Below are 71,290 nucleotides of genomic sequence, written 5' to 3'. Positions count from 1 at the left end.
CGCGTTACCCGGTCGGTGCCGGTACCGACATCGGAGGCAGCTAGAGATGCCGTCTCCGGCTGCTGCGTTACCCGGTTGGTGCCGGTACCGACACCGGAGGCAGAGATGCCGTCTCCGGCTGCTGCTTCTGCTTCTGCAGAGGGATCGAAATGAGATTCATGCCCATAGTGTGATATAAAAAATGTAGGCAGGAATGGTTTTCTCTCCTCGGTGCTCGATTGGCTCCGAGGCGTCCTAACACCCAGCAAAACGGGGCGGGGACGAGGAGGGGGGGGGAGAGGGGGTCACAAAGTTGCTCAGTTGTGCACGGCGCTCAGATGTGCCTATCGGAGGAATCTCTGAATGACAGTCTTTCTAAGGCGTATATCATTTGCAAAAGAAAGTACTCGTGCGCAATGGGAGAGGCTGGGGCAATCTAGGGGGTCAGATATTACTGCGTCTCTCGGACTTACACGGGTCAGGAGCAGGAGAGCTGTCCGCGTTGCGATGCACTGATGCTGTTACCCCCCCCCCCCCCCCCCATAGGGAAAAAATCTCATACGGGCGAGCGCCTTGATGCGCGCTCCCGACGCAGCAGTGAGCGTGTTCGGCTGCCCATACCTCCCCCAATCGCCACCACCAACGCCAACAGCCCTTCTGCTTCACCCCCCTCCTCCCGCAGCACTTTCGCTCTCTTTTCTTCAAGCTCATTTCCATGACGTCTAAAAAGACCTGATCGGGGGTGGTGGTGGTGGTGGTGGTGGAGGGGGACGAGAAAACGATTCTCCGTTATGATCCTGCATCCTAGTGATGTGCTGGTGCGCCGAAAAGGGGGACCGCTCCGGAGCGCCGAGCTGCGGCTTCTCGCCGCTGCACTGTTGAGCTTTCATCGGGGAAGCGGACCTGCATCACAAGCAAACCTATAGAAAGGAGGCATTGCATTCCGATCACGTCTTCGCTTTCCCCCCTCTCTGTAGCCTCAACCACAGTTGGAGTAAGGAGAGGAAAGGCACAGCAGAAGAAGACGGAAAGATCCGGCCGTCTTTAAACTAGTCGTTTTTTGGGGGGGATACTCTTGAATTCCGCCGCAAAAAAAGGTGAGCGCCGCGCGTTTCCGTGAACCCGTGATACGCTGCTATGTGGGAGGCAGATAGGATGCTGTAAACAGGATTAATATACACTAAAAATGCGAAAACCGAAAAAGCTCCGTAATGCGCATTATTTGCGCTTTATTTGCTTTTTACTGGACAACTAGTGATGTCATTTGAAATGAACTATGCTCTTATAGGTAGGGTAACCCTGCATATTTCATCATAGGGATCTGTTCGTGCTTTTTCATAATTTCAGTTTATCTCTGTGTTAGTATTGTTTTTTTTCGCACAGCATCCAATTCTCGCTTAGTGCGCGTACGGCGTTTCCTTCTTGCTCCTACCTTATTTTAATTCCTTTACATGTCTCTTTCCAGGCATCAGTCGGAAGCCGCCTGTATTTTCTCCAACCCGGAGAAGGAGATGTAAAGTTGGACCCTATTGAAACCGAGTAGGTATACGCTAATTACATTAATAATTATTCGTTCCGGAGGTGATGTTTTTACCCTTTGGATTATCAGAAGGATTCGACATGGAGACAGTACCAAAAAAAAGCACAAAGTGCTCTATTCATTTGCAGTGTGCGGTCACTTCCCCCTCCCCCAAGGAATGGAGAACATGTCTGGGAGACTTGCATTCAAAAATAACTTTTAGTTGTAGGTTTAGGATCTAGGACCGATGGAGCTTACAAATCGCCACCAAGAGCAACCGGGATGCAGGCAGATCGCCATTGGTGCGAAGATGCTTCTTCAAACCGCCTAAGCCTTATCAGACTCAGCATCGTTGAGCTGTTTGCTCCCCCCCCCTCCCTCCAGACCCGCCGATAACAGGGCATCGCCATCCACGCTAATTAAGCGCGGTCGCTCCTCGCAAAGCGGACGCATTTCTGCAAAGAGAAACGCTCCCTCATAAACATCCACATACTGCGAACGGCTCCGACAAATTGCGGGAGGTAACGCGATGACAGGTACCGGGAAATGAGAATGCCCTGCCTCTAGTTTGCCGGAGCAAAATGCACTTCGGTTCGCGATCCCGCGAGCGCGGAATGCCCCGGCTACCTTTTCCACAAGCTCCGGGTAAGAAATCATGAATTTCCAAAAAAAAAAGCGCACTGTCAATTTACGGAACATCGCAGCGAAGTGGTAGCTTGACGCAGGATTTATAGGACGGGATCTGTATGTTATGTAATAAATGCAGGTGGCTTTTCCGTTCCTGCCTGTATCGGCATTCGCGTCTAGTTATTTATATTTTTAAATAGCTGTGTAGCCTGCCTTGCGGTGATTGATTTTCTGCTCAAATTTATCGCCTCATATTCGCTTAATTGTTGCGGACGTTCTAGTTAGTGGCCGTGCCGTTAGCATGCCTAATTTCAGCAATGACAAGTAGCTCCCGTGTGCCCGGACACTGCCTGCCTAACTCCTGCTATGTTTTTCAGTGCTGTGAAGTGGCTCTCGGCCGTGGCAGCGGCAGGTCTTCCAGGCAGGATGCTGTGGGTTACTCTGCTAAGCACAATAGCTTTGGGATGGACTACGCCGATTCCTTTGCTGGAAGACTCAGAGGAGATAGACGAGCCTTGCTTCGACCCCTGCTACTGTGAAGCGAAGGAGAGTATATTTCACATCCACTGCGACAGCAAGGGATTTACAAACATCAGCCAGATCTCCCAGTCGTGGTCGCGGCCCTTTAAACTCTATCTGCAGAGAAACTCGATGCGCCGGCTTTATTTCAACAGCTTCCTGCACTTGAACAATGCCGTGTCTATTAATTTGGGGAACAACGCACTACAGGACATCCAGGCGGGGGCTTTTAATGGCCTCAGCGTCCTCAAAAGGCTCTATCTGCACGAGAACAAGCTGGAGGTGTTCCGAAACGACACTTTTCTGGGATTGGAGAGCTTAGAATACCTACAGGCTGATTACAACGTCATCAAACGGATCGAGAGTGGGGCTTTCCGCAACTTGAACAAGCTGAGGGTCCTCATCCTGAACGACAACTTGATACCTGCACTTCCCAATTTTTTATTCAGGTCGGTGTCCTTGACGCACCTTGATTTGCGGGGGAACCGGTTAAAAATCCTCCCTTACAAGGGGATGCTGGAGTATATCGGCCGCAGTCTGATGGAGATCCAGTTAGAGGAGAACCCGTGGAACTGCGTCTGTGACATAGTGCAGCTGAAAACGTGGCTGGAGAGGATACCCTACACAGCACTGGTGGGCGAGATCACCTGCGAACACCCCTTCCACTTCCACGGCAAGGACTTGAGGGAGATTAAGCGGAGCGAGCTGTGTCCTCTACTCTCGGATGCCGAGGTAGAGGCCAGCTTGGGCATCCCCAGGTTGCCCTTCAGCAATGATAATGTGTGGCCCACCAAGCCCTCGTCTATGCTCTCCTCGTTCCACAACACCGCCTCCTCTGTCGAATACAAGGAGAAACATAAAACCCCAACAAAACGGCCTCGGGTGCATAAGGCTCCGCCGACCCCGCGCAGCATCTACCCGGGGCCCAACCAGCCACCCATCGCTGCTTACCAAACCAGGCCGCCGATTCCAATCATCTGCCCGACCGGGTGCACGTGCAACCTGCACATCAACGACCTCGGGCTTACTGTCAACTGCAAGGAGAAAGGGTTCTACAACATATCTGAACTGCTTCCCAGACCCCTGAATGCCAAAAAGCTGTATCTCAGTGGGAATTTGATACAGAAAATTTATCGGTCGGACTTCTGGAACTTTTCCAGTTTGGATTTACTACACTTGGGCAACAACCGCATATCCTATGTGCAGGAAGGGGCCTTTATAAACCTCCCTAATTTGAAAAGTCTTTACTTGAATGGCAATGACATTGAGAGACTAACGCCCGGGATGTTCAGAGGTCTGCAGACCCTGAGTTACCTGTACTTCGAGTACAATGTCATACGTGAGATCCAGCCAGCCGCCTTCAGCCTGATGCCCAACTTGCAGCTTGTGTTCCTGAACGACAACCTTCTGCGCACGCTGCCCATGGATGCCTTCGCCGGCACGTCGCTGGCCAGGCTCAACCTGCGCAACAACTACTTCCTGTACCTGCCTGTCAGTGGGGTTCTGGAGCACCTGCATTCCATCGTTCAGATTGACCTCCATCAGAACCCTTGGGAATGCTCATGTGACATCATCCCACTCAAGCAGTGGATTGAGAAACTTAGTTCAGTCATCGTGGTGGGGGAGGTGATCTGCAAAACACCCGACTTCTTGTTCGGGAAGGACTTGCGCTCCCTCGATGCTGAACTCATTTGCCCTGAGCTGAAGTTCTCAGCGCCTTCTCCCGGCGCCCCTGACGACATGACTTCAACCAGCGACTCTGGCCTGGGGGACTCTCCAGTGAGGGCGAACATACCGCTATCCGTGCTCATCCTCAGCCTCCTCATCCTGTTCATCTCGGCTGTCTTCGTGGCCGCCGGACTCTTTGCCTATGTGCTGAGGCGGCGTAAGAAACTGCCCTTCAGGAAGCGGCAGGAGGTCGACCTGACCGGAATCCAGATGCAGTGCCGGATGTTTGAGGACCAGCCAGCTGCCTCACCAGAGAAACCGCCGGGCCATGTCTACGACTACATCCCCCACCCTGTCACGCAGATGTGCAACAACCCCATTTACAAACCGCGCGAGGGAGAGATCGAGGAGCAGTTCACCGAGACGAAAGAGAATAGCAGTAATTATCGAACTCTGATAGAGAAGGAGAAGGAATGGACGATGGCAGTATCCAACTCCCAGCTGAACACCATCGTCACCATCAATCAGTCGGGGGACATAGCAGGCTTCCACGAGAACGGAGTGCTTTGTCCCACGGTAATAGACAGTCAGAGGCCGACCCCCACAGTGGGGTTTGTGGACTGCCTGTATGGCACGGTTCCCAAATTAAAGGACATGCACGTGACACATGCACATCCCCCGGGAATGCAGTACCCTGATTTACAGCAAGACGCCAGACTTAAAGAAACGTTGCTCTTCCCGGGGAAAGGCTTTCCCGACCAAACCCAAAGCGAATACCTCGAGTTAAGGGCCAAACTCCAGACCAAGCCGGATTACCTCGAAGTGCTGGAAAAATCCTACAGATTCTAACCACGGAGAATACATCAACTTTTCCATAGCCCAAAAAAAAGAACAATGGAACAAATGATCAAATAAAGCATGATGAAATAAAAATATATAAAAAAATTTCCCCCAGTCGCTTTGGAGGAAAGGCCATACTCAGATATTCAAGAAGTGCCTTTTTCAGAGTAGCCAGCAATGTTATCAGTCCTTATTTTTATACGGAACAGGTTGGTTTGTGCCGAAGGAGGCGTCGGGAGTTCTAAACTTAAACACTTATCCGGGCAGCGGCGAGGGGACGTCGCTCGCGCCTGGGTTACGCGCGCGGAATGGGACGTCTCGAGCACGGAGGACACCTCGAGGCCGGGCACAGTTTGTAGATTATTGCAGTTTGCTGCATGCATACAACTGCAGGGGTGGGTATCACTCAAACTATCATCCACATATAATAGAGATACTGCAACGCATTATTGTTCAGTGGTCTATTTGATTTTATATATTATCAAGGACAAGCGAGTTCTCTCTCAAGGACGCACCTAAGGATCAACATTTGTGAATATATTATGACGCTCAAGATTTTATGGAGATCAACGCACTTTCTTAAAAAAGCTTCTGGATATTATCACTAACGGCTTTGTAGGAAGCACTTTTAATGTTTTCTCTCACAAAGATTTGAAAAAAAATGTGCATATATTTATTCTGTAATTTCAGTGAAAATTGAATTGTAAAGGTAACGTTAAATCAATGTATAGTGACTCTGCGTCTGGTTAATCCTTCTTAATAAAATCTATTAAAATCAAATAAAGGTGCTAAAACATAATATTTCTGACTAACGTCAAAATACTGCTATGCCAATATATCGCGGTAGGTAAGCTGGAAAATATATGTTACGTTTTCATTTGCCAAATACATATAAATATATTTAATGATGTGATATATGTCGCCTTTTTGCTGTTTAATTGAATTAGATTTTGGATGTGATTTGGTTTTGGAAGACAACCTGTCTATGAGAGAAAACTAGAAAACAGCAAATAAATATATTTTAACAGAAATTGCAATATATAATATTTTAAGTTTATTAGTTAATGTTTACCCAGTGTATTTTTAGGATTTTGATTTATACGCGTTTTCAATCGTGCGCGGACTCCGTCGCAGCAAATGACAGTTCTCATAGTCTCCAGATGAGGGCGCCGACGAGACGTCCATGTTGCACAATGTGCCGTTCGGCTCAGTTTAATGTCCGTTCAATGTCAATGCAGGAATATTCCAAATACTTTGGAAAAAAAACCGAAGCGTTCGTTCCTCTTTTGTGGACAACCCCGCGAATGATCCTGGCATAGATTTCCAGATCAGTTTCTTAAACCATTTTTGATAGTATGGAGAGCTTCGTCTAAATGATCCCCGTCATTACAGTGACGTTTTATTTATGCTAAGTCAAGCCAGCTGCGGGGTTTCTAACCTGCTTCCATACAAATCAGTTAAATACTATTGCCTGAAATGGCGTAACTTTCTGCGCATAGCTTTCTCGGAGGCATTTGCACCATGCGAGGTGATGGGCAGCCTCGGCATAATGAGTGGGGACAGGTAGTGTGAAGTGTATTTTTCATTATAGACACCTTTCAAGGTCTCCCGAGATTGCATCGGAGCGCCGCTTGGCACCGCATGGCAGCCTGATTGTTCCTAAGATTGCCGTGTTGACGGAGTGCATTTCAGGGGGGGAAAAATATTGAAATGTGCGTGGAGCTGAGAGGGAAGTGACTCTTAATGAATTGGCTTTCAGAAATGATGCAGTACTCATCTTTTCGGGATTTAAAATGTGCTTTTTGTTCCATATTTTATGATCGCGTTTCGAGAAAGGTCGCATTCACAAATTGTTTCATACCGCAGTAACCACTGAAGGCAAATAAATAAATTTAATAAAAATCACCACTAGTTCGATAACAAATAACACGCAGGGTATATATTTATACAGAGCAATAAAGATATTAAATATAATAATAGCCTTATTTATTAAAAAGTAATATTTAAAAGTAAGACGTGATAAACAGTAATGTTGAAATAATCAGTCTTTATAAAGTCAAATGGGCCGCTGTGCCTTGATTATCTAATTGAATACTGTGATTTTTTTATACTCGGGGAAGTGCGCTGTTTATGATTGTCGTGGTATCACTAATTTCCTGATTGGTCTCTGTTAGTAATGCTTAGTTATGTACTCGCATGACTGGTATGGCATAATTTGTTTTTGGATGTTATGTAACCCAAGTGACCTACACTTATCGGAAAATAGCCAGCATAATGTGGCGTGGGGGGGGGGGGGGGGGGGGGGCACACACTATTTGAGCTGTGAAGCCACCAAGCGGGTGTGGGGTGTCTGTGCTATGATAGTCGCTCGTACCCCCCTCCCCCCTTGGGAATCTTGGCACTTTCTGCTGAAGGAGGCTGGACACTAACCCTCATTGAACAGTGTCACAGATCAGATAAGACCAGAAGGACAGAAATAATCCCTCCCTCTGTCACAAAGTGCTGAATGACAAAATGGACACTAACTAATCGCTGTCCCTCCTGCTCGCCCGCGGAAAGAGAGCGAGTGAGCGGATCCCGCGGCGGTAATGATGCCCCTCGCTCAGCTTTGTGTTCCTTCACGGCTCCCATCGCTGAAAGCCGTCTTACTGCTAATGTTTCCAAAGTTTTTATTTGCATTTTGCCAACTCAGTCATATCTGTCTCTCCTTGGGCTGTAGTTGTTTGTTCCTGGGCTGTCAGAGGCTTTAATTAGCTAGAAGATGATCAGACAGGGAAAAAGGACAAGGATTTGGAATCTAAGAGGAGAATGTAGCCATGGTGATTAGTGGAATGATTCTGCAAACCAGAGAAAGGAGATGTTTGGTGTAATCCGAAAGGAAGTAGTCTGGTTAATGGTAGTATGTGTTTGTGTAGATCGCAGTAAGATGGCTGCGCAGCTGCGTGTGTCCAGGAGTCCTGGCTGATGCGTGTGCATTTAGCCACATCCGCCATTGCGTGTCACGGGGGGGATGCGTAGGACCCTCAGCCGCAGACGGTCTAGGTGACGCAGGAGCTGCGTCCGTGTGATTCTGTCTGTGAGTGTCACGCTCGGGGGTGTTTACACGCAGTCCCGAAAAGGGGGGGTGCTGTCTGCAGGCCTCAGAGAGCATGCTGTGATCCACCAAGGATGTCATTAAATGACAAAAGTCACACACACAATCCTCTCTCAAATTCTCCCCTGGAATTCTATGAGGTTTGTTTTTTCTCACAAACTTATAATTTACAGATCAACCTGAAAAGCATTCTTCAGAAAAAACCCTTCGGTGCAGAGGAGAGTGTGTCCAGTTTTGGGCAGATAAAGTATAGATTTGAGTGTCAGGTAGCTCTGGTCCTTCCTCATTTCCCATGGAGGTCCACACTGGGCCCCAAATATGAATGCATCCACATGAGTGATGATGGGTCATCTCTGCCATCATAACGTACTCCTCACCAGTGATTAGTCAATTGCTTAAAAAATGGCTAAACAGTGAGAGGTTGTTTTTATTTTTTTTTCTCAATAATAAGCAGTCTGTTTGTGATCCGATGTGGATTTTAGGCTATACCCCGTGCCAGCCTCGAGACTGTCCATCGTCTTTCTTCCCAGCGAACCATAGGGGCAGATGGACGGCTGCCCTCCTATTGGGTCTGTCTGATCTGTGAAACCCCTCCCTTGATATTTGTGGGTGTGCCTGTTTCTGATTGGTGCTTTGGCTAATACTCTTATCCAAAGCAAATGGCATTTTTTAATCCATTAATACAGCTGAGTGTTTTACTGGAGCAGTTCAAGTTCATCAAGTGATTGCAGAGGACATGGTTGGGGCTCCTTGCTGGGTTCCCAAGGACAGACTGTCCGCGTCCTTAAGGCCATGGTACCACCAAGGTTACACTTGGTGGGCGGGGCGATTCCCAGCTCCCAGAACATGCTGCACACCTGAGGGTTATGTCCTTATTTGGAGGGGATTTTGTGGGTGTGGCCCACTGTGAACAGCATGCTAACTGCGTGTGTTTGTGTGTGTCTGTCTATGTCTGCTTTTGGGAGCTGTGTGCTGATGTACTTTCCTACACAGCCGCATCATTAGCGGTTATGTTGCTGACATTTAGCTTCTACGCCATGTCGTTGCCTTCCAGGGGAGTCTGGCAATGCAGTGTTAGCAGAGTCGGGGCTGGGGGCGTGACCCGGACGGGGAGTTGGGGGGGGTTAAGCATTTTGTGGTCAGCTTCATTCCAGAGCTTTCCATCTGGGTCAGCAGCATGTGGTGGATCCACAGTGCAAACCGTTTTTCTGTTCGGGGCCGGACTGCAGAAAAGCCCGGCTCGCACGATTAGGATGTTTTTTCCTTTTGGTATTTATCTTAATTTTTCACTTTTGTCATTTATTGCATTAATTCAGACAGTCACAGTCTGATCCTGTGTAATCTTAGCACTCTGATAATTAAACTGTGTAATGATGCATCGATTCTTATTGTTTTTAAGAAACACATGCATCATTACTAATGTCTAAGCACATACAAAGGAATGGTCATGAAAGACTGGAATCATTTACCTTACGGGCGGTTATCGCGCCGTCACGAAGTGCAGAACAAGGAAGCCGATGGGTCAATTAGCGCAGGAGCGGCTCGCCCGATTCGCCGGTGGTTTTGTATGGGTTTGCTGAAGCGCGTCGCTGTGCGGTGATCTTAGCATCCAGCCTTAAAGCTACCAAGCTCCTCGAGAAGCTGACGTTTGGAGCCGTGCTTGCTGAGGTCCATCTCCTCCGTTTTAGCATCTCTCCCCCTGTGTGCCAGGCCCATCCAGTATGTACATAACAATTACTCCAGAAATAGCATTGCTGAAAATGTCTTTCAGTCGCAGTGAAGGAGATGTCATTGTACAATGAATTCCACTCTCTTTGAGGCAGTCACACCTAAAAATGGAGAACTTTAAAACACAGCAGTGACTGAAAGGATCGCTAAGCTCCTCTGGACCGTGATTGCAGGCTTTGATGTTTGCTCTATTACAGAGCAGCCCGTTACCCATTCAAGGTCAACGCAAGCCAGCAACCCAAAGTACAAATAAGAACCAAATGCCTTTTTACTATGGACATGCAGTGACATGTCGCTGTTACATGATGTCAGCAATGAAAGCATTCATTTGCCGCAATATGGCCAACAGCTATTCGCTGCGCTAATGATGTGCATGCATATAATCTGATGAGGATTAGGGTGTCTAGCAGAGCTCACACAGCACAGCGGTGTTGACACACTGCAGGGGGGTGTCATGTTTCTGAAATGGAGCACTTTCACTCACTAGGGTACGGGGGGGAGGGGCGGGCACACTCTTGGGTCCATGGCTTTGAAACAACACAGTGGTGATCTCCATGGATTGGAAAGACTGCATTGTCACTGTCCCTGGTCCTGAAGTCACACAGTGGCACTCTCCATGGTGCTGAAGTCACACAGTGGCACTCTCCACGGCGCTGAAGTCACACAGTGGCACTCTCCATGGTGCTGCCCGTAGCTCTGGTTGGCAGTGCTGTCACTGTCCCTGGTCCTGAAATCACACAGTGGCACTCTCCACGGTGCTGCCCGCAGCTCTGGTTGGCAGTGCTGTCACTGTCCCTGGTCCTGAATTCACACAGTGGCACTCTCCACGGTGCTGCCCGCTGCTCTGGTTGGCAGTACTGTCACTGTCCCTGGTCCTGAATTCACACGGTGGCACTCTCCACGGTGCTGAAGTCACACAGTGGCACTCTCCACGGTGCTGCCCGTAGCTTTGGTTGGCAGTGCTGTCACTGTCCCTGGTCCTGAAATCACACAGTGGCACTCTCCACGGTGCTGCCCGTAGCTCTGGTTGGCAGTGCTGTCACTGTCCCTGGTACTGAAGTCACACAGTGGCACTCTCCACGGTGCTGCCCGCAGCTCTGGTTGGCAGTGCTGTCACTGTCCCTGGTACTGAAGTCACACAGTGGCACTCTCCACGGTGCTGCCCGCAGCTCTGGTTGGCAGTGCTGTCCCTGGGCCTGAAGTCACACAGTGGCACTCTCCATGGTGCCACCTGTGGTTCTGAAAGCTATGCTGGCATTGTCCATGGCATAGAAATACTATAATAATACTTTGTATGATAATAAAATGCTGTCCTTGTTCATGATGCTGAAATACCAGTGGAGTCCTCGTGGTCCCTATCTAGTAATAATAGTGTGGTGCTGGGATGAGTATTCTGTCTGTCACTATCTAGTATTAATAGTGTGGTTCTGAGATGAGTATTCTGTCTGTCACTATCTAGTATTAACAGTGTGGAGCTGGGAAGAGTATTCTGTCTGTCACTATCTAGTATTAATAGTGTGGAGCTGGAATGAGTATTCTGTCTGTCACTATCTAGTATTAATAGTGTGGAGCTGGGATGAGTATTCTGTCTGTCACTCTCTAGTATTAATAGTGTGGTGCTGGGATAAGTATTCTGTCTGTCACTATATAGTATTAATAGTGTGGTGCTGGGATGACTATTCTGTCTGTCACTATCTAGTATTAATAGTGTGGTGCTCAGTTGAATATGCTATCTCTCATTATCTAATATAAATAGTGTGGTGCTGGGTTGAGTATGCTTTCTGTTACTGCCTCATTGGAATAGTGTGGAGCTGCATTGATTATGCTGTGTTTTACTGCCTCGTATGAATAGTGTGGTGCTGGGTAGAGTATGTTTTCTGTTACTACCTCATATGAATAGTGTGGTGCTGGGTAGAGTATGTTTTCTATTACTACCTCATATGAATAGTGTGGTGCTGGGTAGACAATGCTTTCTGTTACTTCCTGATATGAATAGTGTGGTGCTGAGTATAGTATGCTGTGTGTTACTGCCTCATAGGAATAGTTTAGTGCTGGGTAGAGTATGTTTTCTGTTACTACCTCATATGAATAGTGTGGTGCTGGGTAGATTATGCTTTCTGTTACTACCTGATATGAATAGTGTGGAGCTGTGTTGATTACGCTGTGTGTTACTGCCTCATATGGATAGTGTGGTGCTGGGTCGAGTATGTTTTCTGTTACTACCTCATATGAATAGTGTGGGGCTGGGTAGAGTATGTTTTCTGTTACTACTTTATTTGAATAGTGTGGTGCGTTGACTTTTCAGTTTGTTACTATATCGTGTGTTTTATATGGTACTTTGTTGAGTATACTGCTCATTACTTTGTGTACTTTGCACACACACACACCACAGTACTCTGGGATGACTGTATTTTCTAGCTCTGAAATTCTCATGTTTTTCTGACTAACTGCTCTTACGTCAGGTGATTTAACATCTGACACTTAAGCAGATGACCGACATCTGTGTCATATGTGTTTGTGTAACTTTAGAAAGTGAATGCTGCTCTGGATGTGCCCTGCTCTGACTGTGCCCTGCTCTGACTGTGTATGTACGCACGTGTGTGCTTGCTGGTATGTGCACGGGTGTTTGCTGATGAATGTCGGTGCCCTGTGAAGTTCCCATCTCAGCGGGATCGCTTTGAGTGATTTGCTGAAAGGCCTTGGGGTAAAACGCGTGAGGAAAAAGCACGTGAGGAAGTCTGAGAGAGGGAGCGGACTGCCACGGCAGGAAGGAGAAGCTGCTCTCACGCATCTGCAAGGAGAGTTTCTGTTTGAGGATGAAGCTGAGGCAGAGACCCTGAATGCGAACACCTTCCCATGCAGCTGTCACACCTCTTACATTCCTATTACATCGGTATTTATCAGAAAGGTGCGTTTGTCCAAAGTAACTTCCACGTAGCTCTTACATGAGATTAGATCATCAACATGGTCCTGCTTTTATACTATAATATGTGGTATAACATGATAAAATACTTTACAGTACATAATACATTTCTGCCACATAATCTTGTATAACATGGCTATATAGGATAATACTGTAAAATATGGCAATATTGCATAACGCCCTGTATAATAGGATATAGCACACGAGTTCAGTGCACTGAATAAGGTGGTGTCAAGCAGACAGGTATAGTGGGTTGAGAACAGAGCAGGTCTCTCTAAGAGAGTTGCAGCTTCAATAGGGGTTGAGAGAATTGAAGCTGGAAGGATTCTTTCTAGGAAAAGAAGACTGGTAATTGGTCAGGCATACATGGGAGCAGTGAGGGGAAGGTGAGGGTGGAGGGGCTTTGGAGATGTACAGGAGTAGCTTGGAGAAGGTAAGGGTGCAGGGGCTTTTTAGATGCCCAGGAGCAGCGTGGAGAAGGTGGGGATGGAGGGACTTTGGAGATGTGCAGGAGCAGCATGTAGAGATATTTGTGTCTAAAAAGGAAGTGAATTCAGTGAAGGAGACCTGGTGCTGTACATGATGTGAGGTGACTGTTGATGTGCAGTATGTGGGGATGTGTTTTTATACTGTACATGATGTGAGGTGACAGTTGATGTGCAGTATGTGGGGATGTGTTTTTATACTGTGCATGATGTGAGGTGACAGTTGATGTGCAGTATGTGGGGATGTGTTTTTATACTGTGCATGATGTGAGGTGACAGTTGATGTGCAGTATGTGCGGATGTGTTTTTATACTGTTCATGATGTGAGGTGACTGTTGATGTGCAGTATGTGCAGATGTGTTTTTATACTGTGCATGATGTGAGGTGACTGTTGATGTGCAGTATGTGGGGATGTGTTTTTATACTGTGTTTGCTGGTAGACGTGTTTGTATGGACTGAATCCACCTGTTCCATCTGTACCAGTTTTTAAGTTGCTTTATACTGAGGATTTTCATTCCCCAAATGAATCTGAGTAGCCAGGTGTCAGTGTGTACCGTGGACATTTTGAAAATACGCATGTGTTCTGTATGTACACACTGCATACTTTCATTTTTTAATGCCCTTTAACTTTCTCTGATTTCCAAGGTCTGGGCATTTCTGTTTGAGATCTTGCTTGCTTCGTTCCTCTCCTGTTGCCTGACCGAAGAACACACGAGAAGCAGCATGCTGTGGAATGTTCCGGACTTGTTCACACGTGGCATTTCGCAGCCCGGTGACAGATCTGTTCTGCTGTGTGACTTGTGAGGAATTCCAGGCAGAAAAATAAGCTCTCTCCAGATTTTTATAAGAGATCTGAAGTAGAAAATAGGAATTAATCAAGGCTAAGATGGAGGGCTGATAAAGGAGGCCAACAAGCCAAGCTCATGCCCAGCTGAGCTAGAGTCCATGTTCTCCAGGAGAGCCCAAAGTGGGGAGGCCAGCGTGATTCATGCCCCTATCTGTCACACCTGACAGCTGCTCTGAGCTGGTTGGGGCAGTCATTTGCCTTCGTCTTCCCATCCATCTCTTCTTCTTGCTCCTTTTCCTGTTTTTGCAGTGATGCCCATCTCTAACGGTTCACAGAAATGCTATCCACTTCCAGCCAAGCTCTTGCCCACCAGCGTCTGCTCGTGTGATGGATGGCTCAGAAACGAGAGCAGGCTGGGCCGCCTCCCCCTCCGTTTTTTTGGACCGTGCTGCCATATCCGGGCTCTGGCGTGTGCGGGATGGGTCGGTTCTGGTCCGTTATCTTCGGGCTGGAATTGCGTCGGGCAGTTGAGACGAGGTTGCTGGTTCCTCATTAAGACATCATAAACGGGGAAGGCGAGGTGGAGGCCGGGAGCTCAAAGTGGCCAATACAATGCTGTAGTGACTCCTGGGGCCCCGTCGATGCTCCCTGAACCTCTTCTGCTGGTTTTCATTAGCTTGACCATAAGCAGGCTTCCCTTCCAAACCTTTGCTGAATCCTTCAATAATAATTTACATCTCATTAGTCTGAGGTACAAAACAACCTCCAAGTGATGCTGTACACACATCCAGGATACATGTGGATCTGGGTATGCTTGCTGACCAATTATCTGCAGTAGATGGACAAAAGATTCCCTCTATTTGCTCTCTGCTGGCCCCGTAATGGATGGTGTCATTCCACAGGGATTAAATTATGTACGTATGACATGTGCTGGTCAGAGAGGCAATCTCAGTCTTACATTGTACATACATGATCTGTACACAGTCTTGCAAGGGTCGTGCGTGCCGTAGCGTGCGTTTCTTGCTCTGTAGAGCCGTGTGCTGTGTGGGTACGTGTTACTTTGTCACTGTGAGTGTAGGAGGGAGTATTTGGAGCCTAAAGAGGTGTTTAAACTCCAGCTGTCTTCCCGAGGGCCCGGCGGAGGAGCCGAACTTTAAGCAGAATATCAGAGTGATCTGATGAGGGGCTGGATCACAGTGCATGATCGAGTTGGGGCTGAGGGGGCAGGACCACCTCCTCCTGGGTTACGGTCGCTCTGCATGCCTGCCTTCCCAAACAGAAACGCGATGCAATGTGGCTCCGGCAGGCATGTGAGTCTCCTCCAGCTGCAAAACGCAAGCAGAAGACATGGAGGACTCGTGCCAGGGGCTGGTCAGAGGAGGAGCGTACATCCGGCTGGACCGTCTAGGTTAGGAAGGGTCCCAAACAGGCTGGCACTGCCCAGATGCCGCGCCAGGCCGAGGGCCGCAGCTGGCGTGAAGTGTGGCGCTTTGGCGTTTAGAGCACAGCCTGCTGTTTTGGAGGCTGGTCGCTGTGATGATGCGCGTTTATTAGCCACCCATCCAGGGCTTCTCCCGCTCAGATGGTCGCATGTTTGCGTTGCCATGGAATCGGGGGTATTTGAAGAGGGCCGGACCCAGCTAACATATGGAGGTTAGCCTGGATAAGGCCGGTATGTCTGTATGTGCATGCGTGTGTGCATGTGTGTCTGTGTGTGTGTATTCATGTGTGTGTGTGTGTCTGCATATGCATGTGTGGATCTGTGTGTGTGTGCGTGTGTGGGTGTGTGTGTGTGTCTGCATCTGCATGTGTGAATCTGTGTGTGTGTGCGTGTGTGGGTGTGTGTGTGTATTCATGTGTGTGTGTGTGTGTCTGCATATGCATGTGTGGATCTGTTTGTGTGTGTGTTTGTGTGTGCGTGTGTGTGTGTGTTTGTGTGTGTGTGTGTGTGTGCGTGTGTGTATGTATGTTTGGGCAAAAGAAAATGCAAAAGATAAAATGCTAACATTGAAACGAGTAACAGCTGAAATGTTAATAATACAAAAGGTAACAGGTAAATTATAACAATACAAAGGGAGACAGCTGAACAAAAACAATGGAAAACATAATGGCTAAATGCTAACGATGCAAAGCATAGGAGCTAAATGCTAACTACGCAAAAGGCAATATCTAAATGAAAGCAATACAAATGGTAACAACTAAATGCTAACCTCACATTTCCATGTCTTTCATGGGTAGAGAACAAAAACATGCCCCTTCCTACCCAACAGCATTATACAAAAAAGAGAAAGACTGGCCTCATGTTTCTGTGGTGGGACGTAGGAGACAGGACCTCATGTAGGGTCACCAGGCCGTGATTAAACGGGCGGGTGGACTCTGCCCCCTGCCCACTGCTTATTAACATTACGCAACGTCAGTTCATCACCCGGCAGCTGAGTGATTAATTACGATGGGCACTGCAAGGCATGCTGGCTAGGACCAGTGACAGGCTACAAGACTGCAGTGTAACCAGAAAGGCTGCCTTCCTCAGACTTTGAAATCTATATCTCATGGAGGGTGGCTAAGCACGGGGCCTCTGTGTGATCTCATTAATCACCCTCGTTGTGGTGTGTTCCGGGGGATTAAATCCCCGTGTTCCCATGACATTCCCGAGTGCTTATGGAGACATCGCTAGAGCTCCCCCTGGAGGGGAAATGACCGATCCATGCCGCCTCCCACCTTGCGGCGTGGACACGTGTCAGCATCCGTTGCTTCTGCGGGTCTGTTCATGTCTAACGCTCGTTCATTCAATTAAAAATAATATCCCTAAAACAGAAACTGAATTAACTTTCTTAGATGTCAAAAAATGCACCTCAGCCAAGGCTGTACTTCTCATTACTGGTGGTGGTTTGTGGTTCAGTGGGTTTGGACGCTGTTCCAAAATTTTGGAGGGTCACTGGTTCCAATACCAGCATTACCCTGGTATTGGGTTTCATTTGGTTCTCCGCATTACTCCTCCAGCATAGGAAATGAGTACCATCAAAGCACTGTAAGTCTCACCAGTTTAGGTGATCAACAACATACTATAAGTTTCTTTATTCCTGTAACTCATTTAGTATTCTGTGGCTCAGCGGTTTAGGACGTTGTGCCTGTGATCTGAAGACCACTGAGTCAAATCCCACAGCTGGCAGAGGGATGTCACTGTTGGGGCCCCTGAGCGTGGCCCTTAAGCCCCAGTTGCCCCTGGGACGGTCTGATCCTGCTTCCTCAACAGTGAATTGCTTTGGATAATAGGATCTGGTAAATAAATAAAACACAAATAGCCGTGAAGTCTTTAACTAGATAACAAGAACAGTTCTGTGGAAACAGTTGAGGCACAAGGCAGGTTCTCATTGGTTACTGATACTGATTTATGCTCCTAATCTACAGTAAAATAAGACTAAAACCCCACAGGCAAATGCTTTAGTGGAAGCATTTATTTCCCTGGCCAGTGTTCTCCCAGCAGCCCTGGGCTCCCATTCAGTCTGCTGCAGTCCAGCCAGCTCCACAAGTCTGCACCTCTGGTCCACGTCTGCCGGGGGTGACTGGGGTGCCCTGATCTTATTTCGACGGTGACCAGAGGTTGCTGCTGACCACAGAATGTGGTCTCTGTGTCTCCGAAGGTTACAGTGCGTTCCTGACTGTTTTTCAAGAACGTGGATCATTTTCAGGCGAGACGAGGCGCTCCTCAGAAACACAGAGTGGCCCCTGTGAAAGGCCATCTGATCCGAGGAGCCCTGGGTGCGAGTGTGAAGCACAAAGTCAATTCAAAGGGTGATTCAATAAAGAGTTACGGGATAAAGCTGAGTCTGCCTACTGATAAAAAAATATCACAACAGGCCTGAAGAACCAAAGATCCACCATGCCGTTACATAGCTTGGTGATCTGTACTCATCTATAGTCAGTACATTGCTACACACAGCGAGTACACACCTACTCACAGTCAATACGGGTAGTACTCAGGTTAAGAACGCCCGGCTTACCGACAAGATGTACTTACGATCGAGCTGCCATACAGCCTATTATATTAAGAATTCAGGTTAAATACAATCATGAAAACATTGTGTGGCTCAGTGGTTCATCAGCTCGAGGCAGAGTACAGTCCTGTATGTAGATCACTTTATTATTACCACATAGTAATAATAATAATAACTATCATTATTACAATTATTATTCATTATTATTATTATTATTAGTAGCAGTAGTATTGTATTATTCGGGCGGCCTTGTGCTGCAGTGCTTAGCGCTGTTGGCTCCCATCCCTGGGGCCCGGGTTCGAGTCTCCGCCTGGGTCACATGTATGTGGAGTTTGCATGTTCTCCCCATGTCGTCTGGGTTCTCCAGTTCTCCCCCACACTCCAAAGACATGCTGAGGTTAATTGGAGTTACTGAATTTTGTATAATGGTCTAGGTGTGAATGGTGTGTGACTGTGCTCTGCAATGGGCTGGTCCTCCATCCTGGGTTGTTCCCCATCTCATGCCTGTAGCTTCTGGACCCCCTGCAACCCAGAAGGATGGATGGATGGATGGATTATTATTATATTATATACTGTATTATTATTTTTCCAACTTACCTACAAATTCAACTTAAAGTCAGACTTAGGGAATGGATTCGTTCACTGAGGACTGCCTGTACACACCTACACACAGTCAGTACACACGTACACACCTACACACAGTAAATACACACCTACATACAGTCAGTACATCACTGCACATACTCAGTACACACTTACAGTCAGTACAAACACACAAACAGTCAGTACACACATACCTACACACAGTCAGTACACACATACACACCTACACACAGTCAGTACACACCTACACACAGTCAGTACACACCTACACACAGTCAGTACACACCTACACACACTCAGTACACACCTACACACACTCAGTACACACCTACACACAGTCAGTAGAGTCATGCTCTGAGGTGATGCAGGACTGTCACAGCAGTCCGCTGGCTCAACACACTGTCACAGTTTTTGGTGTGGGGAGTCTGGCCCAGCACCCGGGAGAGGTTCCGTTCTGCCGAGCCCCATGTTTCCATGGAAACCCTGGGATTGGTATGCCAGCCCATAAGCGACCCCTCTGTGCACCATGGCAACATTCGGCTGACATGTAGCCTGCGCCTCATGCCTTGCCAGCGCGGCTCACGTCACGGACCCTGGAGCGCCATCCTGACCCCCCCACTCCCCCCACCTCTGAAGCAAGACGGCTGGCCATGACAGGCCACGGGTCAATGGAAACCCCCCAGCCCCCCGTGTGGGCCGGACTCTATGAGCCACTTGCAGACGGAGAGCATGCTGAAGGGGGACACGTGTTCCCGTTTGTCTGGCTAATTAATCAACAAGTGGAATCATGTACTTGTGTCCTGTGGGGACACATGAGTACACACAGATGAGTACACACAGATGAGTACACACAGATGAGTACACACAGATGAGTACACACAGATGAGTACACACAGAGATGAGTACACACAGATGAGTACACACAGATGAGTACACACAGATGAGTACATGCAGATGAGTACACACAGAGATGAGTACACACAGATGAGTACATACAGAGATGAGTACATACAGATGAGTACACACAGATGAGTACATACAGATGAGTACACGCAGATGAGTACATACAGAGATGAGTACACACAGAGATGAGTACATACAGATGAGTACACACAGATGAGTACACACAGATGAGTACATACAGATGAGTGCACACAGAGATGAGTACATACGGATGAGTACACACGGATGAGTACACACTGATGAGTACACGCAGATGAGTACACACAGATGAGTACATACGGATGAGTACACACAGATGAGTACACACAGAAATGAGTACATATGGATGAGTACACATGAACAAGTAGAAACAGATGAGTACACATTGACAAGTATACAAAGATGAGCGCACACCGATGAGTACACACAGAGATGAGTACATACAGAAGAGTACACACAGAGATGAATACATACAAATGAGTACACACAGATGAGTACACACAGAGATGAGTACATACAGATGAGTACACATGAACAAGTAGAAACAGATGAGTACACATTGACAAGTATACAAAGATGAGCGCACACTGATGAGTACATACAGATGAATACACACAGCTGAGTACACACAGACAAGTAAAAGTAGATGAGTACATGTGGACGAGTAGAGACAAATGAGTATATATGGATGAATACAGAATGAGGAGTACATACAGATGAGCATGAACCAAAAAGTACACACAAACGAGTACAAATGGATGAATACACGCGATCTTGAGTACATATAGAAGAACAAGTGTAACACACAGATGAGTACACACAGAGATGAGTACACAGAGATGAGTACACAGAGATGAGTACACACAGAGATGAGTACACACAGAGATGAGTACACAGAGATGAGTACACACAGAGATGAATACACAGAGATGAGTACACAGAGATGAGTACACAGAGATGAGTACACACAGAGATGAGTACACAGAGATGAGTACACACAGAGATGAGTACACACAGATGAGTACAGCACACTCCTATTTCTGTGTAGGCTGTGTTGTATTCTCAGCCAGAGGGTGAAAATCTCTATTGCCATTTCGTGACTGACGGATAATTTTGTGAAGGAAAAAAAAATGATTAGTTGTCTAAAATAAACTCCCATCACAATCTCTATTTGTCTGATTGCATGTTCACTTGCTAAACTTAATAATTCCATGGTAAAGATGGCAAACATCTTTCTGCCCGTTCAAGGATCAGGACCTCAGACTCTGTGGAAACCTTTCCAAAGCTCCAATTGTGAGCCATGCATCTCACCAAAAAGCACGTGTCCATCTAATCCAATCAGTTCGCCACCTCTGCAGTCCTTCACGGATGTTTTTCATATGCCCGTCTTTATTTGTCTCAGCTGAGAAAGTTCAAGTTGTGTTTAGGGACGATCCATGAATTTCTATGGCTTTCATTGTAAGGCAGTGCTGTGTATTTCAGTTCCGCCAGCCGGGGGAGGGCGGTCGGCCAGGGGCTGATGGGATTGCTACCTTCAGCTCCCTCGTTTCGGATGTTTGGATCATTTCCCACCACTCTGCAGCTGCACGTGACCGTGTGCTCCGCTTTCTCAGTGTCCTGCTGCTTACGGGGACCCAGACGTTGTACCACACAGTGGCAGCTCCGTGTTACAGTGGACAAAGGCTATCAGCATCCTTGAGTGCTTTGAGAGATTAGCACATCTCAGTGGCATAGTCCAGTGGAAAATTTCAGAGAAGAGATAGTGTCTGAAAGTGCACTCTGCACTTCACCCTTCTGCCTTTTAACCAGGCTTAACTTAGCACTATGTACAGTCTCTCTCTCTCTCTCTCTGTCTCTCTCTGTCTCTCTCTCTCTCTCTCTCTCTCTCTCACACACACACACTCGCTCTCTCTCTCTCTCTTTCACACACACACTCGCTCTTTCTCCCTCTCTCTCTCTTTCACACACACACTCGCTTTTTCTCCCTCTCTCTCTCTTTCACACACACTCGCTCTCTCTCCCTCTCTCTCCCTTTCCCTCTCTCTCTCTCACCCACTCAGTCTCTCACACACACACAATTATTTACAAGCTATTTACAAGTTAATGGAAAATAAACGCACAGCAGATCACATGTCAAAAAGTTAATAGCTAACAAATTCAACATTGCAGTGTTATGCGTAGTCCGACAAAACTGAAATAGTTGCACAAATTGCTGGAGCTTTTCAAGCTTAGGTAATACGTCTAAAAAGGACATTGTTATGTTTTTGCATTCATCATCTTTATTACTGGTGGAGCCTGAGACAGAGCTTGCAGGGGCACCCCCCCCCCTCATCCCAGAAAGAGTGTTCCTGCTTCTGTTTTGGGTGTTAGGGGTGTTGATCTGGTAAGTGGGTGAACAGTTGTGACTACATTAGGCTGGTTTGGTCACAAAACAGCCACATGAATTGGCTGCAGTTGTTGTTCGGCTGAGTAATTTTCACCGGGGATGTTTGTGAGACTTTGCTGAAGGGTTTTGCTGTTTCTTTGGGGACTAAAGCTCCACTGTGTTACACAATCAGGGACTGGACACATCACCCCAGCATCATTAACAAAAGGTAAGGCGAGATGTTGCTTTTTACAGCTGTTTTCTCTCTTTTTCGGCTTCTCACCTTCAGTTTCGTTTCTGCCCCCTTTCCGTTCTTCAGTAACACCGGGCATTAATTACTTAGATTACAACCTAGTTGTTTATGGAGAACTTATAGTGAGCAATAAACATTGGCCATCTTAATTTCTCTTTTATGGATCCACAGCTGACTGAGCCCAGAAATAACAACCAGTTTAATTATTATTTAAAATACAATATAGCACCGATATGTCTTTCCCCACATGAGACTCTCAAATGCGTCATAGGAAGAAAGTCCATAGATTTATGAGAGTTTGTCTTTATGACCGCTAACACCAGAGGTGGACATTTCAGGACCAGAAAGTACAAATCCAGACCAGGATTTTGTTTCAACCAACCAGTTGAGTCCTCTGTGACTGTGACTCTTTATGCTCAACTGTTTGGCTGAAACAAAATCCTGGTCTGGATTTGTACTTTCTGGACCTGAAATCTCCACCTCTGCCTAACACTGAAGGCCACAGCCTCCACCTGCACTTGGCACAAATGTGGTGTTTTTTCCATGTTCTGTGAGCTGGCACTGGCATCCCGACACCCTGAGGTTGGCGCTGCAGTTCAGTCTATATGACGTATTCTCAAGTACTTGCAAACTGACATATCACCTGGTCAATCTGAGTCTTTCTTCAGCTCCGCAGTGGATTTTGTTACTGAAAATATTTTTCCAGAGAAGGTAATGTGACCTGTGCCCAGTATCGCACTTCAGATTCCTTTACTCTCAGGAAGACGCCATAAAGCCTGATCCAGTTTCCACGCCCACTGATCCCGCCTCTCCGCATCATGTGACCCTCCTCAAGGATTCCAACACATTCTGTTCCTCTCCGCCATTTCATGCCCACCCCATTCTATACTGGTATCCTTTCATTGCACGCCACCTCCTGCGCGCACAGGCCAGCCTCTCTGTAAGACGAAGGCTCCGTCTTCATCTGAGACCCGAGACTCTGCTCCCCGCCTGCTCTTTGCAAAGGTCTGCACAGTTCCTCTTCACTGGGTTTAATGGCCGGCACAGGAAATGAGTGCCATGAATATGCTCTGTACCATCCATTTAGTAGATCATCAAAATACTGTAAGTTTCTCTGATACAGAAGAATATTTCGTTGTGTGGCACGGGGGGGGGGGGGGGGGGTAGGATGCTGTGCCTTTGATCACAAGGTCCCAATTCAAGTCCAGTGGCTGAGGTGGAACAGTGCAGGAAGAAAAACGTGTCTGTTAATCGTTCTACTTCCTGGTGTGACCTCAGGTGACAGTACCACAGTGGGTGTGTCTTAAGCCTTGTGGCCTATCAGGCTTCTCCACAGGAGAATCTCTGCTTGCTGCTTGCCTTCACCATGCCTGTGATAAGGGATTTACTCTGCCCTTTCCAGATGATTCTCATTCTCAGCCCTGAGAAAGGAGTCCTTGGTTTGACATTTCCCAGACTTTCACAAACATTCTGCCTCGAGCCCAAGAAATGCTGCCTTTCTCAATAGTCTTCTTGCAGAGTTTAAGGGCACTGAATTGCTTAGTGCTGTACTGCGCTTGTCTAGAACATGACATCTATGTTTACACACTTGCATGAGCAGCACTTTCGGAATCCAGCTTCTGTCCACCTGATCTTCTAACAGACATATCACTACCTCACTAGGTGACCTGCATGTACAAGAATTTGGAGCAATCAGTTCAACAACCTTTCCTTTATTTTTCATGCAGGTGTAACTTTAGATTTCCTCAAGCCTGGAGCACCTGGACAAGGTCCCCATCTCCACCTGTCTCAGGTATTACATTTCAAGAGGCTCCCTCCTAACTTACCCATGGAAATGCAGACAGGACCACTGGTCAATGCCAAACTTCTGTAGTTGTCCCGAAATTGGTAATCAGGCATAACAAATCCAGCTTTAGTAAAGATCTTCATTATATCAGGGCTCCGGCGCACACTGTGGGCCTTCCGTCACTCTCTTAAGCATCATGCCTACTCTCCCGCTCATATCCTCAATGAATCTATCCAGAGATTCAATAATATGCTGTGAAATCAGCTATAAAAACAAAAAAATTCAAAACATATAAACATCATGGCACAGAAGTACATTATTATTATTATCATTATCATTATTATTATTAGCATTGGTGTTATTACTGTTATACTTTTAAAGGAATCATTTGTAGCTTTTTTCCATTTAACTTGAATATATTACGAGTTATCGCTGAGGTACGAACTGATTTTTCAGTGCCAGAAGTCACTTTATTCAGTAACTCATAGTAATAGCAGCTACAGAGATCTATCTCCAGTGGCTGCAGGGAGCATAATGCTGTGGTCTCTTCTTTCCTTCATTTCTCCTCCTATAGCCCAGACTCAAACCCCTATCGGACCTCCTATCGTCCGGTGCTGATGTCCAGCTCCACTGCCCCGGAGCCGCACTTAGTGCCTATAGACCACGGCTGTTTATTTACACGCCCTGCCAGACACTCAGCTATAAAGTACCAGTTAGTGAGGGACTCATATGCTGTGCGTCTCTGTATCGTGGTTGATAATCGGAGCCGCTCAAAGGGCTAAAACCCCGCAGGGTGACAGTGCCCCCGCTTCCCGATCTGTACTTTTATTTGCTGTACAGTTGGGTAATAAATTACGACAGAGCCGTATGCAATCATGCAGGATTGCAGTCACGGAGCGGACGAAGTGGGAAGTTTCTCTTGACCGATAATCTGTGTTTGTTCTGTGAATTATTCTGTCTTACGCAAGCTAGGGCACACTGTAGTCATCAGGCGGCAAAACGGTGGGGGCTTTATCGTAAATGCAGTTTGATAAATGCAGAATTTTACAGCTGGGCCATAAAGACACTCACATGCACAGAAGCAAACACTGCCGCATTGTCCCTTTGGTATAAAGGCTATTAAGGCCCAGGAAGCGAGGCAGTCTGATCCCACTGCATGCTGGCGCGCTCTACATCCAGCAAGGTAAGGTGCCACTGTCCTCCTTTAACTTTCCCACGTCACAGCTTGCACACTTCTGCTTCTGCGGTGTCATTCAGACCATTTTTTGGTCTGAAATGTGTTTTTATCAACATTTTGAGCTGCCTGTTGGTCACGCTCGTGTATTACAGAGACTCTGCCGGAGGTCGAGATGAGCGTTCAGATTCAGTCAGTTATTGCCAAAACACCGGCACGAGCTGGGGTCACGCACCTTCTGAAAGTGTGCAAACAGCAGATGGGGGGTGGGGGGGGGGGGGGGGGGGCGGTGCAGGATTGATATTCACTGCCAATCTACTCGATGGATGGAGCCATTCCTTCCAGAAGTCTGGAAGTTTCCATCTGGTTCACAGGAGAGTAAATTTGTTCTCTGGAAACTGAGAGCCTTTGATCAGTGTCATGGTGGTGTATGGGATCCCGGTGTTTTTAGACGCCTGTCACGGCATATGGAGGCAGGTTGTGGGTTCGAATCATGCAGGGACCCCCTCTGTAATGCCGCTGACTGTGTCTGGCTGACAGGTAAACAGGCTGATGGTTCAGCCCAGACGCAAACCAAGGCGATTACGTCTGGCTGCTCTAAAGCCGCTTAATTAGATTGTTCCCACGGCGGCGGGAAAGCCCGCCATGGCTGCATTCCGCCGCATCGGCGCTGGCTGCCGGCTGGCCCCTCGCCTGCATCCTCCTCTGATCTTCACGCCACATTAAGCCTTTGGCTGCGTTCGCTGTGATAGCAGACAGGTCGCTTTAATATCATAATGCATCATTTTAATATGTAAGCGGTGAGCCTCCTTCCCCCTACCGCCGTTTTATCTCTCTGTCTTCCGCTTTTGCTTGTGGATTCATTTGTTCATGCAGCTGGGCTGAGAACCTTCTGAACTCAGAGGAAGGTTTCAGGTCACAAACTGTACCCTTCCCCCTCGACAGCGAACATCTCAGCAGAATCCATATTTTTTGCCGGTTTCAGTGCCTCTGACATGGTTATGTTCCTTCCCCTTACTCCTGGACTCCATGTTGGCATGCTACAAGGCCACTGAGGGTTCAGGCTGTTCCCGCTGCACCTTCTCTCACTCGATCCTCCTCATACATCATTTGAATGTCGACCATGTGACCTCAATGCTGAGTTCAGTCAGTGTGGCTGGGGAATAGCAGGTATTATTGTGTTTAGGCAAGTAGATCCTTTTACTGGAAGCTGGATGCTGAACTCTCAGGGCTGCCAGGGAGGAGAAGGGGCTCCAACAGTTCTTTTTGGGAGAGAGCAACCGGAAATAAATCGTGATGCTTGCAATTTATTGTTTTCATGCATAGATTGTGTGGGATCTGTGTAACTATGGTGTCTTCTGGAATATGTCCGCTGTCCTTTGCTTCATGGCTGGAGCTGATTGTGCGTGTGTGCGAGTCTGAGCGCGACTTTGTGTAAAACATCCACAGATGGGGAAGAGAAAGTTCTCAGGGCTTGAGGTGACCCTGATCGTCATGTTCCTCCTGGTCGCAGTGGTGGCAATCGCCCTGGTGGTGGTGCTGGCCACAGGAGAGCCAGCCGTGATCACCAGCGAGGACGGTGAGTGTCAGCGGTGTGGTGGACGACCAGTGGGGGGGAGTCGTGGACAAACAGGGAGGCAGAGACTTGAATGGACATTGTCCTGGTCCATGGTCCTGGCTCAGGGACCTGGTCCTGGATTTGGCTCAGAGTCCTAGTCCTGGTTCAAGTCTGGGTCTTAGCTTACCATCCTGGTCCTGGTTCAGGGTTCTGGTCCTGGCTAAGGGACCTGTCACACTGCTAACTAATGCTCAACAAGCAACACTTTGAAACAGGGAGGCAGAGACTTGAATGGACATTGTCCTGGTCCATGGTCCTGGCTCAGGGACCTGGTCCTGGATTTGGCTAAGAGTCCTAGTCCTGGTTCAGGTCCGGGTCTTAGCTTACCATCCTGGTCCTGGTTCAGGGTTCTGGTCCTGGCTAAGGGACCTGTCACACTGCTAACTAATGCTCAACAAGCAACACTTTGAAACATGGAGGCAAGAGACTACAATGGACAAGGCAGAGAGACATAAAGGTTCATAAAGCGGATGAAACCCCGGATCAGGGTCAGTCTTGTTCGAAACTATTAAAGGCAAACGTACGGTTTCTGTTTTGATCACATAAGAGCCCCGAAGAAATGTATGATAATAATTGCTTGATGTGTTTGCAGAGAAAGGTCATTCGCACGACCAGATAAACAAATCCCAGGTTAATGGCCTCCCCATGTGCATTTGTCTGATTGGTTGTTTGTGTGCCATTTGTAAAAGAGGTGCCCAATTTCGAACCGGAATGTCCTAATATCGTCCTGGGCGAGAGAGTGGACTGCTTCCCGGAATCTGGAGCGTCAATGGTAAGTTTAAGCGAGGCATCCTCACATGCCGGGCGAGAAGGTGAAATAGTGGGATGGGGCCCCCTGGATCCCACGGCCCCTGACATGGCTTTGATGCCCCCTATGACTCTCTGCAGTACACGTGCGCGCAGCGGGGCTGCTGTTGGCAGCCTCTGGACGACAGCAATGCACCCTGGTGTTTCTTCCCAGCCAACCAGGGCTACGAGGTGACCAGCGAGAAGAAACCCGACAACTACAGTACGCATCCCGCCACCCCGCCCCTCCCGGCTCACGCAGACTCGCCGCACCCTCCATTTCCAGATGAGCGGGACCTAGGGGGGTGGAAAGTGTGGGGAATTATCCACGTTTGAAACAATAGCCGTCAAAAACCTGTGGAGTGGCACTCATAAGCAGTGGCCGGCCATGTGGCTGAGCCTCACGGAGGGTTTATTGGCGGATTTTGGGAAGTGTGTCTTTGTCACAAAGACGTCAGCGCGGGTGGGCGCCGGCGGCCGATACAGGCTTTCTGGGGACGTCTCAGTGCTTTTTCTTTTCCCTTTAAGAACGTGACACGGTTCTGAAGAGACTTGCGGCCCCGCCCATGTTCCCGGGCCACATCGAGGAGCTCGTCTGTCACGAGGAAATGCAGACACCAAACCGATTCAGGTTCAAGGTCCGTTTCGCTGGATGGGCCTACACAAATGTTCTGTCTGAGGCGTGTGATGGAGAGCTTTGAGGAGAGTGGGGTCTGCCCAGGACCCTGTAACCAGGGCCAGTCAAAAGTCTTCTTTGCCATAGTCAGCTGCCTAGGGCGGCCTCTTGTGAGTTGGCACTGACTTAGAAAACCGGCAGTGTAACAGCGTGCTTATTCTTCCATTCATGGAGCATTGGCAGGTCCATGGCACTGGGCACGGGTCTTATTGTGGTACCTGGGTGGCATGTTAGTGGTGAATTGGCTGTTTAACCCAAGCTGTTGGCCCTTTACTGTGAGGTTAGTCCTTTACAGCTAAGCTGCCTCTGTGTGCAGGATAATAGCCTCGCTCTCTCTCTTTCTCTCCCTCCCCCTCCTCCGCAGATCACCGACACCAAGAAGCAAAGGTTCGAGGTGCGCCATGAGCACGTGAAGCCGCCCTCCAGTCCACCAGGTGGCGCCCTGAAGTATGAGGTGGAGCTGGTCAGGAAGCCCTTCGGCCTGAAGCTGCGTCGGGCCGATACCAAGAGAATCCTGTGAGCCACACACCGGCGCCGCTCTGTCCGGCCGAGCTGCCGGATCACGGAGCTGCCCGCTGCCTCCTGTGCTCCGCCACTGTCCCTGTGGGGGTGTACCCGGCATGCGGCACCGCACCACAAGAACGCCCAGGATTCATAGCTGAAACTAATATCATGTTCGACTAGTTCAACCGTCAAGAGCTTTTATTTACAATTAATTAATCTCATTACTATGCGCCCTGTATAAGAAAGGCATTTATTTCCCTGTTCCATGTCTGTCACTGGCAGAGAGAGACAACATAATTACGGTTGTGTCTCCCAGGGACAACTCAGTGGATCTCTGTCATTAGAGAAATCAATTAGTCCTCAAACGGAGTGAAGAATGCACTCTCCTCCACAATTAACCATTATTATAAAAACGGGGGGAAAAAAGATAATGAGTCTTCATTAATTCTCTTTTTCCTCCCTTTGTGTTCGGTTTCAGCTGAAAGTGGTCCCGGATTAGGTGGGATTACTGGGTCAGGCAGCGGTAAACTTGCCCTGGCTGACAGACGCTCGCCACGTACGTTCATTTGCTCACTGCGGGGAGTACGTGCCACCTGTCACTGCGTCGTCACGGGAACGTGATAAGCATGATTAGATTCACGAAGGCTCGTGTCCAAATCAGTCTCTCGTTCCGCAATTTGCTGCCTCTTATAAAGTGTTTCTGTGGCATCACTGCAGTATATGACTAATAAATAATGGGGGGGGGGAGCCTTCTCCCTCCCTTACTCGCCCATGTGCTGAGCTGGGCTTCTTGTCTCCCCCATGCAGGTTCGACACCACCATGGGCCCCCTGGTGTTTGCTGACCAGTACCTCCAGCTCTCCGCCCGGCTTCCTTCACACAATATCTATGGACTCGGGGAGCACGTCCATCAGAGCTTCAGGCACGACACCAACTGGAAGACCTGGCCCATATTCACCCGGGACTCCTTCCCCAACGGGGTGAGTGTCTGGCCACATTCCACCTGACTTGAACCCCCAAACCAAGGATAATGGGCTGCCTCCCCCCCCCCACCCTAGACTTGCTAACATTAAAGAAATGGGTCTGCTTACTGAAGGCATCCCAGCCAATCCTGAAACACAGCAGTCTGAAAGGTGACTGGAAAGCAGGATCAACCCAGGACCCTAAGCCTTCATGTGAATTTTCATGTTCTGCGCCCACAGGGGACCCACAACCTGTATGGACATTATCCCTTCTTCCTGTGTTTGGAGGACGAGAGCGGCCAGTCGTTTGGGGTTTTCCTCATGAACAGCAACGCGATGGGTATTTCTGAGCAGTTGTTCCTGAATGAAGGCGTGACCGTCTCCCACAAGCTGCTTAAGTACTTAGAATTTTTCCATGAGTTTCCGGTTTGTGGATCATGGAGATCTTAGATGATGCAGTCTGGTTAGGAGGGAGAACTTTGCTTCTTTTGTATTCTAAAACACGATGGAGTTGGCGTTCTGCCGTGGCAGACTGTACCCCTCTGCAGACCTCCTCTCTCACCTAACGGTCTGGTTCTGACTCACACAGAGATCACTCTGCAGCCTGCCCCCGCCGTCACGTACCGGACAGTCGGAGGTGTCCTGGACTTCTACATCCTGCTCGGGAACAGCCCTGAGGCAGTGGTCCAGGAGTTCCTGGAGGTGAGGACACACTGGTGGGGTTAATTTAAAGAGCCAATGACATGCTCTCCATCATTTTAATAATAACGCTACGCAGAATTAAAGTGAAAGTATGAGGTCCATTCTTTGGCCCTCCTCATAGAAGGCAAATGATATATGATTGTCTGGAAGTTTATTAAGTTATATTTGCATATTGGCAGCCTGAGTCTGAGAAGGAGCACGGGGTTTTGGAAAGGAGAGGTATGTACACTTAAAGGATTCATTTTAATGGCTGTTCACTCACTCGCCAGCGCCACCAGCTGCCTGATTCTCCCTCCTCACTATGTCTCAAGGAAGATGGTCCAGCAAAAATGTAAATTAGCTCAAAATAAGCTAGTGATTACTGATTAGTCCACTAGATCATGTCGTTCCATCAGAGTAGGCGTGTAAGAGCATTTCTCTGTACATGTGAAGAAGATGTGAGGATATATCTGAGTAGGGGTGCTGTTTGTCCTGACACATTGCTTATTTATTTTTAAAGAGTAAAAGGCAGTTAAGTAAAGGCATCTCTTGGCAAAGCTGTAGGGGCGATCCAGAGGGTCGCTGTCAGCCCAAGTGTGAGGCATGCGGAAAGCTCTGGAAAGCAGCGGAGCGTGCAGGGACACTGTCGGGGGAGCGAGGAACACGCCAGCGGTCTGCGGGGGCTGCAGCTGTTCCAGTTACCGCTCAGTTAGCATCTGGTTTGGTCCTGGTGTGCTGGGTCAGAGCAGTGGTGGGTTTAATTAGCGTGGGCTGGGGAAGAGATTCATGTCTCGTGATCTCACATCCCAGAAGGGAGCTTCACTGCTGAAACCTGGAGCCTGTGCTTTATGATCAACCTGACGGTGCCTAACTGCAATCGCCGTCTCTCTCCCAGCTCATCGGCCGGCCCATGATCCCGCCCTACTGGTCTCTGGGATTCCAGCTGTCTCGCTGGGGCTACAGCAGCCTGGACGATGTCAAGCAGACAGTGGAGAGGAACCGAGCCATTGGGCTTCCATATGTAAGTGCAGAGATTTATGGACTCTTGGTGTCCTGGTCCCAGTTCAGGGTGCTGGCCTCAGTTCATGGCTGTGGTCCTGGTCCCTAGATTTGGTTCAGGGTCCTAGTCCTGCTTCAATGTCCTAATTCTGGTTGAGCGTCCTGGTCTTCGCTTACTGTTCTGATCCTGGTTCAGCATCCTGGTCTTCGCTTACTGTTCTGATCCTGGTCCAGTGTCCTGGTCTTCGCTGACTGTTCTGATCCTGGTTCAGCATCCTGGTCTTCGCTGACTGTTCTGATCCTGGTTCAGCATCTTGGTCTTCGCTTACTGTTCTGATTCTGGCTCAGGGTTCTAGTCTTGGCTTAGGGTCCTGGTCTTGGTTCAGAGTGCTGGTCCAGGTTCAGGGACCTGTCACACCGCTAACTAATGCTCAATAAACAACACTTATAAAAATAAAAATCCGTGTCGATCCTTGCTGCCTGTGTGCTATCATACGTGTGCATCTGTGTCCTCCCAGGCAGAGTTGTAGCGGTAAATAAGATGCCACTCGCGTAAAACACGGTGCAGAAGTACAGCTGAAGGTGAAAGGGACCGTAAAACAAACTTAAAAATACATAAATGCGGAAGCGGAGCCAAAAGCCTCGGCGTAAATGTGAGGCATGTTTATTATTATGCTGCATGACTTACGAAGTTCTGAGTCACACGTCTGAGGGGGGATGCTAATCAGTGTGAGAGGGAGAGAGCATCATTACTGAACGCCGGAGCATTCCGCACCGAGTAGCATTTGCTAGGAATTGGCAGAAATGTGTTTCCATCTGGCGAGTGCGGAGGCGGAGGCGTGTAGCGGTTGCCGAACGGGCCGCGCGTGAGAAAGGCCATAACTTAATGAGCGCATTAGCTGCCCATGTGTTGACATGACTTTTTAATCTCCATCTTTGCTTTCGCCTCTCGACATTTCAGGACGTACAGTTCACAGACATCGACTACATGGAGGAGAAGAAGGACTTCACATATGACTTAGTGAAATTTAAGGACCTCCCGCAGTTCGCTGATTATTTGCATGCTGCCGGTCAGAAGTATGTGCTGATCCTGGTAGGTCCCTGGGGAGAACACTGTCCTTAAATACTGGGGACATATCATGGTGTTGACTCAGCTGATTCGAACTGAGAACTTTACTCAGTCGAACCAGAGACGTTTGGCTGTTTCAGGAACCCATTAGACACATGACAGGAACTTTAAAAAATTCTGCTCATTGTTTGAACACAAATGTCCTTTTCACCCTAAATGATAGTAGTGGAGGGAACTAGATGGCGGGTAACATCTGATTCTGTGAGCAATGCCTGGTTCTGCTAGCAATGCCTGGTTCTGCTAGTAATACCTGATTCTGTGCCTCAGGACCCAGCCATCGCCATCAGTCCCAGAGTGAACGGGCCATATGCATCCTACGATCGCGGGAATCAGAAGAAAGTCTGGGTGACAGAGGCCGATGGTGAAACACCCTTGGAGGGGGAGGTATGCAGGAAGGTGGGGGGTGATGAAGGGCCAAATAAATTCGAGGCAAGGGGGAAGACGGGGGAGGGAAACTTACAAACTGGGAAAATCACACATTGAATGGGTCCAGGTGATACAAAGTTGGCTGTGGGCTACAAGATTCCAAGTTCCCATATTGTTCCCAGGGATTCCCCCCATTCCCAGCTCCCATATTATTCACAGTTACCCTCCCATTCCAAACTCCCACATTATTCCCAGGGATGCCCCCATTCCCAGCTCCCACATTATTCCCAAGTATCCCTCCACTCCCAGCTCCCACATTATTCTCAGGTATCCCCCCAGTCCCAGCTCCCACATTATTCCCAGGTATCCCAAAATTCCCAGCTCCCAAAATTATTCCCAGGGATGCCCCCATTCCCAGCTCCCACATTATTCCCAGATATCCCCCCATTCCCAGCTCCCAAAATTATTCCCAGGGATGCCCCCATTCCCAGCTCCCACATTATTCCCAGATATCCCCCCATTCCCAGCTCCCATATTATTCCCAGGTATCCCAAAATTCCCAGCTCCCAAAATTATTCCCAGGGATGCTCCCATTCCCAGCTCCCACATTATTCCCAGATATCCCCACATTCCCAGCTCCCATATTATTCACAGTTACCCTCCCATTCCAAACTCCCACATTATTCCCAGGTATCCCCCATTCCCAGCTCCCACATTATTCCCAGGTATCCTCCCATTCCCAGTTCCCACATTATTCCCAGGTATCCCCCATTCCCAACTCCCACATTATTCCCAGGTATCCCCCATTCCCAACTCCCACATTATTCCCAGGTATCCCCCCACTCCCAGCTCCTACATTATTCCCAGGTATCCCTGCACTCCCAGCTCCCACATTATTCCCAGGTATCCCTGCACTCCCAGCTCCCACATTATTCCCAGGTATCCCCCCATTCCCAGCTCCCATATTATTCCCAGGTATCCCCGCACTCTCAGCACCCACATTATTCCCAGGTATCCCCCCACTTCCAGCTCGCACATTATTCCCAGGTATCCCCCCACTCCCAGCTCCCACATTATTCCCAGGTATACTTCCATTCCCAGCTCCCACATTATTCCCAGGTATCCCCGCACTCCCAGCTCACACATTATTCCCAGGTATCCCCCCACTTCCAGCTCGCACATTATTCCCAGGGATCCCCCCATTCCCAGCTCCCACATTATTCCCAGGTATCCCTGCACTCCCATCTCCCACATTATTCCCAGGGATCCCCCCACTCCTAGCTCCTACATTATTCCCAGGTACCCCCCCCCCCACTTCCAGCTCGCACATTATTCCCAGTGTGACTTTGCTGCTTGAGGTTTTATTGTCTTTATGATACTAGCATGATAAGAAGGGCTGTCGTGGTTTACAGAGAGTTATAAACAGTGTTTTATGTATTTTATCAAAAAAATTCAAAACGTCAGTAATGCAAGGTGTCGCATTTGTATATGAATTACAGCCCAAGAGCAAACTGGAAGTGAGGGGTGCAGCTTGGAGCTGATACTTATGCTGTTTATGAGCCTTGAATGCTCGTGTTTCTCTGCACAAAAAACTGCCTAGGAGTTATGCAGTTTGCTGACTGGCACAGCCAAACTTTACAGGCGCGTGTGCGCGGGCAGGGGTTGGTGGGGGGGCTCCCTGCCTATTCCTTGGCCATTCATCGCGAATGCTGGCAGTAATTGTGTTCCGTAGGTCTAAAATAGAAGCTCATCAATATTCCCTGAGCAGCAACGTGCACCTTTTTACCAGCAAAGCTTGAAACTCTAAAACCAGAGCAGGAGATGATTTCGTATGTAAGGCATCAAACTGGAACAAAGTGTTATGAAATTCTGCCGCGGCTCATTTTCTCAGAGCAAAAAAAAAAAAAAAAAAAGGGGGGCGGCTGTTTTCCAGATTATTCCTGGGCTAGGTGTTCCTCAAAGCCGGGGAAATTTTACCGTAATGCTGAGTGTTTTATACCACTCAAGCCATGCATTTGCCTGTGGCCACCAAAATGTGTCCTCCTGTCGGCCATTAGCAGTCATTACACAAGGAGGGCTCCCAAGTGGATGGATGGATGGATGGATGGATGGATAAGCAGGAAGGAGTGACTCCTCAGTGTTAATCTGGCGAGGTGGCACCAAACAGCTCCCAGGCGAAGCTTCTGCTTTCTAATTGACACAACCATAAGCTTTATTTACACTTCTGGTCTCCTGTGGGATGGGGGGGGGGGGGGGGGGATCTCCATCTGAAGGTCACCGGGTTCGAGATGGGTGCCAAATGGATTTCATTTCCAAAGGTTTTTCTCAAATTCTGCGGCATTAAATCACGCTTCGTAACACGTTACAATATCAAAGTGTGGAAAGTGATACATCTGTCTTCCTGTCCTGTTAAGAGCGACATTCCCACTACATAGATATATATAATTCATATTTTCCCTGTCCTTGGAACTTGAACTTGAGGGGAGGTAATTTCAGGATATTTAACCTCGTCCTCGGAGGAAGCGGGTGATCAATTCCGACATAATGAGAGACAGAGGGAGAGAGAACGAGTGAGACGCACTAAATGGAAACTAGACAATTAACCCTGACCTTGCAATCCAAAATGGAAGCATTGCTTTCCTGCCAACAAGCCATTCCTGATTCAGCTTATAAATTTACTCATCAGACAAATGGCAGATTTACATTGTGTTTGTGTGTTTCTGTGGATTAGGTTAATTTTACATTGTGGGGACCACTTTTCAGGTCCTGTGAATGCAATAAAAAAAAATAAATGAATACCAAAAGTAAAAATGCCAAAAGTCGAATATTTAGTTTGTTTACTTATGGTTAAGGTTAGGGCCGGGTGGGGGTTAAGGTCGTCATGTTGGGATTAGAGTTTTCCCCATAGAAATGATTGGAGAGTCCCCACAAAGATATAATTACAAACCTGTGTTTGTGTGTGTGTGTGAGGAAGAAAGCTAGAGGATTTCGAAATGACATAAATGGTGGACTGGGCGGGGCTAACCTTGAAATCTTGAACCTTGAAATCACTCTCTTACTGGAGGTTACTCAGACACCCCTGTCAGTTTCACGGTTAATAATTACTTATTACACGTGTGATTACAAATTCCCCCTCATTTCTGTTCTCTATTCTTCTTTCACCTCTAGTGAGTCATCGTCATGATCTGTATGAAATTGCATTCTCACATTCTCTCTCTCTCTCTCTCTCTCTCTCTCTCTCTCTCTCCTTCTGTCCCTGGTCCTTTGTCCTCTCCAGGTCTGGCCGGGACAAACTGTTTTCCCCGACTACACGAAGCCGGCTTGCAAAGAATGGTGGACTGATGAGATACAGAGGTTCTACCAAGAAGTGAAGCATGACGCGCTCTGGATTGTGAGTCCTGAACACTAAGCACACACACCGACACGCACAAACACACACACACACACACATATATACGTACAACAAGGAGGCTCGCAGAATTTTACGATGCCCCTCTATCACATTAATCATAAGACGTCTTCAAGGTCTTCAGCATGCTGTCTATTGCCGGCCGTAAATCACCTCCTTTAACAGAAGTAACACGAGGCGTTTTCATGTGTGAAATTGTTTTTATCTCCACAATGATAAAGACCTCTCTCTGTTAATTTCATAAGGCATTAATTAAATCTTACTGGGCTGTCTAAGCGAATATGCGAAAGAGCGCCCCCTGTTGGTGTGTTTGTCACTGCTCAGAATGCCCCTTCTGTCTTTAAGGATATGAACGAGGTTTCCAACTTCCGGAAAGGTTCCATCAAAGGATGCACTGTCAATACCTTAAACTACCCACCCTTCACGCCAAGTCAGTATCTAGCATTTCTGAACATTTCTGACCTCTCTTCACCCACCCAGTAAAAACCACTAACCCACCCCCTCCCCCCACCCCCTCAAAAGATATCCTGGATAAGCTCATGTACAGCAAGACCCTATGCATGGACGCAAGGCAGGCCTGGGGCAGCCACTACGACGTGCACAGCCTGTACGGATACTCCATGGTCCTCGCCACTGATGAGTACGTACGGTTCAGCTTCGGCACATTTTTAATTGGTCGGGCCCAATAAGTGAGCAGCCAATCAGAGCAAAGCCACACCCATAATCAGCAGTCTGCTGGGCGGTGTTGTGAGTAGGTGTTCGTGAGCGGCATGACTTCTGGGATCTCCAATAGAGATCTCTGCAAGATGCTCTGTGACATATTAATCTCCCCGTTTCCAGCCAACTCTGTTCCTCAGTCTATCTGCTCCAACTCTCCTTCTCTGCATCATTGTCCCTGGTGGCCACTGCCCCCCCCCCCCCCCCCCCCCCCCTCAGGGCGATGAAGCAAGTGTTTAAGAGCAACAGGAGTCTGGTGTTCACCCGCTCCTCTTTCCCTGGGACGGGCAAGTTCTCGGGACACTGGCTGGGAGACAACGCCGCCACGTGGAACGACCTGAAGTGGGCCATCACCGGAATGCTGGAGTTTAATCTCTTCGGGATACCTTACGTGAGTTTCCTGCTGCACACCCTGTCCAGGATTATATCTTCCGGGGGGAAAACCTCTTCCAGAAAAGAAATGTATGCCAAAAGCTCAATTAAGTTAAAAAAAAGTGATGATTATTGACATAGAAACCAAGCAGCACCTTACACAACAGAGTTGTCCCAAAGTGCTTTACATGGTTGTGTTGTGATACACACAGTAAAACATAATTAGAGAGAGATACAGAACAGGAAAAGGAAGGAAAGAAATTGAATAAAGAAAGACAGAAGACAACGGAGGAGAGGAACGAAAAACTCCCAAGTAGGGAGAAAAAAACCTCTGGGGGTCCAAGGTCAACTGGTTACAACTTTAGTGCATGACTGCTGTAGCTCAACATGTATGACTCTGTGCTGACACTACGGAGGTTGTGGGTTCGAATCCCAGGGAGCGCACGTCAAGAAGCTTCGTCCTTTCTCTCTGCCCTAAGTCTGCTTGATAGAAGGCATAGGGTCAATGTAGTTTATGTTTTTGCACGCAGATTGGTGCCGATATCTGTGGTTTCTTCGACAATACCACAGAGGAGCTGTGTCGTCGCTGGATGCAGGTGGGGGCGTTCTACACCTTCAGCCGAAACCACAATGCTGAGAACTACCAGGTGGGCTTCCCTTCTGGGCTCTGTGTGTCCCTCAGTAGGATGGGAGCCGAAACACAGCCTGCTGTTCTGTTTAAACAATAACGTGCTTTTTTTCCCCAACACTCAAGCACCCTTGACTCACTGTTCACAGTAATCAGCATTCCTAATTCCGGTGCCCGGGGCAGGCCCCTCGCCCCTCGCCCCTCGCCCCTCGCCCCTCTACCCCTGGCCAGTCAGCTAACAATAGCAGCTCTTCAAGCCAACAATAACTGTGCTTCAGATGAGATTTTTCAGCTGTGCCGCCCTGCACCACCTTGCTCCACCTTGCTCCACCTTGCACCACCTTGCACCACCTTGCTCCACCTTGCACCACCCCTCATCTTTGAGCAGGTTTGTCAGGTGTTTTCGTCTCTCGTCCATCAGCCTCAGGACCCGGCCTGGTTTGGTGCCGACTCCTTGCTGGTGAGGAGCTCCAAGCACTACCTGAACATCCGCTACACGCTGCTGCCCTTCCTCTACACGCTCTTCTACCATGCCCACATCACCGGTGATACCGTCATACGCCCTGTGATGCACGAGTGAGTCGGCCTCTCTGGCTAGACACCCAGGCGATCTGAATCCCCCCCCCAACCCACTATGACTCTCCCTCCCTCTCTCACTCCTCCCTCCAGGTTCTACTCAGATAACATCACCTGGACTGTGGACCGGCAGTTCCTGTGGGGGTCTGACTTGCTCATCACCCCAGTTTTGGACCCTGTGGGTATTCACTGTGATACTCCTACACAACCGGGGCATCTTTCTACCTGGAGGGTGTTACTGAGGGGCTTTTTGGCTTTGACACATGTATGATCACCCCAAACATCCTGGTGTGTGTGTTTGGGAGCTTGTCAGTTTAAATCCCATGGTCTGGTGAATGATGTCATTGTTGGGCCCCTGAGCAAGGCCCTTACCCCCAGTTGCTCCAGGGATTCACTCACCCTGCTTTTAAAAAAAGTGTTTCTCTTTTTGGATAAACACATCTGCTAATTCAGTCAAATGTAGCTGTTTATTCAGAAATGGGATAAAGTATGATGGAGACATAGGCAGGGAATGGTAACCTTTGCAATGACATTTATATTTTTAAATGTACAATAATTATGCTTGGTGTCCTGAGGACTTGGGGCAGAGGGGCACGTTTCCGATTTGCTGTCTACAGCCGATCCGCCACTATTGTCAGAATTGCGATTCCTGACATAAGGAAATCGTTCTCTCGAGTAACTAACGACCATGACAATTCGCGGGCAAGGGCATGTGACGTATGGCTGTGATTTGTCTCCAGATCTGCACATTGAGGATATTTCTTATGCTCGCATACATACAGGTGCAAGGAGACACTTATAAATCTACCCTCTCATAGGAAGTGTCAGGCGTCGCCGGTGCGGACAGGCAGGCTGGCAGGAAGGAGGCAGGCTGGCAGGAAGGAGGCAGGGAAGGACGAGGCAGGCAGGCAGGAAGGAGGCAGGGAAGGAACGAAGCAGGCTGGCAGGAAGGAGGCAGGCTGGCAGGAAGGAGGCAGGGAAGGACGAGGCAGGCTGGCAGGAAGGAGGCAGGGAAGGACGAGGCAGGCTGGCAGGAAGGAGGCAGGGAAGGACGAGGCAGGCTGGCAGGAATGAGGCAGGGAAGGATGAGGCAGGCAGGCAGGAAGGAGGCAGGGAAGGAACGAGGCAGACTGGCAGGAAGGAGGCAGGGAAGGAACGAGGCAGGCTGGCAGGAAGGAGGCAGGGAAGGACGAGGCAGGCAGTTGGAAGTCGGGGAAAACGAGGAATTTTTAAGGGGAAGACGGTTACGGGCAGGACAGGACAGAACAACAGCACTAACATCAGCTAACATCAATGACGGACAACAAGCAGGGCGAGACGTGGACTGATATAGAACAGAGACAGGGCGAAACAAAAGGATACAGCTGGGCATGGTTAGGGAAGCAGACGTGGATAATCAGGGGGCGTGGCACACACGAGGATCGTACGAGCCGGGCATGACAGCAAGAATAACCTTGTGTTTTTTAATAAAGAGACAACTTGTGAGCTGCCTCTATATACAGTTCACGCTAGAGCAGTGGTTCTCAGCCAATCATAAGAAAGCAGATTATTCTACCTATTGGCTCTCGCTTCTCTGCTGAGAATTGATTGGCCTCCACTGGGACAGATATGTTAGACGGGTTGGATTTCCCTCTTTTTAAATTTTTTTTTTTTTTAATGGGAGCACTGACCTCATTATGGAGAAATTATAAGAGAAGATAAAACTGAAGTCATATTAAAGTGGGTGATTAATTGCTAATTTACCATGGTTTCATGCATAGTTTAGAAAAAAAAACGAATAATTTGCATGCAGACCATCAGAGGATCATGTGCAGAGATATATTTATAGTAAAGTGTTTATTGAGTTTGTAATTCAACAGGAGAGCCCCTGGGAGATCCATCTGTGAGTGGAAAACTCAAGAGAAGGAACGTTCCGGAAGCACCCACGTTGGATGTTCGCTAACTTGTATTTTATTCATTATATGAACATATTTAGGATCTCAAAAGTCATGTGACACTTTCCATGGCTCTTATCGTGACTCCATAGCTAATGGCGTAAGCTAACAGCAGCTAAACTGAAACCTTGAGGGCATGAAAAAAAGCCTGCAGAGCCTTGATCTTCTAACAGAAGACAGGCCAGGGACACGGGCGAAAGCCTGGTGCTTTTGTTTCTGCATCCTCCGCCTTCTGGTGTTTACAAACAGGGTCCTGGCAAAAGCCGCCCTCATCCATATTCACTTCATTAGTTTCCAAAGTGGGCTTTTGTGGCCATCAAAGGCAGCCGCGATCTCTCACGTGGTGTCGCCCTGTCCTCACTCACCTTCCAGATTCCCAATTAGAAGTTTTTTAGCTGAAGGCTCTTCTTGAGGAAAACTGATGGAAGACATAGAAATGCCCGCAATGTACTGTAGCACCGTCCTCATTCTCCACCTTATATTTTCTTGTGCGCCGTCTTGCAGTCCGTACTGGAAGGTTAATCTTGTAAACAGTCTGTTCTGTGTAGGTCATACATTCAAGCGGCTGAATGCTTTATTGACCATGCGCAACAAAGGTTGATTTCTCCAGGCACACCCAGTGCGATGAATAACCAGCAGTATACAAATTTAAAATACATATATAAACCAGAGACCTATAGACACAATAGGTACAAATAAAGTGTGAGCTGTTGTGTTTTTCTTGTGATGGATCATGACAGTGGACTTGTGAGTCCTCGCTGTCCTTGAACAGCACCTCAGTGAGGCTTGGCAAAAGGGAAACCCTAAGGACCTGGACAGTTAGACAGGTCATTTTAGGGGTGAGTTATCCAATCAAGTCCTTGAGGGTCAGTTATTCGCTATTTTGACTGGCTTCCCATTGGCTACGTCATTGGTTCCCATTAGCTTAGCCTGGGCAAAAACGGACAGTATATTGCAGTACCGGCCACTCTGGGTCTGTTTCTGGGATCCACGCCACAGCACTGGGACCGCAGCTCTCCATCGCTTTCCTTGGCTTCCAGGCATCTCTCTCGGCCCGGGGCTCCAGCTCCATCGTTGGTGCATGTTTCTGGTCGTCCACTTGGGCTTAGCTGCCAAAACTGTGAGACATCGGTCTGCGATGTCTTAGGCGATATTACATCACGGATGTGGAGTGAGTGTTTTTTTTTTGTCTGTGATTAGCAGGAAAAACTCTACTCAGAAGAGCTTTCCGAGTGTAACGTCAAAATTCTGAGCCGGTAGCTTTTATCCCATATAAATAATTTTGCTTGGATTCGAGTGGAGGTCTTAACCATGGCTTGCCTGGTGTGGAATTCGGCTGTTTTAATGAGAGGATCTTGTCTAGTTATTCCGTTTCTGTGTTCTGAAAGACGGTCTCCCCCGTGTCCACGCTGCTGATGTGAAGAACTGAAACACCCTTGCATAATTCATGAGAGCCCAGGCCTCGTGTTTCCTCAGTTCCTTAATGATGGATATGTGTAACACACATTAAATGCTGAAGAACTCCTGACAGCTTCTGAGGTGTCTTAAGAGAAGCTTCAGTCTGTGGGTGGGGGGTGTCAATGAGTTTGTTTAGTGGGCAGTGCCTTGATAACATCAAGAGACATCAGAAAGATGGCCAAGGTTAATAGGGAGGAGATTGACCCTCCCCAAAGCGGGCGTGGAAGGGAGCTTTGCTGAGTCTTCGTTGTGAGGTGACGGGGCTCAGCTTTGGCTCGGCCTGGTGTGACCATGGTGCTGTTTTTTCAGGGTGTGGAAACAGTCAGGGCCTACATCCCAGATGCTGTGTGGTACGACTATGACACGGTAAGCTGCCTCTTAGCTCTTTAATGAGCACCGACACATTGGCACTCACTCTGAAACATGCATGTTTAAAAAATGAGTAAAAGAAAGGAAGAGCTCTGGAACTGGGTGAGAAATTCCACATCAATAAGCAAAAATGACCATCCATCTCCACCATGTTTTGTTACACGCCTCCGGGATGTCCGTGTGCTCCAGTGCATTCTGGGTATTCGGCACAGTCCTGAAAACATTATTAGATGATAGTGAATGTTGGCCTATTTGTAGGAAGAAGCAGAGGCAGAAGGCAGAAGTGGGGTTTGGGCGGGGGGGGGGGGGTTGAGAGTACGGACCAAGTGCGCCAAGTTGGAGATGCCATGAAGGCGGAGCGCGTGGGTGGGAAAGAAACACAAGAGGAGAGAAAAACATTCGTAATGAATGAGTCCTGCTCGCTTCGAGTCCCCTTGGGGGAATGAGGGAGAATTAATTGCTGCGGACTAAATATTTTAGCTGAGTAACATCTGAAGGCTATTTAGAGTGGGCATGCCTGTGCAGGCCCAGCGAAGATGATAACCCTAATTTCACTGACTCACATGTAGTGCAGGCGCTGGTGTAACTGAAATGCCCCCATGGTTTCATTATTATTATTATTAGTAGTAGTAGTATTAATGCTACGTTTCTACACCTGAATTAAAGACCTCTTATGCATGCCATATGGAGAGTACGGTTTGTTATCTTTAAGCTGCCCTGAGTCGCTTTGATAACTCTTACCACTTCTGAGTATTTGTATGTGTTTTTTAAACAGGAACGGGATATTAGGTCATTCCTCGAAAACCAGGGCCGGTCCAGGGTTAGGTTTAGGGTTAGGGTTAGGCTCAGCTGGGATAGGGTTAGGGTTAGGGTTAGGTTTAGGGTCAGCTGGGATAGGGTTAGGGTTAGGGTTAGGTTTAGGGTCAGCTGGGATAGGGTTAGGTTTAGGGTTAGGTTTAGGGTCAGCTGGGATAGGGTTAGGGTTAGGTTTAGGGTCAGCTGGGATAGGGTTAGGGTTAGGTTTAGGGTCAGCTGGGATAGGGTTAGGGTCAGCTGGGATAGGGTTAGGGTTAGGTTTAGGCTCAGCTGGGATAGGGTTAGGGTCAGCTGGGATAGGGTTAGGGTTAGGGTTAGGTTTAGGCTCAGCTGGGATAGGGTTAGGGTTAGGGTTAGGGTCAGCTGGGATAGGGTTTGGGTTAGGTTTAGGGTCAGCTGGGATAGGGTTAGGGTTAGGGTTAGGGTCAGCTGGGATAGGGTTAGGGTTAGGGTTAGGGTCAGCTGGGATAGGGTTAGGGTTAGGATTAGGTTTAGGCTCAGCTGGGATAGGGTTAGGGTTAGGATTAGGTTTAGGCTCAGCTGGGATAGGGTTAGGGTTAGGTTTAGGGTCAGCTGGGATAGGGTTAGGGTTAGGGTTAGGGTCAGCTGGGATAGGGTTAGGGTTAGGGTTAGGGTCAGCTGGGATAGGGTTAGGGTTAGGGTTAGGGTCAGCTGGGATAGGGTTAGGGTTAGGGTTAGGGTCAGCTGGGATAGGGTTAGGGTTAGGTTTAGGCTCAGCTGGGATAGGATTAGGGTTAGGGTTAGGTATAGGGTCAGCTGGGATAGCAATGAGGCCCAGACCATGATTCTGATCCAGCATGCCTTCCCAGTCACATGATGCAGCTTCCCCTCAGCCTTCTTTCTCCAATAACCAGGAGGAGAGGTTTCCCTTCCGCAAGCAGCATATGGACATGATCCTCCCGGCGGATAAACTGGGCCTGCATATTCGAGGGGGAGCCATTTTACCAACACAGAGGCCTGCAGTGAGCACCGTCTACAGGTCGGAGATGCCTCCCTCCCCGGAGAATTCTTACTGTAACTCCCACTCATGACAATTTTACTTACACAAAAATGGCTAATGATTGATTCAAGGAGATAACCAATCAGATTGTAGAGGAGGCAAGCCCAAGCAACTAGAGGAGGTGAGACCAACCAATCATATGTCTTTGTCCTCTAGTTCCTTGGACCCACCTCCTCTACAATCTGATTGGTTATTGCTCTGAGCCAAACATTTTTAATTCTACCCTCAGAACATTTTTGTGTAAGTAATGCTCCCACGAGCATAACCCCCACATCAGTGCTAATGCAAAGCAACCACACCTTATATGTCTGAATAATTCTGTATGGGTTTATAAAAGCATTTCTTAAGCACACAGCAAAATAAGCTCCTGTACTGAAAGTCATTGCAACCACTAGACTGCCTGCTGTACTAACATTTTACAGCAGGGAGTAAATTCCACACCGTTCTTTAATGTTACCTCCATGTTGGAAAAAAAACACAGACGAGTAAAAATCAGAGCAGTAAATGCCATATTGATTCCGCATGAAGTTTCTGCGAGTGAATTTATGAAGCCCGCATCTCCACTCTGTCAAACCCCAACTTTTTCCATTTCATTATTATTTTATTTTATTTTTATTGTTTTATTCTATCTGCACATTCCTGATGCATGCTGGTTCAGCTGCACTCATGAGACATATTGCTCAATAAGCATGTACACAAACACATGAAGAGACCCCAGCAAGTGTTCAGTTTCACTCATTTCTCAGTTTATGTGCCTGTGTAATGTGTATTTTTTTTTTTTTGCAAACTCCAGCCTGACTCTTCTCTGATTCTCACTGATGAAGGGCTTCTTCTTCGCCTTAGGGGTCTTCAGACCTGCTTCTAGGAGCCTGTTACGAACTGTCCCAGCAGTGCACTTCACATCGCTTAATGTTTCCCATTCCTTTTGAAGGTCACATCTTCGGCATTAGAAAGTTGCTTCTGCCCTCTGCCTGGCTGGTTTCTGGTCATTCCCAGTGTCTCCTGCTTCACTTTGTTCTTGTGTACTGCTGTCTTAGAAATTTTGAGCCTGGAAGCGGCCTGCTGCTCAGTGTAGCCTTCTGCCAGCAGAACCAATATTAAACAAGGCCTACATTCACATTCAATGTAGGCCTACATTCAATGTATATATACATTGCCCTGTTGTGAGTGTGTTGTGGAGTGTGGTCCCATGTCTCCCCAGTCGCCGGAACCCCATGGGTCTCCTCATTGCCCTGGACGACGGCATGCAGGCCTCTGGGCAACTCTTCTGGGATGACGGGGATTCCAGAGGTAACCAGCAGCCTATTTTGTGTACCTGTCCATTGCTATCTATGTGACGTATGCATTTGTGGGGGAAATGTGGGGGGGGGGGTCACTGTCTCTGTGGTCCGAAGGTTGTGGTTCAAATCCTGTGGTCAGCAGAGTGATTGCCCCGGGGATACTGTGTGAACCTTTCCAAAAATACACATTGCTTGGGATAAAAGCATCGGATAACTGTAAATAACTGTAAATAAATTGTCGAACAGTGTAGCTATAACAAATGTTTCGTCTGCATTTTGCGAGTGCTGTGTTTTCCTGGGTGTGTGTGTGTGTGTGGCTGTGTTTGGCTGTTTTGGTGGGACAATCTTGTAAGGTCCCGTAAGGTTAATTACAATAAAATGGGAGTCAAATACAGCTGTATAAAACGTGAGGGGAAGGCTGCCGACCATGAATTACGCTTCCAGGAGGGTCCGATATGGGGCACTGCAGCTGAGATTAGTGATGTGATAACTCCAAGCGTGAGGAGCAGTTAATCTGCCTTATTAACAATAAAAGTTCCTGATTAGTGATGTTCCCACAGCTCAGCAGTTTGGTGTCTGACCTCAGAGGCAGGTGATGCGCCACATTAGCTGAGAGCGAAACTGGAAATAAAGTGTGTTTGCTTCTGTCTTCGTCGGGTTGTTTACTTCAGCATGAGGCTCAGTTTCACTGACTTTTTACACCGTCATTGCGGCCTTAGAGGTCCACTGAGCCTTTTCACCTTGACTTCTTGCATCTAATAAAAATTTCCCTGCTCTTTTTCATCATTTGATTTGCAGATACTGTGGAATCTGGAGCCTATATTCACTATCAGTTCTCATTGGCTAATGTAAGCATGTAACATATTGTTAATGGAATAACTGAGCATGTTGAATTGTTACTGTCATGTGGTGTCACCATATTTCTCCGTCTGATGTGCATTATTAAGGAGTATGGAATGTGCGGGCACGCGTGTGTGTGTGTGTGTGTGTCTGTGAGCATGCATGTGTGTGTGTGTGTGTGTGTGTGCATGCGTGTGTGTGTGTGCATGCACCTGTGTCCTGACAGCTGAGTTCCTTCAGGATGTGTTGACCATGACGGTCCTACGGAATGGATACACTGATCCCAACAACCTGAAGTTTGAGGACATCACTATCTTGGGGGTGACAAAGAGTCCCGGTGCCGTGGAGGTGACCCACGGGGAAACGACCAACAAAGTGCCAGCTGAGAACGTTCGTTATGATGCTGCCAAGAGTGTAAGCATCTGCCACCAAGCTTCCCAAGAAATGACTCCCCAGTTCCTCAAACCTAATGTCCCTGCTTCTGTAACTGTGCTGTCGCACTCAGACGCATACCCGACGCACTGAACCCCCCCACACAGGTGCTGTACATGAAGAACCTCACTCTGGAGCTGGGACAAAACTACACAGTGAAGTGGAGCACACTCCCTCTGGTGGAGAGGTTCGACTGCCACCCTGATGACAGTTCCAACGAGGAAAACTGTAAGGCCAGGGGCTGCATCTGGGAGGTGAGTCGGAGCCTTCACCATGGAAACCCACCTTGCCATAGGCATCCATCTTTTCACCCAAGCACTGAATTAAGCTACTTAGTGTTACTCCAAAAGTTTATCCAGTTAGGGTGGATCAGGTTTGTCAATGTTACTCAAAGACCATATCATTTTGCGGTACATTGGGTTTCTCAATGTTACTCAAAGACCATATCATGTTGGGCTACATTGGGTTTCTCAGTGTTACTCAAAGACCATATCATGTTGGGGTACAATGGGTTTCTCAATGTTACTCAAAGACCATATCATGTTGGGGTACAATGGGTTTCTCAATGTTACTCAAAGACCATATCATGTTGGGGTACATTGGGTTTCTCAATGTTACTCAAAGACCATATCATGTTGGGGTACAATGGGTTTGTCAATGTTACTCAAAGACCATATCATGTTGGGGTACATTGGGTTTCTCAATGTTACTCAAAGACCATATCATGTTGGGATACATTGGGTTTCTCAATATTACTTAAAAAGCACGTCCTCTTTATATTTAGCCAACCAACACTACTCGCGTTCCTTGGTGCTTCTACCCCGCGGACTACGGCTACGCTGTGCTCAAAGTTGAGAACATCACCACTGGCTTGAGGGTGGACATCCAACGTGACCCCAAGCTGCAAAGCCGACAACCAGGATCCCCTGACATTGACAAACTTAGAGTGGACATTAACTACCTGAGTGGTACCATGCTGCAATTTAAGGTTTTGTATTTCTATAGTTTTCTAGTAAACATACACAAGTCACCATGTTGGTGCCTCAGTTCTGGTTGCAAAGACACACTTGCTAATAGTTAACTGTATGGCTGCATTAGATTTCAGGAAACCAGCTCTTCTTGTCATCCATATATAGATCTATGACCCTGTTACGAAACGCTTTGAGGTGCCTGTCCCACTCGACATACCACCCACACCTGAGATGGATGCCAACAAGAGACTGTATGAAGTGAGCGTGGCACAGCAACCCTTTGGGATCAAGGTCACCCGGAAGAGCACGGGGACTGTGATGTGAGTTGTGACACACCAGGTCGTCACAATGTCTATTAGCAAGTGATAGTGAATAAGTGCAGCGGCCAGCAGCTTCCAGTGGCTCAGAAGGTTGGGTTGGGTTAATCTGCTGTCCCATTTTCCCATTCACAGATGGGACTCCAGTCTCCCTGGATTCACCTTCTCTGAGCTCTTCATTCAGATCTCCACACGCCTTCCGTCCAAATATATCTATGGCTTTGGAGAGACCGAGCACACCAGCTATCTTCATGACCTCAACTGGAACACTTGGGGCATGTTCTCCAAAGATCAGCCGCCGGGGGTACGCTTCTATTCACCCTACATTTTGACTCCTTCTTATCCATTCAACCCCTATGTCCTTCAAATCATTCCTTCAGGTGTCTGAAGTCTTCTTCTTCCTGCTCCTCTCCTTGCTCTCTGGCACTTCTTTCATTCCAACTCCGGAATAAGGTGTCCCTTGAGGCATTCACCCCGAGCCCCGCCTCTTCTCATTTTCCCCTCTGGGCCCTCACGCCACACACTGTACAGCTCAAATACCATTTTCCGTTGTGTCTTCTCATAATCCCGTGTCCGCATTCCATAATCCTCCCATTACACTCCCACCTCACCAGTTCCTCGAGACCCTTAAATCCGGTTCTGCTCTGTGTCTTCTTACCAGGCTATGTGACCATGCTCATTTACAGAACTATTTTTATGTTAAAGAAACACACACACACAGTACAATAGGAAACGATTCAAAATACCTCCAAAAAAAAGTAAAAAAAATTAAATGGGGCATATGTCACTACAGGAGATTGAAGTTTAAACTGCCCTGAACCACAGTGGTGCAGCATGTCCTGGGAAGGTCTGCTTCATGTCGTGTGGAGTGTGAAGCTCCCTGAAGAGTGCCATCCAAATTGTACTGTCAGTAGATGTCACCTCCCATCAGTACACAAACTCCTGACCATCTTCCCCCAACCCAAAGACCTTCTGCCTGCTCTTCACCCCAGAAGGACCCCCCCCCCCTTCACAAAAACAGAAAAGACCTTCAGTACTTAAACTCTCAGTCCCCCCCACGGTTTTCTAACTCATTTTTTCTCCCCAAACTTACAGTACAAGGTGAACTCCTATGGTGTACACCCATTCTACATGGGATTGGAGAACACAAGCCACGCACATGGGGTTCTCCTGCTCAACAGCAATGCTATGGGTGAGCTCCCCCCCCATCTTCCCTGCTCTCCTTCCATTCTAGCAGTTATGGAGAGGAGATCTCTGTAGAAGGACTTCTACAAGCAAGCTGTTTCTATCTCCACGGTTGATATCATTCTGAATGATGTTATAGCTGCACCGTATTTAGCTCTGACGTCTGTACTGATGTGAATTAGCCCTGACCGGCTGTCCTTTTGTCCACATGTACCTTCATGTCAGACGTGACCCTTCAGCCGACGCCCGCGCTAACGTACCGCACCATTGGTGGCATCCTGGACTTCTTCATGGTCTTCGGTCCTAGACCGGAGATGGTGGTGCAGCAGTACACAGCAGTAAGCACCCTGTTTCACCTATGTGTGTGTGCGTGTGCATGTGTGGAAGCTATCTGCCAGTCAGGTCATGCTAAGACCAGCCTTGATGCTACATTTGCAGCGGTAGTATTTTGTAGTATTTACAGAGAAAACAAAGCATGGATGAGATTCACCCCTGTCGAAGTCTAATGGCATGACACTTTCTAAGCATTCTGAGACCAGTCCCACAAGAAGTTGGATCTCTCGAGTCCTGGCCTGGATAGCAAGGGACTGGCTGCATCTATAGACTCCTCCCCAGAATACCAGTGGGCTGCATGGATCTATGGACTCACAGGCTCATTCGAATTTTTCCATTTTTCAACAGTTGATTGGCCGTCCAGTTCTGCCAGCCTATTGGTCACTTGGATTCCAGCTCTGTCGCTATGGATACGAAAATACCACTGAGATTGAGAACCTATACAATGAGATGCGGGATGCTCGCATTCCCTACGTAAGCACCTGGCACCTGTCTGTAACTGGGTAGTAAATGTAAATGGATATCCAGGACTGATACTCACATACCAAAGCGTGACCTTTGGCCACTGTCTCGTTCAGGATGTCCAGTATGCAGATATTGACTACATGGAGAGGCAAATGGACTTCACCCTGAGTGAAGACTTCAAGGATCTACCTGCTCTCGTGGACCGCATGAGAAAAGATGGCATGAGGTTCATCCCTATCCTGGTAGGTGCTCAGGCTTACCTTGGAAGCATTGATATCCTCCATCGCCTGGAGGAAATCACAGCAGGCGACCTCCACACATTTGTATTTTCTTTCACAGCACATCATGGTTAAGCTGCAGGTTTTCCATCATGTGCTCAGAAGCCATTATGTTTATCTAACTGAGATCCCCAGCACCCTCTACCCTCTATGGCTTGAACATGTCACTGGACCGTTTCCGAGATCTCTAAATGGCTTGTCTTCTTTAGGACCCTGCCATTGCGGGTAACGAGACGGACTACACCTCCTTCACCAGTGGAGTAAAGGAAAACGTTTTCATCAAATGGCCTGATAGTGACGAGATCATGTGGGGAAAGGTAAACTCAACCGAGAAATGATTGACATACTGTACTTATAAAATCCATCCATCCATCCATCCATCCATTTACAAACCACTTATCCTTCTGGGTTGCGGGGGGGTCCGGAGCCTATCCCGGAAGCAATGGGCACGAGGCAGGGAACAACCCAGGATGGGGGGCCAGCCCATACTTATAAAATGATAAATGATAATAATAACCAGAGAAACTGCATTCTAGGTGTGGCCTGACCTCCCCGGTGTCATAGTTAATGAGTCTTTGGATTGGGATACTCAAGTGGAGGTATAGTGTCTCTCTTCGACCATCATACATAATACCCACCTTTCGCTTCAGAGTGTTCTGAAACAGAAGCATCTTCCCTCGGTTTGTCTCCGCAGATATACAGGGCCTACACCGCCTTCCCAGACTTCTTCCGCAGCCAAACAATCGAATGGTGGTACAGAGAGATCAATGATTACTACAACAATACCTTGAAGTTCGACGGCTTGTGGATCGTAGGTTCTTTCTCCAGCTTGCGCTGCGTTCTTGGCCTGTGTGCCTCATTTGTGCACATAAGGATGTTTTTAATTGTAATGAAATATCTATTTACGCACACAATTCCAAATCAAACATGAGAAAAACAGCACCGTGCATCCATTACATTGTTAGCAGTGCTATATAACGAGCAAGATTAATGGCAACAACATAACACATATGCCAGGTCACAGAATGAGCTTCAAGCATGACATTCCAGCAGAATCACAGCACAACCAGGACTACCTTTCATTTCCTTTGAAGGACATGAATGAGCCAGTGAGCTTCGTCCATGGGACAGTGGGTGGAAAATGTCCAGGACCTGCGATCTACGACAATCCGCCCTACATGCCAGGTTAGGACACCCATCGCACCTTCAGCCATTTGTTTTTGCAGCTCGTTGAGAAATTTTGCTCCTCAAAAAGATGTTTTATTTCTCCTGGGAAGTGGAAATTTCATTTTTATCTTACTAATATGAAATACCTCTGTTTCAATGGGGGATTCATAAAATCATTGCTGACCAGAGCAAGTGGAGGGGATGAGTGGGAAGAATTCAAACCACGTTTCATAAAAAAGTACCTTAATAAAAAAATTCATTATTTATATTCTGCCTTTGAATTTATCAAATATTTGTAGGCTAGCTGAAGGCATAGGATAGGCTACCTACTGAGACCTTTGCAATTTTGTCCTGAGGTGTTCAGAGTTTGGTTAATATGAGACAAACGTAAGAGCCTGCAGAGAGGTATGTTTTAGATCCAACATGCCTTCAGATCCTCAGGATAAATATTTGTGATTTTGTTTTATATCGGGGAGGCATCAAACTAGAGCAGCAGAGCTGCAACTTGAGAAATAGTCTTAAACTTTTACAACCCACTGGCATACGACTAATTTACGACGCACTTCCATGCCATATCTCTCAGCCCTGGAGTCGAAACACATGGGTCTCAACCACAAGACCTTGTGCATGAACAGTATGCAGTATCTGCCTGATGGCACACCTGTCAAACATTATGACGTTCACAGTCTCTATGGATGGTCCCAGGCAAAACCCACTTATGAGTGAGTACAGGCTGATTACCCAATGTTATATCAACCCAGTGCTGTAGAGCTATCTGTATGACTACCAAGTGCTATGAATACGCAGGGCTATCGCTATTGTTACCAAGTGTTGTTAATTCATAGACTTGTCGCTACCGAGTGTTTTGAATATTTAGAGTACTGGTTTTTGCTTATAATCAACCAAATCTTACTTTTGTATTATTTTCTTCTCTCATCAGTGCCTTGTTGAACATCACGAAAAAGAGAGGAGTGGTGATTTCCCGGTCCACGTATCCCTCCAGTGGGAAATGGGTGGGCCACTGGTTAGGAGACAACACCGCTAGCTGGGACCAGCTCTACAAATCAGTCATTGGTAGGTGGAGATCTGACATGGGGGTGTCTCACCGTCCGTGCCATTTTTGTTTAATGGCTTCCCGTTCATGTTCGTTTTCGTCATGCTACACCGCTCACTTAAAAAGAGAAAGTTTCACGATCAGAATGTCGAAGCACTGTCATTATTTTTTCAGACATACCCCTACCCATGTACCCCTACCCATGATGCTTTTCTCCTTTTTTTACACCACCCAGGCATGATGGAGTTCAGTTTATTTGGCATCTCATATGTAAGCTCCTATTCAATTACTGTCTCCAACAATCAACCAATTGCAGTGCACCATTGAGTCATGTGACTGATAAAATGAAACGGCTGCTCTTGCAGACTGGAGCAGACATCTGCGGCTTCTTCAAGGAAGCCGAATATGAGATGTGTCTCCGCTGGATGGAGCTGGGTGCTTTCTACCCATACTCTCGCAACCACAACGGCAAGGGCAACCGAGTGAGTTTTAACAGCCCCGCCTTCCCGGTGGCGTGTGAATCTTGTCCCGTACAAACAGCTGTCATTTGTCTTCATCTCCATATGACTCAACCCTGGGCTTGTGGGTCAGACCGTGAGGTCAGTGTCTGGCTCTGTGGGTTAGGACGCTGTCAATCAGAAGGTCGCTGGTTCAAATCCCAGGGTTAGCAGTGCAGATTGACCGCTGGGCCCTTGAACGAAGCCCTTATCCCCCAGTCTCTCCAGAAACTCCCTGACCCTGTTTTCTCAAACAAATATACATCACTTTCAATGAAAATCCCCTGCTAAATGCATAAAATGTAAGAAGGAGAGAGATTATAGCAAGTTTAAATAGAGTAACCCTGCTACTCCGCGACTGTTGGTTGTCAGGTATTTGTTTAAAATTTGACCTTTGAGGACTGTTGGGACACATCTAAAATCCAATAAGCACAACAGTGGGGATCGATGCAGCGTTACTAAATTTCCTCGTTGAAATACGACATGACCACATTGCTGAAGGGAGGTGCATGCAAAATTGAATTCTCAAGGTTACCCCCCCCCCCACACACACACCTCTGCCCCCTTTCGCTTCCCATAAAGCCATAATGTCTTGCAAATAGATGTTTAAACTGCGGGAAAATGAAGCGAATGTTCAACCATAAGACGACGGCGGTGTTGCCTGGGGCTGAAGGAGAGTGGTTCAGGGTCACTTATTACACGGCTCGGTCGCTGTTTATTTCTGACATGTTCGACTAGCCCAGGAGCGACGAGAGGGGGGGGGGACCAGAGGGAACAAGCTAGAGGTCAGTGCTAGAGGCCGGGACAGTGTCCACTCATTAATGAGGCCCTTTGATATCTGTTTACCCTCAGCACCCTGAGCCAAAGTTCCGCCAATTCCCCCATGCTCGTGTTCACATGCAGCCGCCCCTCTGAACGATCGGTTTAGTGCGAGGACCTGGAGAGTCCAAACGACCTGGAGGGGGATTGAGAGTGAGGTGGCGGATGAGGGAGGGGATATGGGGGGACAGGGCGGAGAGGCTGGGCTCCCTTAGGCCGCGGTGTGGTGGCCTGGTGCTCTGGGAGAGATCTGCGCATATGGCGCAAAAGCAAGAACGTGCGATAATTGTTACCCCTGCAGGGGCGCTGTAAAGGAGAGGGAGGTTAGAATGATTGAAGGACAGTAATTTGAAACATAATTGGATTGATCTGGGTTGGGGGCCCAGTATAATTTGCTTTCATGGGGCCCAAAATCTGTAGCGACGTCCCTGTACTCCTGCACTTTGTCTTATTTTTACACAGTTTGTCTCTTTCTAACTTCAATAATAGTTGTTTATGTCTTTTGTATATTATTTACTTCGTATTTGAATTGCATCAGCTTTGGAAATCACCAACATAATCTTGTTGTTTGCTACACAATGATAGCATAGCCTTTGAATCTCCAACAGTATCACAACGAGGTCACTGCCAGCAACGCAGTATTCCTCCTGAACTTGGGGAATGTTCCGGAACCATTTTCGAGACTGTTGTTTGGGGAGATGTGCACACCCTCTTTTAAAAGTGCGGTGTGTGGAACAGGCATATGCACACACACACACACACACACGCACACACACACACACACACCCTGTCTTTGACACACTTCCTCATTCCTGCTGCCCAACATCGATCGCCGGGGCCGCTGTTAATTTCAGCACAGTATTGATATCTGAAGGCAAATGGAGGCTTTCAAAGGTCCCCGCGACTCCAGTCAAAGAGCGAGAAAAGGGTTTTCTCTGCTGGAGCCCATGAAGAATAAAAAAGACACATAAAAACGGAGAACAAAAACCTCGGAAAGATCTTAGCACAATTTTCAACTTTGCTTTTTATTTTTAACAAAAAAGTGAGGAAATTGTTTATATGTCAAAGTTTATACAGTGAGAGCAATAATAATGCTAATTAGAACATATATAGTCTTATAGCTTTAATAATAATACTTCGCGCATAGAGCAGAAGAGGAGATACCTCAGGACAGTGTACTTGAACTCTTGATGATCAGCCGTTTATTGCCATAAAAAGGTCATGTTTTAATCGCTTGCTGTATGGTTTACATGCTTCCTGCTCAGTCTCGCCCTGTGGCTCCTGAGTGGCACGTCTGTGGAATCTGTGGAACTATAGCTCGCTGTGGGGGAAAAAGTGGCCAACAGAAACGTTTCCTGGGTGATAGCGCTCCGCGAGGGAAGGCAGAGGAAACACTGTTATTCGGCGTTTGCCAGTGCTGTTGGCGAGGGCTGTGAATCTGACGCAACGTCAGTGTCAGTGACGCCGAGGCCGTCTGTCATTTACAGAGGCAGGACCCAGTGGCTTGGAATTCCAGCTTTACCAATTCCTCACGTCGCATCCTGACGATCCGCTACACGCTTCTGCCCTATCTGTACACGCTCATGTTCGAGGCTCACAGCCAGGGCAGCACGGTCATCCGGCCCCTACTACACGAGTGAGTATGTGCACAACCACAGCCCAACACCCAGATAACGTCTCAGACCTGTAGAGATTCAGGACGACATTGGTGTACAACTTTTGATGGACTACTCTGGTCCAGAGGCCCACAGGATTTGTCACATTTGTTTTCGGGTTCTGCCTAACTTCAGCATGTAACTGGAGTTCTCTAGGACCTGGGGGAGTAAGCAAGGTAATTCCACCTGTACCGGCCCTGTGTTGGCTTATGGGGGCTAACTGATGGGTTAGCAGGTGCTAACCGTAAGCGGCTCCATCTGGGATGTTTCCCTTAACGTGGCTTTCTCCTTCCTTTCTTTTTCTTCCGACTAATCCTCTGTCTATCCCTTCTTCACTTTCGCCCTTCTGATTACTTTTTTTTTTTATACGTCCTTAATCTTTTTTTTTGTTTCTTTTCTGTGCTGTTTTTTTGCTCAGGTTTATTCTGCTCACGTTATGTCTCCTCTCATTTCTATTCCTTGTTGAGTTCTCTCTCTCTCCAGTACTCCCCCCAATCTGTCACTTTTCATGCCCCGTGTGGTGCTGTTGTCCATGTGGTTTTTAACTGAGGGGCATACCACTGACAATGGGAGGGGGTTTTCCTTACACCCAGGTTTGTGGAAGAGAGGACTACCTGGAGCATCGACAGACAGTTCCTGTGGGGCCCCGCACTGCTGATCACCCCCGTCATGGATCCGGTATGGATCGCGCTGTCACCACTCATGACAGATGTTTTCTCTCGTTCATAAATTTTCTCACGTTCTGCGCGAAGGGTGGTCAAGGTAATAACCAAGAACTTTTTCTTTCTCTCTCCTTCCCAGGGTGTCACTGAAGTTACCGGCTACATACCAGATGCACGTTGGTATGACTTTTACACGGTGAGCGACCTGCATTTTCCGATGAAGCCTGAGCATTGTTTCAGTGATCTTCCCCAATGGACAGGTCCCATGTCTTCTGAAGGTGGGTGTGGCCCTGAGGTGAGATTTGTGCAGTGGACTTACTTTTGTCCCCGCTGCCTCCCCAAGGCGAAGTACATCGAGGACCGACGCAAGTATGTGACCTTGCAAGCCCCAAATGACCACATCAACCTCCATGTGCGGGGCGGCTACATCCTTCCCTGGCAGGATGCAGCGATGAACACCCAGCTAAGGTAACTCTGCCCGTCGCACGGCCCCCTCTTCTGGAAGTTCCCCGGCTGGCGTCTTGGCGGCAGCATCTACGCAGCGGCCCGTGTGATCGTCAGCACTCAGATCAGATCAGTGCCACAGTTCCATTGTCATAAGTCTGCAGGTGAAATTAGCGAGATCCCACGGCTACGCGATGGGCGGCAGCCAGACCGGGTGGTGGGTGATTATCTCCCCCCGCCACCAGCCCGCCTGCCTGCACGTGTGTCATTATCAGCGCGGCAGACAGACACCTGAGCGATAGGTGTTCATTTTTGTGCCACCCGTCTCCCGAAGCACGGGCTTGACCTGATGCCAGCTTCCCAACATGCATATTAATATCCATCCCCTCAGCCTCCAGCTCAGTCTCGGTGTGTCAGTCGGCAGGTAAAAATCCTCCAAGAAGTGTGGCCACTGTGTTCCATGTCTCTTCTCCTTCATCACCCCCCCCCCCGGACACATACACACCCCCATGCAGCCGCCAAAACCCCCTGGGACTCATCGTCGCTCTGGACGACAACGGATCCGCTGAGGGATCGTTCTTCTGGGATGATGGGGAGGGCATCGGTGAGTCATTCAGCTCACCCCGCATGGGGGGGGGGGGGGGGGGGGGGGTGAGGGCAGTGATTTGAAGTACCAGGCGTCGTGGGCCATCAAAAGGTAGAAAAGTTCAAAAGGCCGCTTTCAGAGAAGCGCTTCCCTCTGAAAACGATATTTATATCGGTCGCGATTGAATTAATGGGAGGCAACTGTTTAAGGAACATTCGTCGTCAGAAAAGAATCTTGTCACTCAGTCCCCGGTGTCCACATCTCTCTCTCTCTCTCTCTCTCCTTGGCTCCCTCCCTGTCTCTCTCTCTCTCTTTCTCCTTGGCTCCTTCCCTCCTTCTCTCTATCTCTGTCTCACTCACTCTCTGACAGACACCTACAAAGAAGGAAAGTACCTGCTGACGAATTTCACTGCCAGCCAGGTATGTTACATCATGCTGACATCACTTTCCACAAACAGCGAGAAAAAAGAAAGGCTGTTTATTTCCATTTATTCCAACATCTGGGGGGGGGGGGGGTTCCCTGGGATGGGGGTATTAATCAGGACCCTGTCTGCTGCCAGTGGGGAGTCTCCCTCTGTTTGTCGCAAAGTGATGCAGCTTGTCAGTTTTTAATTTATTTATTCGGCAAATGGATGGATTCCTTGTAGAATAAACATACGGTGGCCATGTGTGGCTCTGCTGCACCATCTTGACCCTCCCCTGTGAATATCTGCGTGTGCATTCACCCCACCTGTGAGAGGAGGGGGGGCGGTGGCTGTCAAACAGCAGGCTGATGTGCCCCCCCCGGTTTTAGAAAAAGCTGAAGAACAACATAATACACAAAGACCTGGCTGACGTGGACCGGCTGCATCTGGACACGCTGAGGGTGTGGGGAGCCGGAACCAACCCGGTTACGGGGGTCACCGTCCAGCGTGGTGAGGGGCTACCTGAAGACCTGCCCAACACAAGCTTCAGCTATGATGTGGATGTACAGGTGAGGAGGCCATTTTGGACCTTTCTGGGGGGGGGGCCTTGGTTCCCAGGACTTTAGCTAGTCCTATCATGTGACACCAGAGCGGGGCCATCTTAAAAGAAGGCCTAGGGTCTATGTCCCAGAGGCTAAGTCCTAAAATCCCGAGCATTAATAAGATGTAATCAAGTGGCTGTGTCATTCTGCAGTCTGCGTGCGGCGGATGTGAAAGCCATCAATGGCACATCCAGAGTGACCTGCCCCCCAGGCTGTCTGCCGAACTGTGAGACTGCAGTGACGTTGCCTCTGACTGGTTTTAGGGTGGTATTTAACGAGCAGTAATATTGACAGTCCAAACACATGCAGTTAAGGAAGTGTTCCTCAACCCGTTCCTCGGGGACGCTCAGACAGTCCACATTTCTGCTCCCTCCCAGCTCCCAAGACACCTGTCCTATGTTCTTGATTTGCTGGGAACTGGGACCAAATAAAAATGCGAACTGTCTGGGGTCCTCTAGGACCGGGTTGAGAAACACTTAAGGAAATTTATTATTGTCACTCTTATTCTTAAGGTAATTTATCTCTTAACTTCTCATCATGTATGGTGGTTTGTGTGTCCTATGGACCGGAGCCTCATCCGCGGGGCCCTTTGCTGCCCCTTTCCCCTCCGTGAGCCTCGGCAGGATGGCTGGATATATCAATGATGTCTGTGGCAGCATTTTATGCGGTTTAATTCCGGCCATCAGTCATCGACAATGTCCTCATACTGTATATGTGCATCAAGTCGCTGATGTGCCAGGATTTGGTCCGGTTTACAGCACAAAGCCTACCGCCGGAGATGACAAAGACCCGCGGAAGCAGGAAAAGCCGGATCTCTAAGTGACCCCTGACAGGCACAGCCGCCTGTCCATTCTCATTCTTCCTTCGGTTTTGTTTTCCAGGAACTCAAGATCGATATAAAAGACAGATCTATCTTTGTGGATGAAAACATTACCATCACATGGAGGACGGGTATTTAACCGGAACCCCATGCAGGCGAGCCGCATGCATCATACAGAAGAAAACTAAATGTTCAGAAAGTGCTCAGAGATGTTCAGAGATGTTCTACATGACAGATTAATGAATGGCGGCCATTTCGCTGAGGATATTTTGTATATGTGATATGGTCAGTTTGATGAAAACATTACGTTGGAGTATTTGTATCTGTTGCATGTTTTAATGATATATTAATATTGAACTAAACAATAATAAACCAGGACCATTGTTTTCCAGTCCCACGACAAAGATTTGGACATGAATACCTGTCTGTCACTTTGTCCAAAGGGTGAGATTCCTGCCCCATTAGATGCCAACATAATGATGCAATTGCCAATTATTCATACAGGTGTAACTATAATGGTACGAATAGCAATAGGGAATTTAATTGATTTCCGCTCTAATTGGCATTGGTTGGGGGATGGGCCAGTGGAGGAAAACACTGCAGCGAGGCGCTAATGAGAAGGCGAATCCGGGGCCCTCCAGGTGACGTCTCTGGGAGTCAGTACCAGCGGTTTGGCCCCTTGTTGCTCGTCCTGCTAATGACTGTTATGTTGTCCACCCCGAGCGATGCAGGTGTGATGTTTCAGGGGCCGACCGTACTCCCCCCCCTCCCCCCCCCTCCCCCCCTTCCAGATGGTGCGCAAATACATTTTATCAGCAGATCCAGTGACGGCCACGTAAATCGCACATCCGTCTGAGTGCAGTCACAGCTTATGTGGATGCACGCTTCACAAACAGGTCATGCCCCCTAAGGTCAAAGGTCAAGGGTCGCTGCCCTGTAACACAGGGTTTGGTAATGGGTCACTGCTCCATACACAAGGCATATTTATAGGTGAAAAGGTCAACCACAGCTGAAAGGGCGTTATACAGTGCTCAGAAAAATACGTTTAAGATAAGCCCCAGCGTATAATCCCAAAATACAGACCCCCTCTAAGCCTTTTTCCCGAAAGGTTCATGCATACAGGGGAAAATCCACATGTCATCGGTGTGTGTCTATATTACCTTCTGGAAGTATCCGTGGAAAGAGATAGCATTGTGATTTCGGTCAGCTGAAGTGCTCTGCGCCTGGGATACCATCTCGCCTTCTGGCGCTGTGCCCGGTGCGGAAGTGGAGGAGCTGGGATGTCAGGGAAGATGTTACTGTCCAGAAACATACCGCTACTCAGTGTACTAATTTACAGCTGCTATAAACCTCTGACACAGAGCGTGTAACAGCAAACAACTGCGAGTAGGGTGGGGGGGGTGAGGGGGGGCGGGGGGGAAGAGTTACACTTGGGTAGTTACTGCCATATACTCACAGAGCAGGCTACATGTAGTTTAACTGAAAAATCAGCTGTCTCTGGCAGGGATATGCAGTACTCAGCAGTACTCAGCAGTACTCAGCAGTACATTCAGCAGTACATTCTGCTTTTGTAAAGTAAAGTTTTGTACTTGATCAGAATCTTCTGTTAGGGAAGTACTCATCTCTACACCAGTACTTTTTTCATCAATTGAAGTACTCATGGAAGCCCTATTCCAGTACTTTTTGTATCAGTAAAGTACTCATGGGAGTGTTTCATGAGTACTGTCTTCATCAGTAAAGTACTGATAGCGCTACCTATAAGAGCAGTCTGTACCTTTTGAGCCCTGTAACAGGCATATACCCGACCGGGGCTGTGAACACGGCAGGTAACACAGTAAGGCCTTGCTGTCTTCCCATTCCTATAGTCTGCTGTGACGTTTCCAGGGACCCCACTGTCATGTTCTGTCACGCACACGTTCATGTCTGTGCTGCAGTGTTCATCAAACTGCACCAGGCTTACCCTGCCATGAGACAGCTTACTGTGGAGACAAAGGAAAGCAAGCAGGAGAGAGAGAGAGATAGAGGGAGGGAGAGAGAGAGAGAGAGAGACAGCTGTAGGGTAATGAAGTACTCTGGTGATGTCAGCAGGTATGCAGGGCAAATAATCGCCTTTCTCGCAGTCCTCCGCATTCCATCGCATTACCTTGGCTCTCACCTGTGCAATTCGCTTATCACACGCGATGCCCTTCACAGCAATAACGTGGCCACACCCAAACGCAGCTTCACCCAGAACATTCTGGAAGGATCTGACTTTTTCATCTTGACACAGTGCAGCCTGTTCATTTCACACCTCAGGACCCATCCGGACCAGTCATGTCTTTTGTTTTTTCCATTTCTTCTTTTATTCATTCGTGCTCGTCTCTCAGAAGTTTGTTTTTACAGCCTCTAGGAAGCAGTTTTACTACAACCGGAAACCTGGCCAAACCTTTCAGATGCTGGATGAGCCGAACCTTAACTTGTACTTGACCTTTTTATTGAGGTGTGTGTGTGTGTGTACAGAGACACCGCGGCTATGCCACGAGCAGCGTGCAGACCACCACCCAGCTGAGCTATTCTGGGATCAGAATGGAGATTCTGAAGAAACACTGTCAGAATGGGGGCGTGTGGGAAGAGCCGTAAGCAGCCTGAAAATAGAGAAGTTGAAGGGGGAGTTTATACATCCAGGAAAACACTGCTATTCCATCGACGTTCATGTCAGGACCATTTGGTTCCACAATAAAAAGCATCACATGGACCCGGGGTGGCTGTACCCCAACCTCGTCATCACCTCCACCTCACCTGTGACCTGTGACATGCAGGTGGGGGGGGGGGGGGGTGGAGTCACCATCAGCCCTCCCTCAGAGACCGAACCACAAACAGTTCACCAACAATCCGCCTCTTGTGTGACACACACACATTCACAGGCACATACCTGCTACTATGATTTGTTGCAATTTTTTCCTTTTTTGGTGAAATCAGTTATTTGGTTTTTGTTGAATTATTTTTATAGATTTCAGATTTCAGCCGCCAGTTAACAGATGGCTGTGTCTGTATGGTAGTCAGTCATACAGCTGGATGTACAGTTGGAGTATTTTAATTGGCTTAATTAAGGTGCATCCTGAACCAGAATGCATGAAAGTCTTGAAGTTTCTCATGCAGACGCGTTGCGAACATTAAACGGCTTTATGTTCTTCTTCTAACAGTAATCATGTTACTCAGTCCTGATTCTTTACACAATATTCAGCAGCGAGGAGATATACAAAAATCTCCCTAAATGTTAACTCCACCACTTGTGTTCCTATCAGTTATTACATATTCTGTAGCATTCACATATTATTAATAAATGCATTTGAAAAAAAGGAACTTTATATTAAAAAAATCCTCCCTTATTTCAGTACTTCTGCGTTCTCACGTCAGTACCCCGTGGATGACCAGCTCCCATTAAACCCAGTATACCCTGGACCTAGTAAATCTGTGGAGGTCTGTATGACATGACAGCTTCCCAAAAATACCACACTTGCATAATCTTAGAGGCTGGTCCATTAAAGACTGGCCGATGTAAACCGGTATTTAAATAAGCAATTGAGGAAGTCGATTTTCGGGTCAGTCGATCTGCTGATCCTCCTTTTATGTGAGAGTTGCGGCTCCATTAAGAGAATAAAGCGGATGCGAGGCAAGGGGGGGTGTCCTCCAGCCGCCGCCTCGTTAATTGCTCACTGTGCATTTGGGTTCAGATCCGTTTCATGTTTAATTCACGCAGGATTGAGGGGGACGCCGCTGACTGCGACGGCGATCGCGGCCGTGTGAGTGGGGGTCTGCCGGGCCGGGCGTCCGGAGAAGTCGGGGACTGGGGCGGCTGCGCTTAATCCGTCGGAAATTTTACATTTCTATGAAAACCGGTCATTTAAACCGGCGGTGATTGATTTTATTTAAATACAAGCGCAGAGACACGGGCTGCTAGTTTTTGGCTGTGCTGGTTAATTTCATAACCAGGACTAATGGTTCTTTACCCCCTAATGATAACGACGCAGATAACGGTGCCGGTCAAATGGTACTGAATTGTGTTTCACGGGACATTAAGCACGGAGGATGAAATATGGCATTTTGGCTGCTTCTAAAATGCTGTTTTCTGTCAGTTTTTTTTTGTTTTTTTGTTTTTTTAAATTTTTTTAAAACTTTTGAAAGGAGATAACAGTTGTCCAGTGGAGAGTCATAACATCTGCTGAAGAGTCTGACCACCCTGCAGTAGCTGTCATTAACGCAGATCTTAAGTGTGTGTGTGTGTGTGTGTGTGTGTGTGTGTGTGTGTGTGTGTGTGTGTGTGTGTGTGTGTGTGTGTGTGTGTGTGTGTGTGTGTGTGTGTGTGTGTGTGGATTATGTTTATTTTACATTTTGGGGACCAAATGTTCCCCACAATGTAATTAAAAAAAATATTTTTATGTTGTGGGGACCATATTTCAGGTCCCCACAGCAATTTCTGAATGCAATTATAAAACCAAGAATACCAAAAGTCTAGTATTTTGTTTGGTTACTTATGGTTAAGGTCAGGGCTGGGTGGGGGTTCAGGTCATCATGTTGTGATTAGAGTCCCCACAAAGATATAATTACAAACCTGTGTGTGTGTGTGTGGCTGTACACGCGGGAGGCTGAACACTGAGACACGAACGGAGTTGGACACGCGATCCCACGCTGTCTGTGCAGGGCGGATCGGCAGCTTCGGGGTGGGAGGATCCAGGGACTGCCAGCACAGGCTGACCGTAATCACTCAGCATTTGTCATCTCTGCGGGGAAATGGCCACGTAATTGTTGGGGTTGGGGGGGGGGGGGGATCCTTCTGCACTGACGGTGAATCGGGAGGGGGCTGTTTCTAGCCATAGTACACCCTTCACGTGCTTCTGAGGAGCAGACTGGCAGGGAGGAGGACCAGCAGAGTTAAAATAGCACTAAATGGAAATCCTCTCCCAATTAAACAGGGTTTGGTGAGAAACAGCAGCCACATCCCAAGCAAACAAGCATAGGTCTTATTTGCCTTATTTCTTTTCATTTACTTGTTTATACACGACTCCAGTGGGAGTGTTTCCAGTGAAATGCTAGAGAGGACTCGCCTGCTCGCCGTTACGTATTACAGGTCAAAGGCAGCAATCAGCAATTTATTAAGTACGTGCTAAACCGCAGCTCAGTGGATCTGCACACCCTCCCGCGTCTGTGCTTGAGCCCCTCCTTAAGGCTCTAAGCGTGCGCTGCGGGGCAGGCCAGCCTCACCCAGGCTACTGATACACAGGCGGTGTGATTACTCACTGCCACGGCCGGCCCTCGTTAGTAATTCCCAGAAGAACTCTCTGTGAACTGAAGCACAAACGTCTCTAAGACAGCCTGTCATTCAGCCGCGCAACACAGCTCGTGCCCCGTTATTAGAATAAACGCACGTCTGAATATTCATATTCAGTTTCTATTTATGGGGCACTTTACACATTCCGATGGAAAAGGGTGATGTGCAATGTCAGCTTTTGGGATTTCTGCAGTCGCAGTTTTGTCTCTGATCCATTATACGATTCGTCAAAAAAGCAAAGATAAGATCGAAGTTTACTAATGTTAGAGGAGGCTACTCTCGGAATGACAGGGGCATACAAGTATAGCAAAATATGATTTAGTTAGGGGGGAAATACAGCATAGAATAACATAAGTAAAGGTGGACAATAAATATGTAAAGTAACAATAATAAAAATCTAAACTTAAAAACTAAATATGGATTGTGGGGATTTGATTCAGTATTAAAATGGCAGGACTTCAGGCTTTTAACATCAATTAACAACTATTATGTTAGACCTTTACGGGAAATTAGGGTCCGTTTTTGTCTGGCTGGATCCAGTCTGACCCGGAGCATCTTTAGATGTTTAAGCACAAACATTTTCCGACAATTTTCTCATTTAATTGTTAATAGGATGTATCTTGACGTAATATTCAGTCGTGTCTTAGGTGTCAGATAATATCTTGCTCTCTTTATGTCGCCTTTCCATACAAACAGCCTAAATTATGATAATAATAATAATAAAAAATCAGCTCAAACTTCACAGTTCATGCATTCAAGGAAGCAAATATTAAAAGCGAACATTTGAATTAGTCATTACTTGATGCAAAGCGACGTGACTTTTGTTGGTAATGTGCTTCTGTGTCTCTCAAATTACTGTGGAATGAGAGAATGAATCCAAGTGCACGTTCAGCCCTGAATGCTGATGACAATTACAAGCGTATGTAATATAAACAGATGAAGTCAGTCTTCACTTTTAAATTATTTCATGTACTGAGAAAACAATGCATTACCTCTCTGGAACACTAATGACCAGGCAAATAGATTTCTCAGCTTAGGACAAATATAAAACTTGACATCATGATCTTCACGGAGCCGTGTCGCCACCACGTTTCTGTACCGACCCACTGGCGGCCCCCACCCGCTCCGAGGCAGCTCCGAGTGACCCTCTTTAGGGGGGGCGCCTTTTGGCTGGGTCGGTTAGGCATGTTTCTGGTGCCCTTCTGGTGCAGTGCGTGGGAGTGTGACCCTGCTGTGTCTTCAGGGTGCAGTTGCGCATGCAGTGGAACAGGGAGCACTGCTAAGCTTCGGAGATGTATTTCATGGAAGTGAGGCTGGATTTATACAGGAAAACAGAGCTGGACGCCGCTGGTGTAAGAGGTAGGTGGGGGAATGTTCTAGAATCCAGAAAGGGATGAGCGTAAGGGATGGCAGGAGGCGCTGGGCTGTTCTTCCAGACCAGGCTGGTGCTGGATCTGCTCCATCACCAGGGTTTGGGCTGCCTTGTGCTGCACCACTTTAGAACCTCTTGAGAAGCTCACATGTTATGGCTCTGCAGAGCAGGTCATGAAGTACATCTGAAAGTCTTAAGAGGGGGCAGGGGCTGGGGCAGCGCTTGGTCTGAGTGATAATGATGTTGTGACTGGCTGAACTCCCTCACCTACCTCACGCTGTGTCTGTTCCTCTCAAACCTCCACAGTGGCACCTCTGAAAGGTCTCAATCATGGCTGACCCCAACAGAACACTGGGCCACGAGCTTCTCCACAACCCCCAGAAGCAGCAAATTAGCAGCTCAGGTATGCTGAGGAAAATATCAACTTTAAGAGACAAGTTCCAGTGGAGACTTCTGTACAGCAGTCGTTAACACGGCTATCCCCGTTCTCCCCGCTATCCTGCTATCCCCATATGTTAATGCTAAGCGCCAGTAGCATCGGGGATTAATTTCCATTTAACATATTAATGCAACATTTTACTCTCAATACTTCTTTTAAACGTGGCAATTTTAGCTTCACTACAGTTTAGCAGAGTTTTTTTTTTTTACAGCTATAAAACTAATTTCACGATAAAAAATGTCAACTCACATCTGCAAGTAATGAAAACAATTTTTATCGTTAAGGGGTCAAAGGTTAACCAATTAAAAGTAACTGTCAAAACTTGGAATCTTACTTCTGCGCTTTGAGCAATGAGGCAAAGTCTCAGAAGCTTATTGCATTATTCAATGTGTATGGCTTACCCCGCCCTCCCCCCCGATTCCCTCCTAAGCAAACACGCATCAAAGAATTAAATACCTTAATTATGCAGCGTCTATGCAAATAAGGAGCAGAAACCGACGGGGGGTGAATTTAACTAATGTTTTGTCCCTCAAGAGAAAATTACAGTGGAGTAGGACAAAAACTTCTTCAGTCAGAAGGTGGTTGGTCAGTCACTGCTGTCAATCATTCTTCTTAATCACTGGCAACCAATAAATGGAAGGCTTGTAATTAAAGGGCAGGTGTATTCCGAAAACTTTTGGAAACTGGTTTTGTGCCTCTTGAGGCGAGGGGGGAAGTGGACAGGAAACTCACATTGACTTCAAGTGATAAAGAAGCAGAACGATGGTCATCATCTGGAAGTTTTCTGATGGCTGACATTTGCACTCAGGTCACCAAACAGAAAAAGTGGGACCTTCACCTGAGCTGCCTGGTGACGTGTCGGTATCTGTTTCGCCAAAGCTCTTAATAAAATGACAAACAGCTCTCTCGGTCCCTCCTCCACTGGTTCTGATTGGCCAGTCAGTCCATGGTTAATACACAAAGGGGCCCAATCCTGTGTGACCCCCGAGGAAGCCTGCCGCTGGTCCAGCGGACCATGCCTGAGATATTTCACCCCCAGAGCAGCTGAATAATAATTCATCTTGTACGTTCCTTGGGGATCATAAATAAATCAGGGCTGCGAGGTTATCGCTGACATGTATATGTGTGTTTATGCTTAACACGCGGCTTTAATCGCCCATGACCGCACAAGCTCAGGATCGCGCGATTACACCAGCACGGGAAATCGGCGAGGAGTGAACTGGGAGCATAATTAACGCCGTGGAGAGGAGAGAGAGAGAGTGGAAATCGCCGCGGCGACGCAGCGGCCATCTTCCCCAAGCTTGCTGAATTATTCAGGAAGCATTCTATCTGACATCCAGTCCTGAATAACAGAATTAGAAATCAATGCCAGCTGCTTGGTGTTTGAATTTATTTATTTTTTTGATGGGGGGGGGTGGTGGGGGCAATACCTCACTAGTAAGTGCCTCAGCATAACCAGCAGGGGGTTTAACATTATCTCTCCTGACAAATGTTCCTTGTTCCGATCAACTGTCCAGCAGGCTGCACCTTCCTGCATCCGAGCGCCAGCTTGGGATCCCTGTGCCCCGTTAGTTGCTTATGCATTTATGCAGAGGGCACTAGTGTCTGGGGCCTGGCGCAAGATAAGCAGATACTCCACCGGGCTGCGCTCTAAACCAGCCACCGAAATGTCCTCCAGAAATCCCAGAGGATAATTCCTGCGATACTCCCAGACTGAATCCATTGGCTACCACTCCTGTGCGTGCGTGCGTGTGTGTGTGTGTGTGTTTGTGTGTGTGTGTGCATGTGTGGGGTGGGGGACGGCCCCCTTTAGAACAGGGACGGAGATGTGTGTTATTCTTGCATGGCAGGGCACCTAGGATTGTGATGGACTTTCGTCCACCCTGTAACTTCCTCCTCTTCCTCCACCTCCGCGTGGTTTAAATATCCGCAACATAGGCGACGGCTTTGTCGGGGGGGGGGGGGGGGAGGAGGAGGCTGTAATTAGGCCGCCACCACTGCGCAGGTGAGAGATTGCTGGCCAGGCAGCCCATTGCCACATCGTTTTATGCAACGGGTGCATTTAATTACCGAGCCTTAATTATCATTTGCTTTTAAGGCCACGTTTTCAAATTCATCTTTATCTTTTTCCATTAATTGCCGTTCATTTGCTGCCTTTTGATAAAAATTAGGTGTATAATTAAAATACAGGTGTCGTTGGGAACATGCCGGCTTTAACGAGCTTCTTTACGCCTCTTTCTTCGGAGACGGATCTCCCTAAATGTCAGCCCTGAATCGCAGAGTTGCCATTACGAGCTGTTGTGTAATGAGGGGATGTACACAGCGCATCGCTTGGCTCTAATGTAGGGGTTGTGTGTACCAGGGTGCAGTGAAACGTGTGGCGCCCCCTATGGGTGCCTGTAATTAGCCAGCCGAGGAGGAACGGCGTTAACAGACAGATGGTATAGCAATATGAATTATTTACACAGCGTGGGAAAACTAGAGGTATTGCTCCTGAAGAGAGGGTGCTATTGTTTGTGACACATTACGGACTCGTTCTCCCGCATACACATTATCGCTTACGCACAGCTCTGGGGGAGGGGGGGGTTTGCTGGGGGAGTGGCTTCGTAACTCGTGCCATTCCTTTGGTTTGGTGTCTGAGTCATCTGCTCTGGGGGGTTATTAACGCACAAGTTGGGAGACGCCATGCCTCTTTAGCGCGACGCCATTACCGCCGATTGCTATTCTGATACCGACCTTCTCCCAGGGTTTTGGACACATGTTGCAGCACACGGAGGCAGAGGTGTGCGCCTCAGCAGGATAGGGTGCTGCACCTGTCACTCAAACGTCATGGGTTCGAATCCCAGGGTCAGCTGAGTGATGTCACCATTGGCCCCTGTAACCCCTGGGCGTCCCGGAGACTGCCGGACCCTGCTTTCAGAATTGTGTGTCTCCAAGCACCTGGAAACTACACTATATAAATGTAACCCCCCCCTTCCCCCCCCCTCGTGTCCCTGTCATAGGAAAGACAGATCCGCATACGAGTTTAAGGCCAGGCAGCTGACACCTACAGCTAGTTATCTCTGCCCCGTTCTTCCTGATCTGATCGCAGCAGAAGGTCACTCCTCTGTGACATATCTGCATCATGTGTGTGAATGGGAGCTTTCTGGAAGGATCCCCCCCCCCCCCCCCCCATCCCCTATCTCCTTACCGCCAGACTCCAGAGAATTAAATAATGAAGTGAGAATCCCCCCACCCCCCATTCTGAAAAATGCACCTTGAAGCATTTCCAAGGAGCTGCCACTGCTGGCTGCTGTGCGTTTGTTGTTACCAGTGGGGGGGATGGTTGAAAGAGCGGCATTAAAACAGCCGACAGGTAAATTTGTGGTGTGCAGGTAATGTCACAAGATAAGGTATTTTTAAAGTGCCTCTCATGTGTCTGAGACCTGCTGCATTTATGCAGGAAATGCGGCAGTGACTCTGATTGCTACCTGCATTCTCTGCAGTGTGTTCACATACCTGGCTACGTCTCCTTGGCTACGCCTGGAGATGAGGAAGTATTCGCGGTACTGAAGGCCGCACACGAGCCGTGTGACACTGCCGACCCTGGCCACTCTCAGCCGGAAGCTGACGCCCGGTTGGACGATCAGAACCACGTCTCCTGGCCAATCGCACGGAGGCTGGGTAGGGCTTAGGAAGAGGCACCTCTCTCCGAAAAGCACATGGAGCGTGAAGACCTGCTCGTTAGCCAAAATAAACTGGGCGCATCTCCAAATGTCAGGATGCTTTAAAGAATCACCTTAGCTTTCGGAGAGCAGCGTGTGACTTCACGGTCACAGTTGCTGGCCGGGCGATTCTGAACCACTAACAACGCAGCAGTAGCCGAATGTCGTGAACCCACTATGCTGTGATGATTCCCTCACCCCCCCCCCCCCCAAACAGTCCCCACCGTTATGATGGTTGTCACATCTGCCTGTGCAGATGCTGCTGCAGAAGGCCGCATGCTGACGCAAGCCAGGCAGTAGTGAGCGCCGATGCAGAGGCTGCCCAGATAGCGGAGCTGCTAATGGATCCGATCCCAGCCTGAATGAATCGCATGTCACTGACCTGCATGTTTCATCTACTTCATGATGCTCTGCCTATCCCGTCCCAGATGATAACAACTCTAACGGTTGCTATTTTTTAAAAATACCTTCCTTATAAAGGAGGCAGGGAACAGTAGCAGATTCATGACTGGGGGCTGTAGTTGGATCCATGAGCCAGTTACTGTATATCTGTCATATGGGGAAATGTCCCTCAATAAGTAGTTATAAAAACACGAAACAGAGGCACTTAATGCATCACTGTCATGAAATTAGATTAAATGGATATTATCAGGTTGTCCATGAGACACGTAGGGTCCCTGCGGCAGTGAGGGTGAAGGGTCACGGTGACATGTGACCCCTGTGCTTACAGCAGCTGCTATTCCCAGGTGGTCTCACTCCTAACTCTGCCTTGCCTCCCAGATCAGATGCGGACGGTGTGGGTGTCACCCCCCAGGGAGCTAGCGGGGAATCAGCAGCACTACTCACTCTGCGGGGGGGGTGTTAAATGAGAACAGCCTTCCAGAAAACCTGCTAGATTTCCTGACCAGGAACAGAGGCAATTAGCTGTGGCCCACCGTGTGTGGGGGGGGGGGGGGTAGTGGGGAGAGTCTGGAGGCAGGAGCTGCTATTCCCAATTGCCTGTTTGGGTGGCAGCCATCTCTGAGGGAGGGGCCAGATGAGATCCCGACAAGGCCTTTCCTGCCGGAACGAGGGGGTGGGCAGTCTGGCTGGGAATGGGGGTGAGATAATGGACCCAAAAATCACTGGCTGGGATGCCGGACGCACATGATGGGGCAGTACTGTGAGCGGCACTGAGCGGAAGGCATTAGTGATGAGATCAGGCCTGGGACCATGGCTGGATCTATAGGTCTTCAGTCTCATTATCCTCCTTCTGCAATCTCACAGCCCTCTCCCATGTTTTAATAATAAAACATGATAATACTCCCAAACAGAAACCCAACAGACTGAAAGAGAAATTAAAATACAAT

General features: G+C 48.1%; 2 protein-coding genes across 13 annotated transcripts in view; both read left to right on the top strand.

Moving 5' to 3' along the window:
- Positions 1–5,956, top strand: part of slitrk3a (SLIT and NTRK-like family, member 3a) — a 6,481-nt gene extending 525 nt beyond the window's left edge. The window contains exons 2-4 of one of the 3 annotated variants that reach the window (XM_048982431.1): positions 957–1,076; positions 1,445–1,518; positions 2,503–5,956. In XM_048982431.1, the coding sequence (XP_048838388.1) occupies positions 2,552–5,161 (2,610 nt within the window). In that variant the 5' untranslated portion in view covers positions 957–1,076; positions 1,445–1,518; positions 2,503–2,551 and the 3' untranslated portion in view covers positions 5,162–5,956. Of the gene's footprint in view, positions 1–521; positions 1,077–1,444; positions 1,519–1,546; positions 2,144–2,502 lie in introns of those variants that run through there. The other 2 variants (XM_048982430.1, XM_048982432.1) reach the window with 2 other exon arrangements.
- Positions 5,957–21,830: 15,874 nt separating this feature from the next.
- si (sucrase-isomaltase (alpha-glucosidase)) lies at positions 21,831–59,536 on the top strand. 10 transcript variants are annotated; one of them, XM_048981887.1, is made up of 51 exons: positions 21,831–22,092; positions 22,268–22,303; positions 24,055–24,119; positions 24,688–25,296; positions 26,737–26,866; positions 27,595–27,677; positions 27,794–27,914; positions 28,220–28,329; positions 28,732–28,883; positions 29,679–29,850; positions 30,073–30,172; positions 30,422–30,534; positions 31,409–31,534; positions 32,474–32,605; positions 32,909–33,025; positions 36,285–36,398; positions 36,762–36,846; positions 36,939–37,056; positions 37,353–37,524; positions 38,036–38,152; positions 38,555–38,709; positions 38,803–38,887; positions 42,411–42,467; positions 44,162–44,286; positions 45,509–45,597; positions 46,386–46,435; positions 46,668–46,841; positions 46,967–47,113; positions 47,644–47,847; positions 47,996–48,150; positions 48,283–48,451; positions 49,243–49,339; positions 49,558–49,670; positions 50,014–50,139; positions 50,244–50,372; positions 50,618–50,725; positions 50,945–51,007; positions 51,103–51,219; positions 51,503–51,593; positions 52,159–52,297; positions 52,516–52,649; positions 52,865–52,899; positions 52,995–53,111; positions 55,433–55,581; positions 56,194–56,278; positions 56,402–56,458; positions 56,606–56,730; positions 57,222–57,310; positions 57,663–57,712; positions 58,086–58,265; positions 59,180–59,536. In XM_048981887.1, the coding sequence occupies exons 4-51, from the start codon at positions 25,270–25,272 to the stop codon at positions 59,255–59,257; spliced, it is 5,481 nt and encodes a 1,826-aa protein (XP_048837844.1). In that variant the 5' UTR covers positions 21,831–22,092; positions 22,268–22,303; positions 24,055–24,119; positions 24,688–25,269; the 3' UTR covers positions 59,258–59,536. The 10 variants fall into 10 exon arrangements, with proteins under 10 accessions (XP_048837844.1, XP_048837845.1, XP_048837846.1 ...); XM_048981888.1 differs by having other exon boundaries at positions 22,246–22,303; XM_048981889.1 differs by lacking the exon at positions 22,268–22,303.
- Positions 59,537–71,290: the final 11,754 nt, after the last annotated feature.

This window comes from Brienomyrus brachyistius, chromosome 17 (genome assembly GCF_023856365.1).
Source record: "Brienomyrus brachyistius isolate T26 chromosome 17, BBRACH_0.4, whole genome shotgun sequence".
Classification (NCBI taxonomy): Eukaryota; Metazoa; Chordata; class Actinopteri; order Osteoglossiformes; family Mormyridae; genus Brienomyrus; species Brienomyrus brachyistius.
Note: the sequence above shows the minus strand (reverse complement) of the source record. Positions and strands in the feature narration are given on the sequence as shown.

Bases quoted from the DNA above. Each gene is read 5' to 3' on its own strand.
- si (XM_048981889.1), top strand. From the start codon at position 25,270: ATGCTGGCGCGCTCTACATCCAGCAAG. The intron at 44,287-45,508 runs GTCGGAGATGCC...ATGTCTCCCCAG, and splicing joins GCAGTGAGCACCGTCTACAG to TCGCCGGAACCCCATGGGTC. The intron at 46,436-46,667 runs GTAAGCATGTAA...GAGTTCCTTCAG, and splicing joins ATCAGTTCTCATTGGCTAAT to GATGTGTTGACCATGACGGT.